The 57,525-nt window shown below is 36.5% G+C and overlaps 1 protein-coding gene across 1 annotated transcript; it reads left to right on the top strand.

Annotated features, from left to right (window-relative positions):
* The first annotated feature begins 14,222 nt into the window (after window positions 1-14,222).
* Window positions 14,223-45,086, top strand: LOC143598209 (flavin-containing monooxygenase FMO GS-OX5-like). The gene is made up of 7 exons (XM_077076489.1): window positions 14,223-14,796; window positions 17,778-17,848; window positions 43,713-43,862; window positions 43,953-44,035; window positions 44,450-44,583; window positions 44,668-44,843; window positions 44,955-45,086. Exons 1-7 carry the CDS (start codon window positions 14,268-14,270, stop codon window positions 45,084-45,086), a joined length of 1,275 nt encoding a protein of 424 aa, XP_076932604.1. The 5' UTR covers window positions 14,223-14,267.
* Window positions 45,087-57,525: the final 12,439 nt, after the last annotated feature.

Here is a 57,525-nt window from a genome sequence, read left to right as displayed (position 1 = left end):
GAATATAACTTTATTTCCGTATATGATTATGTTAGCGTATGAAAGAAAAAGTTAATGCAATGGAATTAAAAATTTATATTTAACGAGTTTTACGAACTTTAACGTATATGAAAAGATTGGTTTTTGAAAGAAAATGGATAAAACTAATTTATTATTAATTTATTTAACTTAAAAATAATATATTTGATTTTTAATGATTTTTTTTAAATAATTTATTTTGGATTATAGAACATAAAGGAAAAGCTAAAAGAAAGTAATAATAATAAAACAAAATATGTGCTGACCCAGATTCGAACCCGGGTCCTAAGATTTACACTCATACGTCCTAACAAACTGAGCTAGTGTGCTTATTTAGTTTTAAGCATAAACTATATAATTTAAATGCAGTTTAACATGCTCATCTTCAACCTCTTAACCCTAGAATTTCAACCTTTAATTCCATTCTACGTTCGATCAATTAACATTAGGGGTTTTGTTCTATGGCTAAATATGATCAGAATGCATATAATACTTACCTTGAATGACAACGGGATGAGGTTGAACGGTGTTGGCCGGAAGCCGGATATAGGACGGCTTAATTCACAATTTATAGAGTGTTTTAGATGGAAAATATTATTGCCGCAGGTTTAGGTTGTGATTTAGAGCCTTTTTATAGTTGTAATTGTAACGTAAACGATGAAAGGTTCGTTATTGTGATTTTAATTATTTCCGGTGGTTCGTTATTATAATTGATGATTAACGGACATTATAACTCAATTACACGTTGATTATGTGGGGTTATTGACGTCCAAAGTTGTTACACCGAATTAACGGGTCAAACTACGAGGTTTGCGGCTGTTTACAAAATCCGGCGCCGTTTCCGGTGGTTCTCTGAAATATTATGCCCTGATTACTAGTTGTTATGCATTAAGAATGATGATTGAAAGTTTGTCGTTACGTTCTAAAGTTGTTACGGAAAGTTAATTGGATTTTGACGCGAAATTTAAGGGTGTTTTAACGGGTTGCCGGCACCGGAATGGCTCACCGGAAAACCGTGGATGGAAGGGATGGCTGGGTGAGGGTTATATTATTAAATATTATAATTTAAATCAAATTTACATTTCTGGCCCCTCAACTTTAATACTTCTTTTAAATTAGGATTTAAAAATATATTTACATTGGAACCCTTAACTTTGAGGAATTATTATTAAGGAAGAAAATTAATATACTTGGAAGTTCATATAATATATTCGGATACTATATTCGTAAAGTTTGCGAATTCGATCTATTTAATAAAACTTTGAACAAATTCGATAATCGTAAACCATTATATTAGCAATGCACGTTAAACACGAGTGAAATGAAATGACGAAACGACTTGTTTTTAACGAATAACATTTAATGAAAGGCAAACTTAATGAATATATATTTGTACATATATATTTATAAACAAAAACCAAAAAATTAAAATGGGCCAGGTTTTCGGGTTTGAAAAGTAATGAATGTTACATACCATACCTTCATTGTCGCTATGCCCGTTGTAGCAACAGAGCCCAACCAAGGCCGAAGTGTCCACTTATTATTTCAAATGCTATAGACTTGTAGTCATATATATCCTTGATATAGACTAAAATATGGCATTGACTACTAGAGCTAGCAATTTATACACGAGACACGAATACACGACACGTACCTACACGACTTTAACAGGTAACAAGTAAGGCCTTAACAGGTTTCGTGTACTAAACAGGTAGACACGAATTTACCTGTTAATTTTCGTGTCTAAACATGTAAAATACCTGTTTACCTGTAAGTACCTGGTTAGATTTTTATAATTATATATATATATATATAATATTATAATTATAAACTATTATTATCCCCAAACCCTAACTCACATTTCCACTTTCACATCTCCAAACCCTAACTCACGTCTCCATCGCCGCCACCCCTTCTCCGGCCAAACCTCTCTTCGCCCGCCGCCCTTCTCCAGTGATTCCTCCGCCCGCCGATGATTCCTCCGCCACCACTTTTCAGCCGGCACCACTTCCTCACCTGACTTTCTCAGTTTCTCCTCTCCGCTGTCAGAGCCGCCGCCGCCCGCCGGTGCTTCATTCTACTTGGTAAGTTATTAATCTCTACCTACCTATTATTCATCTATTTTTTAGATTCATATTAGGATTCATATTATTATTTTGTTTCAATTTAGGAATGAGATTAGTTTTTATATTCTAATCTAACTATTAAGTATTGATGTGAATTATAGGGTTGTTTCAATTGGTTATTTGGTTTTGAACTTTTAATTGCTCACATTTGTTGGTTTTTACTATTTAGGTAATTATGAGTGACCCACAAAAAAAGGCGGAGAAGACGAAGGATAAGAAAGCCAAAACAACGGTATGTTTGTTTATTCAACTATACTTATTTTGGTTTAAGTTTGTTTTTTTTGTGTAACTTTATGTTTTTTTTTCTTTATTGATTCCAGATGGAGAGTGATTCTATAAAAAATTGATTTAGAAGATGAATCCTCAATGGATATGGATGTAGATGACGAGGTTCACTAGGTGTAGAAGAGCTCACTGAAGATATAATGACGCTTGACATTAGTTGTGAATCAAATGCTTCAAACTCGGTGAACAATCCTAAGGTACTAACTCCAAACGCTTCAAGTAGTGTTGCCCGTTAAAAAGAATAAACAATCCTAAGGTACCCCACTCAAAAACTTTCTAGTAATTTTGCTTGATAAAACTATATGAATATGCCCAATTGTCCATGATTAATATGACTAATTGACTATACTTATTTTGTGTGTAGGTTTGATTGTTTGCTTGCTTGGAATTGAAGATTTGAGAAGAAAGACCAATTGGAGCTTGGAAGTTGGAAGTTTGGAACTTGATATTTTTTGATTCGAATTCGGATGCTTTATTTTCAGACTTTTATGAACTTTAAACGACTTTTGTTTGCTTGTTGTTGTTTGCTTCTACGGTTTTATGTCTTAAAATTGTTAAAGATCATGGATTTATATTTTATTTTAAGACTTTTATGAACTTTCGACGACTTTTATTTCCATAAACAGGTTGTCAAATATGTGTTACTAAACAGCTCTTATCGTGTATTATCGTGTATTACAGGTATTAACAGGTTCGTGTTCGTGTTTAGGATACAGGTACACGAAAAGTTTTCGTGTCGTGTACAGGTATACCCATTTCGTGTTCGTGTCTTATGGTGTACGGGTGTACACGATATGCCAGCCCTATTGACTACACACAAGTGCATATTATTACATGACTTCCTTGGACCGTGATGACTCGTGATTCCACTACTTTACTCAGTTCAAAATAATAATTGATGGGAGTGAGTTATACATAGGGTATGTTTAGCAAAACTAGCTGGTGGTTGTAAGCTGGAAGCTGGTAGCTGTAGCTTTTTAGATATGCAGAGTAGCTGGAGCTTTTAATAAAACTAGTTGGGTGCCCGCGCGGTGCAGCGGAGTGCGCGCGCAACCCGACATCAACCGCATAATCAGTGTCGGTACGTGATTCATTTGTTAACAGTGCACACATAACCCGAATGCAGACGTGTAATTCGTGCAAAGGCAGTAAGCATGCAACCGGTGGCGAAAATCAAGAAACAAAGCTGAAATATACAGTAATTTCAAATAGATAATTTTTAAACCAACCTCTTTTGATCTGAACCCCTTTTCGACCTGGCACCGGTTTAATCTGAAACATGTTCTGACCTGTCCCCTTCCAACTCAAAACCGTACCGACACGAATCGAACTAAATTAACTCTTTTTGTATCGACTCGTTCCGACCCTAAGTTGGTCTTACACATGACCCGAGCTCGTCTGACTCGACTTGTTGCCAATCATAACCGGTAATCACGTAGTATACTAATTTTTTAAAGTTAAAGAAGTATGACAATATCATACTCAAATTAAAGAGAATAAAATCCTCTTTTTTATGATGTAATTTGTTTAAAAAAATATTAACGTGTGAATAAGTTATGATCTTTTAAAGAGTCATGAGGGTAGTTAGTTTTGAATAATGATAAAATATATAACTATTATATAAATTAACAAAAGTTGATGAAAGTTCAAGTACCAAGCTTGTAAATTCAAATGTAAAAGTTTCTAGTTTTTTCTCAAACGCTAGTAGTATTAGAGCATTCTCAACCCGTTCCCTAAAATTGTGGGAGGGGATTTGTAAATTATATGGTATGGTTATGAGTGGTTGTGAGTAGAACAGAGAAAAAATGTTATATGAGAAAGTTAAATTTAGGGTTTCGCTGTAGATACTATATAATTTTTTAATATTTTCATAAAGTGGTTGTGAGTGAAATAAGGATAAAATATGATAATAATGGTATAAAAATATTATTTAATTAAACAGAAGAGAGAAAATACAGTTTTTAAGTGTAATTATATGATATATATGGATATATGGTAGGGAACGGGCTGGAATGCTCTTAGCGTTTAAATATGGGAGCTTTTCTGCAAACTTAATAGCTTGAAGCTTTTTTCAACCAAACAAATCTTTTTATTGAGTATGAGTTTTTTTTAAAAGATTGAAGTTAGAAGCTCCTAAAAGCTCTCAACAGCTCTTTGCCAAACATACCCATAGTGTTTTTATAACCGGATCGGACATCGAACCGGTCGGGCCGTCCAACGGCTTTTTCTTAAAAAATAACGAAATTTTTTTTTTTTCAAAAAAGAATTATTTTTTTATAGAAAACCTGTTCAACCGGTCCGATTTTCGGGTCGCACCGGTGAACCGGTTCGTACTGGCCGGTTTTCTAGAAACCGAACGAACTACATAGAAGCGGACCGGTCAATGGACAGAATCTCGATCGGGCCGGTTTGATCGGCGGGTCCGATCCGATCACAACACAACAACATTGGTTACACTTCTATGAAATCTAAGCAAATTCAATACTATTATTAGTTTGATTATTAGGTATCCTTTCAATATAAAATACTAATGTTTATGGTAATTGTGACAACCGGTAATTTCCCAAACCCATAAGCTAAGTAATCAACCTAATAATTAGGTGATTGTAAATATTAAGCGCGTGCATATGTTATGTGCGCCCTGCGCGAGCGCGCCATGTTAGTCAGCGCGTGCAGTTGTTATGTGCAACCTGCGCGAGCGCACCATGTTAAGAACCAGCGTGAGCATATGTTATATGCGCCATGCGTGAATGATTTGGCTTTATGTTTTCATGTAACTTAAACATTATGTTGTCTATGGGTTGACCATCCCGCATGATGCTAAGGCGGGTGCATCCTACATCGTTTATGCGCGTGCGGAAGGGAACTAACCTACCCGCATGGCGGGAACGTTGAGAGCTAGTTTGTCTGAAGCTCCAAGATGGAATTGACTTCAACATGACTGATCACTATGTTGAAATACCAAGACCACCTGGAGAATCTACAAATGAAACTCAAATGTCCCTAACTGCGAGAAGGTTACGCACCTACCCGCAGCAAAGACATGTCCTATACGCAGAAAGCTATGCGCACCAAGTTATACGCGCAGAACACTTGGTCTATTCTCCAGTTAAGGAGATTACTCCCGCCCGAAAGGAAACAGTAGCGTGTTTCAGAGATTTTCCACTTTTTACTGTACACTGACAAAAGTACCTGAAAAAGCACACTGTAACATGAAAAGTCAACTGTCAGCCACCCTATTCTCACCAACCCCAGATCTGCATGTTCTGTCCAAATCAAATCAAAATCTTTTATCCACCACTCCACTCTTAAGTAAATAATAATAACTTCCATACTTTATCATCATTACATTTAGATATGAAAAGATTTCAATCCCCTAAAGCAAGGGATTGTGTTCCCTTGAGTTTGCCTATAAATTTGTAGCCTAAATTATCACCCAAAACACACTTCAAAGAACTACAAACTTGCACTAATCCTTTCCCAAGCATCCGTTGTTTCCAGCTCCGATCCTGTTACTAGGTAAGCCAAGAATATAACCTTGAGACCTACTATCCAACCCTTATATTCTCCTATTTCTTGATCTTAATATATATACTTGTTATTTAATCGTATTCTAGACCTTCGATTCCGAGGCCAACACCAAGAAAACCCGAATCTCGATTAATCCCTTAACAAGAACCACAGGTGAGTCTCACAGCCCCTATTTTCACTGTTTTCACTGTTTTTAAATTGCTTTCGGGGCGAGGGACACGTACTTAAATAATGTTTTATCATGGTATACTTACAAGCTATGCAAGCGATTGTGTTTTAAGTTATGTTTCATGATGAGCAATGCAAACGGTTATCTAAGGTTTTCAATGTATGTGCGCTAGAACTCGAGTAAGTGATCACTTTACCATTGGAACTCTAAGGGTAGGGACTGCTGGTTTGATCCGCCCACTCGTAGGGGTCGCACCTCTTTGCATGGACGAGTGCCTGGCATGGGGCAGTACTATGGGGTTGAGCCCGCTCGTAGGGGTCGCGCCTCTTTGCATGGACGAGCGCCTTGTTTTCCGGCACAACGTCTGCGCGTAACCCGCGGGACGGTATCCTTAGCTCGTAGGGGCAATGCCTCTTTGCATGGACGAGCACAGTTTCTCAGAATTGTTCGCGCGTAACCCGCGGGACAGTATCCTTAGCTCGTAGGGGCAATGCCTCTTTGCATAGACGAGCATAGTTTTCCAGAAACGTCTGCGCGTAACTCGCGGGACGGTTTTACGTTATTTTAGCTCGTAGTGGCTGCGCCACTTACATAGACGAGCACCGTATCCAGAATTTGTTCACGCGTAACCCGCGGAACGATTTTTATCAGAATATTGTCAGAATTATGTGTTAATACGATTTTACCAAGCAGATGTTAATGATGTTGCCAGAAATGTTTCAGAATGATTTTATCAAGTTACTAAAACTTGTGAACTCACTCAGTTTATACTGATTCAAATGTTTTTACGTGTCTTTCAGGAGATAACTAGGTAGCGCATGGAGTCACACTTAGAGCACCACACGCTGAACATCTAAAACAAGCTTTTTGGAAGATTTTGGTTTTATCCCCTCGATGCGCACGGTTACCCGCCGCGCAAGGGGATATGGCGAGGAAATCTTCAGTTTTATACTTGGATGTTTCTTTTTGTAATCTTTGAACAATGTAATGTGTTTGTAATAAACTTCTCATGCGCAATAAAAATCTTTGAATGTTTTGCAATGGCCCGTGCTTAATTATCAATCCCCACTCGTGCGCGCCCGGCTGTTTCCGCCGCTCAGGGCCGGGTGTGACAGATTGGTATCAGAGCCAGGTTATAGCGAACTAGGAAAAGAAGTTTTTAACCTAGACTATAACCTTTGGGGAATCGCATGAAATATTTTTCAAAGAATATTTTCAAAAGAATATTTTCAAAAGAAAAATCACACACGCACTTAGGAACACGGGTCACAGTGTCTAGAGATAAGAACATTATGTGCTCTGAGTACATGCGCTAAGTTTGTTATATTTTCTTTTTATGAAAAGAATGCCTCCAACCAGAGCCAAGGGAATTACCATGACACCCGAGGAGCTCGCAGAAATAATCGCGCAGGCGATTGCAACGCATGAGGCCAGCAAGGCCGAATCTAGTCAGGGTCGCCAAGAGAACGAGACCCCAGAACCCGAATCCGGAGCCTTGAACAAAGGATGCTCCTATAAAACATTCATGGCCTGTAGGCCTTGGCCGTTCAAAGGCACCGAAGGAGCCATTGGGCTCTACAATTGGATTGACAAGATGGAGACCGTTCTCTCCATCAGCGGATGTAGTGAAAACCAGAAGGTCCTTTACGCGACCTGCATGTTCCAAGAAGCAGCTTCGTCTTGGTGGAAGCTCCAAGTAAAGACTTTGGGGCGAGAAGTTGCTCTTCACAAGACCTGGGAAGAATTGAAAGAAATGATGATGAGAAAGTTCTGCTCTCGCGCAGAAATTCAGAGCTTGCAACAAGAATTCTGGAACCACACCATGGTAGGAACGGATATCGATGCCTACACCAATCGTTTCAACGAGCTTTGCCAGCTGGTGCCAGACATGGCAAACACAGAAGAAAAGAAAATCGAGAGGTACATCTTTGGGTTACCTCCTGTCGTTAGAGTCCCGCTCAACGCCGCCGCACCTCCGACCTTTGACGAGGCGGTTGCGCGAGCCATCACCCTTACAAGGGATACGGTTCGTGCGGGTATGTTGACCACCCGCTTGAACGAGCAGCGAACCTCTGACTCCAAGAGGAAATGGAACTCCCACCGAGGGTCAGACTTCAAGCAGCCACCGCCCAAGAAGCAGGAAAGCACAAGGGTTTACGCGATTCAAGCCGCGGAACCATCAAGGAAAGGATACAGCGGGCCTCGCCCATGGTGCAGCAAATGCAAGTATCACCACGAGGGTGAATGCGCAAAAATCGAATGCGCCAAATGTGGCAGACCAGGACACAAGGCGATGAATTGTCGCATCAGAGAAGCTGGATCGAGCGACAGCTGCTACGCATGCGGGAAGCCTGGACACTTCAGTCGGGATTGCCCACAGAAAGGAAACCAAGCTCGCGGGAGAGCTTTTGTGATCGGCGCGGGTGAAGCAAAGGAAGAGCCGAATGTGGTAACCGGTACGTTTTTGCTTAACGGTCATTATGCATCTGTCTTATTTGATACTGGCGCTGACCTAAGTTTTATATCCCATGAGTTTAAAAACTCCCTGGGCTTAGCGACCAGTAGGCTAGACAAACCTTATACTATAGAACTAGCCAATGGTAGGCAGTTATGCGCGAATGAAAGGACTGAGCAATGTGTATTAGTCATGGGAGGTCATGAGTTCAATATAAACTTGTTGCCAATAGATTTGGGAAGTTTCGATATTGTGGTAGGTATGGATTGGTTGGTTGAGAATCTCGCGGAGATTGTTTGTCATGAGAAGCAGGTTCGGATTCCACTGTTGAACGGAGAAACTTTGATGATTCAAGGGGAAAGAAAGGGAGTTGCGACGAAACTGATTTCGTGCCTAAAGGCGCGCAAGTGCCTAAGGAAAGGGTACTACGCCTTCCTGGCGCATGTAATAGAGAAGGGAGATGAGCGAAGAATTGAAGACTTACCTGTAGTGCGCGAATTTCCAGAAGTTTTTCCTAAAGATCTGCCCGGATTGCCGCCACCGCGACAAATCGAGTTTCGAATTGATTTGGTCCCAGGAGCTGCGCCAGTAGCCCGAGCGCCTTATCGATTAGCTCCATCTGAGATGCAAGAGCTATCCAATCAGTTACAGGAACTTTTGGATAAGGGTTTCATACGCCCAAGCTTTTCACCTTGGGGAGCTCCAGTACTGTTTGTTAAGAAGAAGGATGGTTCGTTCCGGATGTGTATTGACTACAGGGAGCTGAATAAGCTGACAGTCAAAAATCGGTACCCCTTACCGAGGATTGACGACTTATTTGACCAGTTGCAGGGATCCAGTTATTATTCGAAGATAGATCTACGGTCAGGATACCACCAACTTAGGGTCCATGAGGAAGACGCGCCAAAGACAGCCTTCCGAACCAGATATGGCCATTATGAGTTCTTAGTGATGCCTTTCGGGCTAACTAATGCGCCGGCTATATTCATGGATCTGATGAACCGTGTGTGCAAACCATACTTGGACAAGTTTGTGATTGTGTTTATAGATGATATTCTAATTTACTCTCGAACCAAGGCCGAGCATGAGCAACACTTGAGGTTGATTTTGGAATTGTTAAGGAAAGAAAGGTTGTATGCAAAGTTTTCTAAATGTGAGTTTTGGCTTAGAGAGGTTCACTTTCTCGGTCACGTTGTAAACGAGAAAGGAATACACGTCGATCCTTCTAAGGTTAAAGCCATCGAAAACTGGGAAGCGCCAAAAACCCCAACTGAGGTGAGGCAATTCCTTGGACTAGCTGGCTACTATCGACGCTTCATTGAGAACTTCTCCAAGATAGCTCTACCTCTGACCGCGCTAACTCAGAAAGACAAGGTGTTTATTTGGGGCGAGAATCAGGAAGCGGCATTTCAAATGTTGAAACAGAAGTTATGTAGTGCGCCAATTTTATCTTTACCAGAGGGGACGGATGACATCGTCGTTTACTGCGACGCTTCACACCAGGGACTCGGATGTGTCCTTATGCAGCGAGACAAAGTTATAGCGTATGCCTCGCGCCAACTCAAGACCAATGAAAAGAATTACACAACGCATGATTTAGAACTTGGAGCGGTTGTCTTCGCGCTAAAGATTTGGCGCCATTACCTCTACGGTACGAAATGTGTAATCTTTACGGATCATAAGAGCCTCCAACATATATTCAATCAGAAGGATTTAAACATGAGGCAACGAAGATGGGTTGAATTGTTGAATGATTATGATTGCGAGATCAAGTATCATCCGGGGAAAGCGAATGTGGTAGCAGACGCGCTAAGCAGAAAGGAGCGAATAAAAACACTACGGGTCAAGGCCCTAAAGCTAACAATTCACGCAGAGCTCTCTACGCGCATCCGAGACGCTCAGCAAGAAGCCTTGAAACCAGAGTTTGTTAAAACTGAATCCCTTGGGGGTATGATTAAGAATTTGGAACTTAAAGGGAACACTCGATATTTTGCCAACCGCATATGGGTCCCTCTCAAGGGAGGACTGCGCGAGCAGGTATTAAACGAAGCTCACAAGACGCGGTATTCCGTACATCCTGGCGCAGACAAGATGTACCAAGATGTTAAAATGTTGTATTGGTGGCCCAATCTTAAAGGCGCCATCGCGACACATGTCAGTAAGTGCCTGACGTGTTCAAAGGTAAAGGCTGAATACCAGAAGCCGTCGGGATTACTTCAACAGCCAGAAATTCCCATGTGGAAGTGGGAACAAATCTCCATGGATTTCATCACCAAACTACCAAGGACACCTGGGGGTTACGACACGATATGGGTTATTGTAGATCGGCTAACTAAGTCAGCGCACTTCCTGCCGATTAAAGAAACTGATAAAATGGAAAAGTTAGCCCGACTATATATTCGAGAAGTAGTTTCAAAACATGGAGTCCCAGTGTCCATCATTTCTGATAGAGATAGTCGGTTCACCTCAAGGTTTTGGAGATCATTACAAGAGGGGTTAGGTACTCGACTGGACATGAGTACGGCTTATCACCCCCAAACGGATGGACAAAGCGAACGAACGATCCAGACATTGGAAGATATGCTGCGCGCGTGCGCGATCGATTTTGGAGGTAGTTGGGATACCCACCTTCCGTTGGTTGAATTTTCTTACAATAACAGTTATCACACAAGCCTCAAGGCAGCGCCGTTTGAAGCGTTATATGGGCGCAAGTGTAGATCCCCACTGTGTTGGGCTGAAGTGGGCGACAAGCAAATGACTGGTCCAGAAGTGATCCAAGAAACAACAGACAAGATTTTTCAGATAAGGGATCGCCTTAAGGCAGCACGCGACAGACAGAAAAGTTATGCTAATATGAGAAGGAAACCGTTGGAGTTTCAAGTAGGGGATAAAGTACTTTTGAAAGTCTCTCCATGGAAGGGAGTCCCCCGTTTCGGTAAGCGAGGAAAACTAAATCCGCGCTACATTGGACCATTTGAGATCCTGGAGAGGATCGGTCCAGTTGCTTATAAACTCCGTCTACCCGCCGAACTCAGTGGAGTTCATGATACGTTTCATGTATCCAACCTCAAGAAGTGTTTATCTGACGAAACGTTGATTTTACCGTTGGAAGAAATACATATTGACAAACAGCTGCACTTCGTAGAAGAACCCCTAGCAGTAACCGATTGGAAAGAACAAAAGTTACGCAGAAGCAAAATCAAGTTAGTAAAGGTTCAATGGAACTCGAGGCGTGGGCCTGAATTCACTTGGGAAAGAGAAGACCAGATGCGCACAAAATACCCACACCTCTTTCAGAACATGGCTTCTGCCAGCAACGTCTCCTAAATTTCGGGAAGAAATTCGTTTAACGAGGGGAGAATGTGACAACCGGTAATTTCCCAAACCCATAAGCTAAGTAATCAACCTAATAATTAGGTGATTGTAAATATTAAGCGCGTGCATATGTTATGTGCGCCCTGCGCGAGCGCGCCATGTTAGTCAGCGCGTGCAGTTGTTATGTGCAACCTGCGCGAGCGCACCATGTTAAGAACCAGCGTGAGCATATGTTATATGCGCCATGCGTGAATGATTTGGCTTTATGTTTTCATGTAACTTAAACATTATGTTGTCTATGGGTTGACCATCCCGCATGATGCTAAGGCGGGTGCATCCTACATCGTTTATGCGCGTGCGGAAGGGAACTAACCTACCCGCATGGCGGGAACGTTGAGAGCTAGTTTGTCTGAAGCTCCAAGATGGAATTGACTTCAACATGACTGATCACTATGTTGAAATACCAAGACCACCTGGAGAATCTACAAATGAAACTCAAATGTCCCTAACTGCGAGAAGGTTACGCACCTACCCGCAGCAAAGACATGTCCTATACGCAGAAAGCTATGCGCACCAAGTTATACGCGCAGAACACTTGGTCTATTCTCCAGTTAAGGAGATTACTCCCGCCCGAAAGGAAACAGTAGCGTGTTTCAGAGATTTTCCACTTTTTACTGTACACTGACAAAAGTACCTGAAAAAGCACACTGTAACATGAAAAGTCAACTGTCAGCCACCCTATTCTCACCAACCCCAGATCTGCATGTTCTGTCCAAATCAAATCAAAATCTTTTATCCACCACTCCACTCTTAAGTAAATAATAATAACTTCCATACTTTATCATCATTACATTTAGATATGAAAAGATTTCAATCCCCTAAAGCAAGGGATTGTGTTCCCTTGAGTTTGCCTATAAATTTGTAGCCTAAATTATCACCCAAAACACACTTCAAAGAACTACAAACTTGCACTAATCCTTTCCCAAGCATCCGTTGTTTCCAGCTCCGATCCTGTTACTAGGTAAGCCAAGAATATAACCTTGAGACCTACTATCCAACCCTTATATTCTCCTATTTCTTGATCTTAATATATATACTTGTTATTTAATCGTATTCTAGACCTTCGATTCCGAGGCCAACACCAAGAAAACCCGAATCTCGATTAATCCCTTAACAAGAACCACAGGTGAGTCTCACAGCCCCTATTTTCACTGTTTTCACTGTTTTTAAATTGCTTTCGGGGCGAGGGACACGTACTTAAATAATGTTTATCATGGTATACTTACAAGCTATGCAAGCGATTGTGTTTTAAGTTATGTTTCATGATGAGCAATGCAAACGGTTATCTAAGGTTTTCAATGTATGTGCGCTAGAACTCGAGTAAGTGATCACTTTACCATTGGAACTCTAAGGGTAGGGACTGCTGGTTTGATCCGCCCACTCGTAGGGGTCGCACCTCTTTGCATGGACGAGTGCCTGGCATGGGGCAGTACTATGGGGTTGAGCCCGCTCGTAGGGGTCGCGCCTCTTTGCATGGACGAGCGCCTTGTTTTCCGGCACAACGTCTGCGCGTAACCCGCGGGACGGTATCCTTAGCTCGTAGGGGCAATGCCTCTTTGCATGGACGAGCACAGTTTCTCAGAATTGTTCGCGCGTAACCCGCGGGACAGTATCCTTAGCTCGTAGGGGCAATGCCTCTTTGCATAGACGAGCATAGTTTTCCAGAAACGTCTGCGCGTAACTCGCGGGACGGTTTTACGTTATTTTAGCTCGTAGTGGCTGCGCCACTTACATAGACGAGCACCGTATCCAGAATTTGTTCACGCGTAACCCGCGGAACGATTTTTATCAGAATATTGTCAGAATTATGTGTTAATACGATTTTACCAAGCAGATGTTAATGATGTTGCCAGAAATGTTTCAGAATGATTTTATCAAGTTACTAAAACTTGTGAACTCACTCAGTTTATACTGATTCAAATGTTTTTACGTGTCTTTCAGGAGATAACTAGGTAGCGCATGGAGTCACACTTAGAGCACCACACGCTGAACATCTAAAACAAGCTTTTTGGAAGATTTTGGTTTTATCCCCTCGATGCGCACGGTTACCCGCCGCGCAAGGGGATATGGCGAGGAAATCTTCAGTTTTATACTTGGATGTTTCTTTTTGTAATCTTTGAACAATGTAATGTGTTTGTAATAAACTTCTCATGCGCAATAAAAATCTTTGAATGTTTTGCAATGGCCCGTGCTTAATTATCAATCCCCACTCGTGCGCGCCCGGCTGTTTCCGCCGCTCAGGGCCGGGTGTGACAGTAATGAATCTGGACAACTATCGACCAACAAAACATTTGGCACCCACCAACCCATGGCAAATTCTCTAAAGGTGGCTGTAATCGGAGCCGGGGTCTCCGGCCTAGTCGCCGCCCGAGAGCTTCTCCGAGAGAACCATCAAGTCACCGTCTTTGAAAAATTAGACCAAGTTGGTGGAACCTGGGTCTACGATGACCGAGTCGAAGATGGCCACTGTCTTGACCTTGACCCCAACAGATCCATTGTTCACAGCAGCATATACGCATCTCTCCGAACAAATCTTCCTCGGCCACTGATGGGCTACTCGGATTTTAAGTTTGAAGACAAGTCATACGGTGATCCCAGGTTATTTCCTGGTCATGTAGAGGTTTTAAAGTTTTTGCAGGATTTTGCTAATGAGTTTGGAGTTACTAAGGTGATTCAATTTAAGTCGGAGGTGGTGCGAGTTGAGGAGTCCGGGGATCATGATCAGTTTGTTGTGGAGTGGCGGACTATGGAGGATCGTTCAGAGGAGGGGGTTTTTGATGCTGTGGTGGTTTGTAATGGTCACAATACTGAACCTCGAGTTGCCGATGACGTTCCTGGTATGTTCATACAAATAATAAGGGTTAATGACGTAACTTATTGCTCATTTACCTACTATTTTGATATAAAATAATATAAATATATATAAGATAGGTATCATTACATAACCATATATATATATAGGGAAGAGATTTTTTGAGAACCATGTTGAGTTATAAGAACTTCATTTAGGCTACACATTTAATTAAATGGATTGGAATATGTGGTTGAGATTAAATCTGGCAAAAAGGTCAAAGTATGAGAGAGAATAAAGATGTAAGTGGTTACACAAACTTTTACATCCGTTACACATGTGTAAAAAGTCGACTCGGTGCGTAAAAAATTCAATAATTTTTTTACGTGTATGTAACCTATATATATTATGCACATGTAAAAAAATATTCAAAAAAAAAATCGTTACACTGAGTTCTTAAAACTCAAAGGGGTTCTTATTTAAAATCTCCCTTATATATATATATATATATATAGGGGTGGGTTCTAGTGAAAACTGCTCTTAAAGAGAAAACTTAAAAACTTCTAAAAAACTATTTTTAACTTTTTAAAAAAAAAATTTTTTAAGTTTTTTTTTCTATTATTCTTATATGTTGTTATTGGTTCAAAAAAAAAGAACTTGTCGGTAACCTCGTCTGTATAGCGCGCATGTGTAATAGTGTGCATTGCATATATGCAAAAGTGTTTGTATTGCATAGAATACAACACTATTGCACATATTTGATACACACTATTGTATATATGCAATATAAGACTAATACACACATCGAATACACATTAGTACGTATGTGTAATACAACATTAATGCACATATGCACCACGTCGACTTTTATTTTATTATTATTATTTTTCATATAATACAACACTACTACACATATACAATACACAAATATTGAATATATGCAATAAAACACTATTAAACTCAAACATACACATGTGTAATACAACGGTATCGCACAGTAATACGTATGTGCATTACAGCGGGTTTTTTTATATATATTTTTCGAGTGAAATATAAGAATAATGGCTAAAACATAATTTTGAAAATATTTTTTTATTTTTAATTAAAAATAATTCTTTAGGAGTTTTTTGGTTTTCTCTCTAAAGGTGAGTTTTCTCTTGATCCTCTCCCTATATATATATATACACACTAGTTTTAGAGCCTGTGTAACACACGGAATAATCTAAGTAATAAAGTTACAAGTAAAACAAATAATTACATAATATATATGAAAAAATGTATTACATCTATGATTGTATCTATAATATGTGTACATAAATTGATTTTATTCATATCACAAAGTGATTTTTTTAAATGAACTCAATAAAAAAAGGTATATGGAAAAACATACTCGAGAACGCTCCTATTGAAAATTTCATTCTCAGTATCATATATATATATATATATATATATATATATATATATATATATATATATATATATATTCTTGAAAGAATTTCGGTTATAAACTAATTTCGAGAAGATTACTTCTCATACAAAAGTAGTTATGATCACTCAGCCTAAATATAGATGGAGCGTTACATTTATTGATAAGTTAATCAATTTACCACCCATAGAAGGAAATGAGAACGCTAAATCGTAACAACGTATGTTCTTCAAGAACCATGCTTATATGTGCTACACTTAAAAAGAATTTTGATAAGTTTGAGGGAGCTTCTCGATTTTCTCATAATGACAACATAAAAAATAACATGTTAACCCATTCAATTTTGTGAATATTTTGCTCATTTGAACATAATTTTGTATAGTCGAGGGGAAAATAGTCCATTTGTCAAATCCTGAATCTTTTGATTATTTTCAAAAATGCCATTGAAAATAAATTTGAAATCCAAGTCATGTTTAAAATTCTAACTTTCTTAGTTTGACAATTTCGAGTCAATATTTTGAACCCGTAACAAATTGACCACAAATTTATTTGCATTCTCAAACTTTTAAAAATACCCAAATTGCCCATTTTTGACCCGTAACAAATTTTGAGCCAGATTAGTTAACTTGTACCAAACAATCTATTTACCAACTTTTGATCTATTACAATCAAATTTAATTTTCCAAAAAAAAAATCCTTGATAATAAAACAACCGAAAACTGGATCGGATTTTAAGCATATATTTATAATTTAGTGATTAAAAAATTCGCTTTGTAAAATATATATAGTTTACTAAATTAACCAAAAAATAAATGGATAGATTTAAAACATATATTTATAATTTATAAATTTATAGAACAATTTACAAAATAGTCATAAGAATAGTAATTGTTAAATGGATTTATTTTAAAAAAATGGATTGAATTTTAAGCGTATATTTATAATTTAATGATTAAAAAAATCGCTTTGTAAATGAAAACATATCCGAGTTATGTTTTTTTTTACAATATTCAACAATATACATAGAATAATATGTTAACGATAACATTTGAAATTATATTGTTACAATCTTTAACAAACATGGGTTTTTTGTTGATTTTTGGATTTCAATAAGTATATTTTGAAAATTATAGGAACATAATATGTTAATATTTATTTTTACTAATTAAAATGTACGGATATAATATAAATAGAATGTAAAAGTAAAGTGAATAATAATCATTTATTTATGGCGGATATTAGATTAATTAAGATCTTAGTTTATGAGGGAAAATAATTGTGAGGCTTAACCACAAAGCGACATGTGCCACAATTATTTTCTTTTAAGGCCAAAAGTATTTTTCGCCTTCGGCCCAATTTTTTTTTTTTTTAATAACTAGAGCCGGCCTTAATTCACACACTTTAAATTCGTCATAAGCATATGTAAATTTCATTTTGGTGTGGTGCCAATGGGAACACCACCCCATGTTTTTTTGGTTCCGAATCCAAATTGGAATAGGTGGTAAAACTTACATTTAGAAACATGATAATAACTTTTTATTAATTTCAAACCCTATAAATGAAAACATGTAACTTACTTCTATGGCGTAAAATCATGACAGGTATCAAGGAATGGTCACGAAAACAACTACATAGTCACAACTATCGTATTCCAGAACCATACCAAGATCAAGTTTGTTTCTTTACCACGTTTTAGTTTAATTTTACAATTACAATTTACACACACCGGGTGTGTACATATATAGAATGAAAACCCATTTTAGTTGAGAAACCCATGAAAACCCTATGTAACATCGTTTTTTTTACATATATAATATATGTTTTTATATTTATTACAAAACATCAAAAAATAAAAAAAAAATATTTTGCTACTTTTTTTACATTTTTTACTAACTTTTACATATATTTTCAGAAGAGGGAAAAATTGTTTTTACCTTTACATTTTTTTATTATATTTAACTGTACCACAAGATTTAAACTTTTAACAAAAACATGTGGTTATAAATAGATTTTTAGAATTTTCTCAACTAAAGTAAGTTTTTATTATATTCTGACTATATATATATATATGGGTGGGGGTGAGGGTGTTGTGAGGTTTTAAAAAAAAGGAAAAACTTAACAACTTATCATGTTTGTTCAGTGGTCACAATAAAGAGAGGACACAACTGTGATTAAAATAAGAAAACTTAAAAAATTAATGATAAGTTAACAAATAATAACCACTTATCATGTTTGTTAAATGGTTCACATTAAAAAAAACAAAAACAAAAAAAACACACCAAAACAATTGTGATTAAAGCCAAGACTATAGAAGTATCACACATGAAACCTCATATAAAAAAACATCTCAATTCTCAAATCAATAGTTCCAAAGTTTGATCAAAACATAGTTTTGACTTGTCCTCTCATAAACCTTTTTTCACATTGTTAGGTCATGGGCTACTTTACCCCCTCTGAGAGCACTCTTAAATCCCAACTCATTTCTTACCCTATATATATATATCATATAATTACATTAAAAATAACTGTTTTTTTATTTCCTGTTTAATTAAATAATACTTTTTATACCTTTATCATTATCTTTTCTCTTTCCTCAACTCACAACCACTTTTAGAAAATATTAAAAAATTATACGGTATGAAAAGTGAATTCCCAAATTTAACTTTCCCCTATAACATTTTTTCTCTCCTATACTCACAACCATTCATAACCATACCATATAATTTACAAATCTCCCTCACATATTTTAAAGGAATGGGCTGAGAATGCTCTTAACTCTTTTTAATACCATATCACTTATTTTTCTCTCTTTTACTTTATCACACACAGAAAATAATTTAATCCTTCTCACCCCTATTAATTGTTAATTTAGTACATTGTTCTTTGCCTTTTAACCCGTGAAAAACATAATCTATGACCCCATTTTTAACAAATATATAACACAAGTAAGGAGTTGTTTAATTCATCTTTAAAGTGTTATGTCATTTTAATTTATGTTGAATTTAGAGTATACCCCATAACCTTATATCTTACCTATATATATAAACAAAAGCTTCCTAAATTTTCTTAAGCCACCAGATTGTTTTATTTGTAAATGGATACTTCTCATGCATTTAACCCGAATTCACGGGTATGGATCTCATCAAACCTAGATAGCCCTTAAACGGGTTATAACATCTCATTAAATTAAAAATTAATCTCACCAAATATTTGATATGAAAATCCTATAAAATAGGGATATACTAAAAATAATTAATATACGATTTTTTTTTAAAAAGACATTATTATTAAGAAACAATTTTTTCGTAAAAAAAAAAAGCGGGTCATAGGCCTTGCCAAACCCAGATAGTTTTTAAACCGGATTATAACATTTTATTTATTTTTGAAACCCTTTAATCATCAAATCCTAAGTATACTATTAACTTATCTATAATATATATGAATGAACATTTCAAAGCTCTCTGGTTGCTTCCTAAATTCTCTCAAGCCACCAGATTGCTTTATTTGTAAATGGATGCTTCCCATGCATTTGACCTGAATTCATGGGTATGGGTCTCACCAAACCCAAATAGTTCTTATCTCATTAAATTAAAAAATTAAACTTACCAAATATTTGATATGAAAATCCTATAAAATAGAGATATACTAAAAGTTAATATACGTTTTAAAAAAATATTATTTATAATTAAAAAACAATTTTATTAGTAAAAAAAACGGGCCGTGGATCACCAAATCTAGATAGCTTTTAAACGGGGTTATAACATATCATTTATTTGTGAAACCCATTTATCATTAAACCCTAAGGGCGTGTTCATTTCACGGACTCTTTTTAAAGGATTTAGAATTGGAATTGGAATTGGAATTGAATGTTTGAGAATCCCTATCATGTGTTTGGTTAGTTAATATGTATTGGAATTGGAATCTTCTTCATTCGGGTTTTTTTTTGGAGAACGAGGGAAACGGCGGAAACGTTTTAGTTTTTTTACATTTTTCGTTTTTGAGTTATGATTTTTTTATCAATTTTTTTGAATTATTTCTGGAGGGGTTTTTACTTTCCATAACAATCCTTATAAAAAAGGTAGGATTTTAAAATCCCATGAAATATGGGATTTGATAGGATTTAGTTTTCATTCTCATTCTTTCATTTAATGAAACGAACATATCAATTCATGGGATTTAAAATTCCATTCTTAAAATTCCCTCCAAATCCTTAAAACGAACATGATCTAAGTATATTATTAACTTTTTAATAATAAAGAAAATTAAAATACAAAAAAAAAAAATATTAGAAAACTTAAAACAACCCCATAATACGGGAATACAACAACCACTTTAATGATTGAAATGACCCTATTGATTCACATTTATCCATTAAATAAAGCTAAAAAATCTTATCATTGATCATGCACTAAACTTAAACTATTCATATTAAAAAAAAAGAATAAATTATAAACTCTTTATTTAGGGCTATATGTTATGGGATTTGGTTGGAGAGCTTTAATGAGAAAAAAGTACCGCCATGTAGACGACATGTAAGCACACTTTTTTCTTACCCAGTATTACACAAAAAAGGATGTGATGAAAGGGCTTGATTAGGGCTTCATTGGTGATTATATAATCAGTATTTAATTATTGTTTTCTACTATTTATATATTAACAAATATAATTAAAGTCATTAAATACTTTTAAAATTAAAAAGGTTAAAGTTTCATTAATTTTTAAATCAAAGATAGAACGAAAGTAGAAAACAATAACAGGAAACAAAACATAACTTAAAAAAAATCACATATACGAGTAAGATAAACAGAGAGCCCGCGGTCAAGCAGCAACTCTGTTTGTTACCGTATGGGGTTTACTACCTATACATTTTCTAAAATACAAAGACTTAAAATACATGTATCCAATACAACCTGTATTATTCATCGGCCCAAGCCCAAACTAACTGTTAAGATTTTTTGACACTTCACAGTCAAATTCGTATCACCATTCACAAGGCCAGTCCTTGTCCTAGCAGGGAGTTTCATGTAATGCGTCAAGTAATAGTCAGTCATATCCTTGCTCTCAAACTCCAATTTTGAAGGCTTCCACAAATATACAAAAATTGAAGGAAAGAAACAGTCAATATCACTATTTTCAACCCATTTTTATAAAATGGGTACTGCAGCTTGTGTTATATCTTTAATGGGTCAAGTACATAAAAGCTTCAGATAGGGGTATGTATTCGGTTTTGCATGTGATTAAAACTAAAACAACCAAATGTATTAACTATTAAATATGCATAAATGAATAATGTAGCAATTTTCCATGATTTAACAAAAATGAGATGGCTTCCTAAGCCACTTTAGTCTGGTCGTTGGCCTTATTCTCCTGTGTGATAATTTCTGAATGTGCTTAATAAAATTGTTCAATGGGTTGGGTTTGACAGTAAGGTATTCAAACACAATAATTTTTAAAAAATTGGCAAGAATTCATAAAAAGTTTGTTTTATGTAATCATTTCATTTTTGGGCTTTGATACATGTAGAACCAACATAGCGGGATAGACTTGCGTGTTGTGATAGGGTTTAAAACTTTGATGAACTTCATAAAAGTTCGTTTTTTCAGTTATACTAAAGCAAAGTTAAACAAAAAGCATGCAGAGAAAAAGTCAGCAATAATAGGTGACTCAAAAGTCATGATGTACCTTATCTTTAGTTGCAATTTCAACTGCATTACCATAATCTTTGACAACCTGACGCCAGACCCGGGCAAAGACGTACGTCTTCATTGATTACCACAAGATGCTTGCAGTTCAACTGTTCCCGATATAATATTGTTGTGCAGAAAGATGGTCAGCCAAGTAAATGGAAGTGGCCGCAAAATAGAACAAAAAATTATTTCAAAGAAATAATCATAATATGAATGAGTAAGGTAGCTTTCAAATATTATTACCAAAAACAGCTTGCTTAGATCAAGCAAAACATGGAAAAATAAGGATCCCAGCGTTATCGGTAATTCTTTTAATCAACAGCTGCAGTTGAACATTACAAACAAAAATTATGCATAATCCATAACAATTTCAATTAACCTTCCGAGCAAGAATCAATGAGCATTTGAAAATTTCTGTCACTTATTAAATCAAGTCAAGCAAAAGAGTTCCAAAATGTACATCAAATTTTCTGGTGTTACCCTTCATATACTTTGAAAAAAAAATTGACAATTAAAAAATACACGCTTGACCACGTTTGACCAGCTTGAGTCGGTAGCCTATCCCATAAATGATTGTAGAAGATTAAAACACAACCCAAATGGGTGTAAATTCACTATCATAGAAATGATTCCAAATGGTTGAAATAAAATTCATTAGAGTTTTACATTTAAAAAAACATCTGTTAAGCTACCATTTAAGTTACAATCAGGATAATGAATATAGGAAAAGACAATTTGTTCATTTTAACACAAAATGCAAAATAACTCACAATTTCTTTAACAAAAATATTATCAAAACCTTTCACTTAAGAAGGTCTTTGTTTACCTTTCACTTAAGAAGGTTTTGTTTATCCATGGCAGTGAGTTATTTTGTTGTTCATTTTAACACAAAATGCAAAATAACTCACTGCCATAGATGAACAATGTAATCACAATTTCTTTAACAAAACCTTTCACTTAAGAAGGTCATATACATATTTTATCAACAAAAAGTGCAACCAAGTAATACCTTTTCATTCCCTTCAGTGCTCCAGCTTCCTTCCTCCAATTTCCTAAATAATGATGAAAAATTACACAAATAATCTCTTCAAGAAGCATATGAACTGTGTATAGAATTATATTTTTATAAAACAACACATAAATAACTAAATACAATATATTGATAAATTGTGATGAAGATGAAACGATTCAGTTGAAGTAATTAGATATTGATTGCAATTGAAGTCACTGAAAGGAGAGAGACGGTTACGGTTGTAGTGGAAGTTCAATGATAAATTACCGGAGACAGGAGTTGCATTCAATTTTACCAGTGTCTCCACATAAAGACAAAATAGTGATAAATTACAATATATATATATATAACTAATAATTCGCATCCTCCTCTGAATCCAAGCCCATTTCATTAGGAAACACGACTTTCATCTCTTGATAATACCCGCCCATAGTACAGTCGTAAACATCAAAGCCACTTTCTCCGTCCTTCGCTTCAGCTAATTTTTATTATAAAGATTGCAAACAAATCGAATTTTCGGCGGATTTTATCCCAATTAACCAAAATCATGGTAGAGGTACGATCTTCATTCCCCACACTCTTCCAAAACAACACCCAAATCCGACTCCAAAATATTGTTTTAGTTTGGTTGTTTCCTACACAATAATAATAATAATAATAAATTAACAAAAAAATGAATTATTTTATTTTTTTAAAACTTTTTTTAAAATGACTAGTTTAAATAAATACGAAAAACTTATTGACACGTTGATCTTCTGATACGTCAACCCAAGCTCGCACTAACGCACATTTTTCATGGATCGTCCAACGCTTAGCGCTTCGTTGTAGGGGTTCTGATGACTCACCAGCTTGTTTATTCTTGTGTGAGAGCTATTTTGGTTGTGGTTCGGGTTCACAGTGGGTTCGGGTTCGGGTCACGGTTAAATAGGAAGTAACAGTTGTAGTGGGGTTTGTCTTTCGGATACCCATTTGTGAATTGGGTAAATCCCAACCTTCAACCCCGTATTGTTCGTATGTGTCAAACTTAAACATGGGTCGGTAATAACCAAGTTGATCCATAATTTTATAATGTATGAAGATAAGGAATAGAAAAGAAAAATAATATTTTGAAGTGGTGGGGTTTGATTTATAAAACATGGGGGGTTAAATAGTGTTTAAAATTATTATTCTTATTTTTATTTTTCTATTTTTTTCATATTGAAACGATAATTTTTTTTTTCAACTATTATTATCATATCTATAATATATAAAAGAAAACCCTAAAATCCTACGTGTCGCGATTTGGTCGCTCTCTCCTTTTATGGAAGCCACCAGATTGCTTGATTTTTAAATGGAGGTCTCTCATTGATTTAACCCAAATTCATGGGTATGGGTCTTACCAAAACTAGATAGCTCTTAAACGGGTTATAACATCTCATTAAATTAAAAATTAATCTTACCAATATAAAATAGGTATATACTAAAATTTAATATCGAATTTAAAAAGAAAAATATATTATTTATAATTAATAAACAATTTTACAGTAAAAAACATAAGCAGGTCATGGGTCACAAAATCTAGATAGCTTTTAAACGGGTTATAACATATCAATTATTTATGAAACATTTTCATCATCAAACCCTAAGTATATTATTAACTTTCTTACAATAAAAAAAATTAAAATCCAAAAAAAAAATTAAAAAACAAAAAATGTAAAACAACCATTCACTCAAGCCATCAGATTGCTTTAAAATCCAAAAAATAAATATTAAAAATCGAAAAATTTAAAACAACCATTTTCTCAAGTCATCAGATAGCTTTATTTGTAAATGAAGGCTTCTCACGCATTTGACCCGAATTCACGGGTGAATGTCTCACCAAACTCAGATAGCTCTTAAACGGGTTATAACATCTCATTATATTAAAAATTAATCTCATCAAATATTTGATATGAAAATCCTATAAAATAGGGATATACTAAAAATTAATATCCTATTTTATTTAAAAAAGATATTATTTATAATTAAGAAACAATTTTATAATAAAGAAAATAAACGGATAATGGATATCACCAAACCCATATAGATTTTAAACCGGATTATAACATATCATTTATTTCTGAACCCATTTTATCATCAAACCTCAAGTATATTAATTATTAACTTTCTTACAATAAATACAATTAAAATCCAAATATATATATAAATATTAAAAAACGAATAATATAAGACAACCAACGTAATACGGGAGATAAAATCTAGTTATTTAATATTTACTTTTTTTTGCTTTAATACCTAAAACGATACATGCATTTACTTTGTTTTCCTTTTTCAATATCAACGATTGTAATATAAAGAGGAATATCTAATAGATGAGATTACTTGGTTAAGTCAAACATTCCCCAACTATCTTTTTCTTCTTCACTATTAATTCTTTCTTTTTCCATCGTCTTTCCCATCCGCCCCATAGCCAAACATTCGGGCACCGCCCCATGCCATCGATCGAGCCTGCATGTTATGGTTGTTCATGACGCCCATTGCTGGTCCGGCGACCAACTCATGCCAGAGGCGCGATGATAACACATATCCTTAGGTGGGGACAAAAGAATGTTAAATAAGACAAACCAAATTGTGCAAAATTTAGAACATAAATCAGGTACTAACATATATTTAACAGATTGCATATATTTAATACTAGTTTTAGAACCCGTATACTACACACATATATTTAACAGATTGCATATATCTAGTACTAGTTTTATAAACCGTATACAACACAAGGTGAAAAATGAAAATTAATACGTTTATAAATATTTGTTTTAATTGAAATTGAATATTCAAATGTGATGATGGTTGTTTTAGTCATTCAAAAACCCAATTAACCTATCTAGATATAGTAAGCAAGGTATCGTATGCACGAGGAGCATATAGTCAGCATTACACTTTTTCGTTTGATTATTTAAACTAAATTAAAATTAACCTAAGAATTGAAAACTAATTTTTTCTATTGTGAAATATAAATTTTATAAGCAAAACAATTAGAGGAAACAGATCAACTCTGGGTTTCAGGTTCTAAGTTTTATACAAAACTTAGTTAATTAATTGGGAACCATATAAACATAGTTCTGGAAATTAGTTAAAGTAGCTATTGAGACAGGCTTTTGTCATCAAGCCTATACAATTGAATTACCTAGTCTACTGGTGTCAAGTCAATCCCCTTTAGTCAACCAACCTGCTTCTATGTTTTGTCATCAACCAAACATAGTTGTAAAGAAAGAACTCCAACACACCAACAAATTGTTTAACTAACTAATACTTCAATCTGTTACATGTTTTTCATCACATAAACTAATCCAATACATAAACAAACAAAATTAAGTACTTAACCTATATGAACCATTCACCCTAAGTAGATAACGAGCGGACTAGCCTTGCACCTTCATCATTATTTCTTCTTGCTTCACATGCACAACAGCCAAGGCTGATGCATTTTTTTTGGGATGTGATATTCGTACACCCTTTGGTTATCTACACACCCTATATACGATCGTATAGAGGCTATACGATCGTATGAAACCCCATGTTAAAAGGTGTGTGGATTAGTCTGTGTGGATAACCATAGTTTTTTTTTTTCTCTTGCACTGCTGGTTATCGCTGTTCACGAACTCCCATAAAAACCTAGGATCATCACGTCTTAAATCCCATCACCAGTGGGCCTCAACTCCCTTTTCTTTTTTCCTTTTTATTAACTTTAAATCTCAACATATAACATATTGTTGACTCAATACACCCCATTATAACTAACTAATATAATGCTTATTTAAATAAACTTTATTGGATTTTAATAATCTCTATTAACCGGTATTGGCTAATAATAATCTCTATTCATTTTATCACTACTGGCGGTGCCAAGTTTAAAAAAGTTGACCCCCAATGGTCCCTTGTTAAAAATAACTTAACGGCGTTATACCTTTTTCCGAATTTCAAACTAATGTTTAAGAGCTTTTGGTCGGAAGGAGGATACGAGTCGATTGATATAAAACTTAGCTCAAAATGGTGATCCAGACGACTTGATTTTTGTTAATTATAAGTTCAAACACTCGAATTGAGGTATTATTTCGTCGTTTTTGAGCACCGTTTCAAAAAAAGTTTTACATCAATCGACTCGTATCCTTCTTCCGATCAAAAGCCCTAAAGCATTAGTTTGAAATTCGGGAAAAAGTATAACGTCGTTAAGTCATTTTTAACCGGGGACCATTGGGGCCAACTTTTTTAAATTTAGAACCGTCAGTGGTAATAAAATGAAAAGAAATTATTACCAGCAAATACCAGATAATAGAGATTATTAAAATCCAATAAACCTTTAAATAAAGCCCACTTGATTTAGAACTAAACTCTAGAACTTCCACATGAAGATTTGCAATATGTCTTCGTTATTTTTTTATGAGGCTAACTTCCATTTAGTACATCGTAACTTCACCATCTGACTTTGAAAAATCACTTAAGAATTTGTAGCAAACTCGTTACATCTACCTATATATTAAAGCAACATAATTTTTTCACTTGTTATTCAATTGGACCCTCTACATAGGCTTCAAGTATACAAGTTTTCATTTTTACGATTTTTCCTTTATGAAAGATAAAATGAAAAATATGTTGTTGGTGGGAATTGAACTCAATACCTTACTTTTAAAATGTTTATGTCTTACCAACTCAACTAGGATTAATTGATGTTAGTCTTCTCTTTTACTTAATTGGTATAAATTCACAACCTTTCATTTTATTACTTTTAAAATGCAAATGCAAATTATTCTTGCTAATAATCTATGTATTTTAGTAAATTATTTATGTCTTATGAATCCATAAGATATGTTACTATGTATATTATTAAATTAAAATTTTTTATTTTACTTTTAATAACCCGTATATAACGCGGGCTCTATCCTAGTATAAAATATAAAAACAACTCAAATGTAATTGTATTTTAACAACTATTTAAACTAACGATGCAATATTATTATCAATTAGTCATATCCAACACCCCCTCATCACATCCCTACACTTAACATTTTTCGTCCCGAAAAAACAATTTGCAAAGGAATCATAACCGGAAATTGGCTTCCAAAACATTTTGGTTACTTAATTAATTATATATAACACAAAAACCGCACTTACCGGTATTGCTATCCACTTAAACCTAACCATCGACAATTCTGACCTCTACTCATGTTTAGCGTTTAAGTTTAAATTAACATTCAGTCTAAGGGTTTCACATCTAGAATCAGATCCACCTATTTTGTTTCATATATGTCAAAGCAAAGATAGAACCATAAATATTTTTCTATCACTGTAACCCAAAAATTTGTAAATGTTAAAATCTAACCTCATGGACAAATGGGTGAATGTATGAATTGAGCATTTGCATTTGAATATAGATTAAACCTCACCCATGGATGTTTTCACCATGGTTGCTAGCCCAGTGAGAAGCATATAAGCCGTTGGTTCTTATTCATGAACGTTCATTGATCCTCACCTAAAGGCCTATCCGTTAAGTTGCTAGCTCGAGAGAAAACACATAGGTTGTTGAATATTAATTATGCACTTATTTATCGATCCTTATCCATTTATGTTATCTCCAAATACTATCATAGAGGGAGACACATTAAATTATTAGATCTTTCTCAATTATTTCATTTTTAATGCTCATTTTTAGGGATTAATGGGGGTGCTACACTTGTGTGCCAACTAAGTGAGATCAAATCCTAAAATTTACAAGGTTTTAATCTACCATGGTGCTCGTTCATTACATTAGACATTTCAGTTTCTTTGCTTTCTTAAGATGAGAACCCACAAGATTTAATAATGGTAATATAGGTACATTATTACATCTTCAGAAGCCTTCATTATCGGCTGGGCCTACCAACATATCACAAATTAAGTATGTTTACGCCTTTTTAATATCTTATATATAATACTACTCTTGAAGAAGCCAACTCCCAATTTTTCTATCATTTCCCATTATTTTGCAAGTATTCTTAATTCAAGTGATATTTTTAAATTATTATTATTATTATGAAATTTTCTATTTCCTCCATCCCCACACTTTATGTAAACATTGTCCCTCCCATGTTGAAAATTTAAACTTTTTTTTTAATGTATAGAAGGACGGGGTTAAAATTGAATATTTAGCAATTTTAAAACCGAGATGCGATGCTCAAAACAGTTTAAAAAAATATAATTACACTTTTATCACATAAACTAGAATGACAACGCAAAGCATGCAACAAAATCACCGGATTTTAAGTAGTTCGAATTCATCCTTAGCTTAGTGTAATCCATCTTTTCCAAAGACTTGAATTAATCTGTAAATATTTAAAACGTGTGGAACCAAGCTTCTCACGAATAATATTACGCCTTATGTCTTTTAAGAACTTTACTATTTTTGCTTTGTTCAAATAATTAGTAGCATTTATCAAGCTAAATTAGTCAATTTCATAGTCGGTTTTGTTAAATGAGTAAAATGTGACAAAAGAACCTAACTCACTTTCGTATGAATCATAGTTGCATTTAGCGTATGCAACAAGCCCTTTAACCTCCCAGTAGCCGGGGTGGACAAGTAAGGTCTTGTGGAGGTTTCTAGTAAACTACACCCACAAAGTTTTAATTACAACATAATATACACGTCCCTGGATTAACCATAGCAAAAAGAACATGAAAGCACTCTTGGCAACTCAAATGGGTCAGTGAACCAATCCCCCTGGGACACTTAGGAGTTTGATCAGCCAACGCTACTGTGGTTTTAACTTTTTATACTAGCCCAAAATCATACTGATCATACAAACTCCTCGGTAAAATACTTACACAAGATCCAAGATCCAACAAAGCCTTATCTAATGTAACATCACCTATTTGTATTGAAATAATAGGTACTCCTGGATCTTGAAGTCTCGGGGGAAGGGTGCCCATCAAAACTTTTCCACCTTTCACCCTTAGGTGGTTTCCGTTTACTTAAATTTTTGGGTGTAAGTAAATCTAAGGAAAATGGAACTTTAAATTTAAATTACTAATTTTAGTAAACATGTTTCTTGGAGCTCTAGTCTTTGAGACTCAAACTTTTATTTTGGGTATCCTAATCTGCTTTCATCTGTTTTAAGAAGTCCATCACATCTCTAATCGATTCCTCCTTGTTACCCGAGGAATTCACTTGGCTCTACTGATAATTCTTTTAATACCCTTTGTTATATCCCTCAGACTCTCTGTAATTATACCCGTTCTGACCATTACCTGAACTGTTCCCATACTGTCGGCTAGTAACCTGTTTTCTGAGAACTGCCCTGAATGTTCGGGTTCAGTTGTCTTCGGATTCCCATAACTGAAATTTGTGTGGTTTCTGAGGCCCAGGTGATAGGTATTTGAGTTAATGTTATTGTTGTTATACCTTCTCTCCTCTTGAACAAAATTGACCTCTTCTTCCTCCTCATCTTCCTCATCCTACATAACCCTACGACTCGCCACATCATGCCCCAATTCACCACACTTTTCGCAAACCGGATATGTTTTCCAGATTGACCTTTCTCTCTCGTACCCGCAACCATGAGATGATCCAACTTCTTTTCTAATCTTGCCATTTTATCTTCTGAACCTCCACTGTCTACTGCTTTGACAACTGCCCTCTTTACTATTCTGTTCGACTGAGCCTGTCTTTTAGAGTTCATCGCATGTCGCTCTAAGTGTCGCCAATCTTCATTCTCATCATTTGTTAAGAACAACCCATTAATAGTGGTTTTAAGATCACGCACATCATCATTCGACAAGTCGTCATGGAATGCTTTTATTAATTACCATAGAGCGATTCCATTGTCACATGTTTTAATATCCATGCTTCAACGTTTGATACCACGCCTTTAAAATATTATTTTTTTGGCTTACTAATTCATATTTACCGATTTGTGCTGGTACCGCCGACATTAACCGAATTTACATCGGTTTGCAACTGTAACGTGTTGGTTTTTTTGTTCTACATATGATATTTTTTTGTCTTTTGCCATTAACGGGTTTATTTCTTTTGCTTAGTTTTGATGTCGTAACCCGATACAAGCTGATTTCGCAACAACTCACAACGCGTGCGTGGTTTAACGTTTTTACGTATGTTTTTCTGAGTTTAATGCCCCTGTCGTAAAGCGCGTGGTCCTAAATCTTAATTGGGTAAAAAAAAAGTGAAATGACCGATGGAATCAAAAGTATTCAAATGCTTATAATATACACACTTTTTATTTTTCATAAAATCTTACATAATTCTTTTCTTGATACTACCTTTTCAGTAATCATATATATAATATCTCAAAATCTCAATAAATATATAGAAAGCGGATTAGAGAGAAAATAATTCTAAAGAACTATTTTTAATTAAAAATAAAAAAATATTTTCAAAATTCTGTTTTTATCATTATGCTTATAGTTTCTTACCCTTTACTCAAAAAAATAAAAAAAATAAGAAAAAAAACTGTTGTAATGCACATACGTATTACTGTGCAATACCGTTATATTACACATGTGTATTACTATTTATTTTTTAAGTTTAATAGTGTTTTATTGCATATATTCAATATTTGTGTGATGTATATGTGTAGTAGTGTTGTATTATATGGAAAAAAATAATAAAATAAGTCGATGTAGTGCACATGTGCGTTAATGTTGTATTACACATACGTACTAATGTGTATTTGATGTGCGTATTAGTCTTATATTGCATATATACAATAGTGTGTATCAAATATGTGCAATAGTGTTGTATTTTATGTAATACAACACTTTTGCATATATGCAATGCACACTATTACATATGTGCGCTACACCGACGAGGTTACCGACAAGTTTTTTTTTTTTTGGAACCAATAACAACATATAAGAATAATAAAAAAAAAGAAACTTTGAAAAAAATTAAAAAAAAGATAAAATTTTTTTTTAAGAGTTTTAAGTTTTTTTTTTAAAAAGTGTTTTCACTTTATCACACCCCTAAATATATATATATATATATAACAATTTCTATGTCAAAATAACATCAGTAAAGTACCACTTTGGATACCAATCTATTTATATGCGAACGGTTGAAACTGCTGCCTCCAATTTTGACACATAATGTTAAACAAACTAACGTTAATCTGAAATTGACTTATATTTAATATTCTAAAACAAATTCACAAAGTATGTGATGATTTTCATTCATAGAATTACAGCATATACTTGTAAACTACATATTCAACAGTAATAGTTCCACCAGTTACGGCAGCACCAGCAAAAGAGCAAGCTGCACTTGAAGCATCATCACCTTCTACATACGTATTTCCGTGCTAGCTACACAAATTTCTTCCTATAAAATTCATAATTTCAGTCTCCATAAAAACACAATATTTATTTTTATGTTAAATAATTATAATAAAAGAAACCTTAACATTGCAATAAAGTTACAAATTATCTACATGCCCATTATCAAAATTATAATGTATCGATGATACCAGTTACTACTTTTAAGGCATCTAACAAATAATGAGAGAATGCAAAGACCAAATGGATAGCTTTGAGGATGATTCTAACCTTTTTGTTGAGGTGGTCGACTAACAACAACGTGCATAGTTGAAACGCCACATGGAGATCACACAAATGATTCCAGCATTCTTCTACAGGTTTGTTAAAGAAACGCAGGTTCAACCCTAGGGATTAAGCTAGGATTTATGGCTAAGTCTCAACCGGGGTGTGGTCAATCCAATCGTCACAATTTCCACTCAAGTCCTAGATCGATAATCAATACGAACTAACGAATAACTTTTCGTTTATATTAATCAGAAAATATAACTCAAAAAACTGATTACAACTCTCAAACCCTAACTTGGTTTGACTCTTGATGAACCCTAACTCGGTTGCATCTAGATGAACCCTAACTCGTGTGTATCTCTATAGATGAACCCTAACTCGTGTGTATCTCTATAGATGAACCCTAACTCGGTTGCATCTCAAACCACAATTTATAATGCCTAACACATCTTGGTTTATATAGACTAACCAAACTTGCCAGGCAATTGACATTACTTATTTTAATTACAATACAATTAGGAAATATATTATAATTAGGAAATATAACCAACTAGGACCGACTTGTCAATATTGGTTCCTCAAGTTCACCGATTTGTGACTTGGAGTCCGAAATTACTTCCAAAAATCACCCTTTAATTTCTGACTCAAATAGGTGGTCCTTGTTTTAAACTTGCCTCCTTTGACATACTTGATTCGACACACGATCTTGACCTTCTCGGCTTTCACAACCATCTTGGTCTTGATCTCTCCGGAACCTCTCTTGATCCATAGATGTGTTCTTCGGCTCTCCCAAACTCAACTACCTCTGTGACCCTGTCCCCGACCATTCACTCGGTCGCATGAACTCGCATATCCACTCCTTTGGCTACGATTTTGGTCATCTAATCGAGCGAACATCAATCTTCCTTGATCTTCTTTTGTTCCCGAACCAAGACACGAGCACATCGTTTGAATCAATACCTTGGTTAAAACATAACTCGTTTAACCCATAAAAAACGAACTCTGAACTGAACCAACTTGTTCAACCCAAATAAAACCAGTCAATGATCAACCCAAACTTGGTGCACCAACCGATAAAAAAAATCCCAAATCAACTTGATTTACTGTAAGACCCCGAATCCCGGGAATCCTACAGTTGGTAATCATATCCAAAAATTCTCAAAAATTTAAAGTCAAACAATTTCATCTTATTAAAATCGTTTCAGAGTAATAAACAACGGAAAATCACAAGTATTAAAACCAAGTTCCCAAAACCATAATTTAAATGTTTAAAGTAATAGATGAAAAGAAAACAGTTTGCGTATTAATCTCCGACTAGTTATGCCTTCAACCGTCCAAGTAGTCTCGAGCACGTCCAAGCGGTAAGCATCCTCCTCTAAACCTGAAAACTCACACTAACATACACACAAAGTCAGCTTGAGCTGAGTGAGTTCAAGTTTTAAGTAAACAATATCAATAATAACAAATATGGTAAACATACCAAAAGTTTTTTTAAAGTAAAAACAGTGCACCCATTAAGTCATCGTTACCGAGGACTAAACATTCTCATACATACATATACAAAAGATATATATATCAACATCCTTCCAAGTACATTCCTATATATATATATATAACAATATATGTATAACATCCACGTATAACATTCAGGGTCGAGCACACGTACAACTCAAACACGTAACATCTGATGATGATCATGCCACACGAGCCTCCCCCCTCACGGGCTTTTCAGGGCCCACCACAGGATTTAAGAACCTGAGTCGTATAGTTTGGCCCGGCCAAGATCACCATCTATAACATCCACGTATAACATTCAGGGCCGAGCACACGTACAACCCAAACACGTAACATCCGATGATGATCATGCCACACGAGCCTCCCCCCCTCACGGGCTTTTCATGGCCTGCCACAGGATTTAAGAACCTGAGTCGTATAGTTTGGCCCGGCCAAGATCACCATCTATAACATCCACGTATAACATTCAGGGTCGAGCACACGTACAACTCAAACACGTAACATCTGATGATGATCATGCCACACGAGCCTCCCCCCTCACGGGCTTTTCAGGGCCCGCCACAGGATTTAAGAACCTGAGTCGTATAGTTTGGCCCGGCCAAGATCACCATCCATCCGTATGCAAACCCGAAGTAGGCATACGCAACATCCGTAGTCGAAACGACTACAACTCCGCCAAATATAGGCCAAACAATAATGTATATGTGTGTGTGTATATATATATTTACACATATTTTTAACATCCCATGGCCTACCATGTACTAGCAAGCCTATATAAAATAGTTTAAACGTTTCATCAGGAAAAATCGTTTTGTACTAGGAATTAATACTATGCCTAATAGCAACCTCGAGCCTAGACCACAAGTAATATGTATAACCTTAAGGATTATAAGACCATAAACGAGTCTACAATATCCTAATGCATAAAATATTGTTCACAGTTAGTTTCATAAGTGCACAAATATGAATAAGGCTATGTAATACCATCCAGATAGTTGTAACGAGTAAAATCGTGTAAAATTGTATTACGGTGTGCATGCTAGCCCAAAACTTGAAAAGAGTAAAAAGGGCATCATCAACTCACCTGAAATGGGCCACACAAACACCAAAGAGTTTGAGAATTTCAAAGCCAATCCACAGTTTACAAGCCTGTCAGATTGCACACAAAGATTACTAACTAAATGTACCGACTCGTTTATCCTACGAGACGTTCTAACATGGTTTGATTGACCTAAAGCCTTGACATTACCATATTCAATTACATCAGCCCCCGAGGCCATGTATTTACCCAAAACCACCCTTAGTTAATCCCGGGGACAAAGGGTTCCCAATTTACCCCCGAAAGTTGGTGACTTTATCGAATACGCGCGTTAACGGGTTGTTTTATGGACTTAGATACTGACTCAGCCCCGTGTGGACCAAATTTAGTAAAATCACAGGCAACAAGTCCACACGACGCTACACGATTTGGATCGGTGAGTAATTCGCAAGCACGATGCACAAACTACCAATAAACGCGAATTTGTGCCGTACCGACCCGTTTGAGTAACCGACAACCAATTCAGCCCCAATAACTAAACATATAGTTTTTCACAGCCAACAAATCATACCGAGGCTACAACATCTGAATTGGTTGTTAATTCCCTCAAACAACGCGCTAGACGCAACAATTGACAAACTAGACAACCGAAACCTAGTTTTCACTTCATCAACAGTTGACCAATCTAACGAATGCCAAAACTCATGAAACTAAAGTATATTACACTAGACATACCTAAAAAGAGTACGGAGCACAAACTTCAATTATAACAGCCCCGAAAGATGCGAGAAAGGGCAGCCACCGGTTAAGCCCTAAACCGAAAGAATTGATCAATGTCGAGAATAAGGAGCAGATTTTAGCATGCAAAAGTGTATTTTCTTACATAGGAAAATCATAGGAATAAATTATGAAATTTTTACCAGGGTTGTATAAATGTCTTGGGTATCTACAAATATTTTTATTATATTTTTTCAATACACAAAAGGTATGTGCAGCTATTTCAGTGCGCAACAAAATGATTTTATTTTTATAAAAATCATTACCCAGCCAAATTAAACGATTCCAATTGGGTTTGGTTCCTAACTCAAAATATTAACTTTCAGAAGTAGAACCAATCAATTTTGACTTGTCTAAAAAGAGTTATGATGTCGGGAAGACAGACCAGAATCCTTCGTCCCGTATCAGCTTTGACACTCGATCTTATAAAATTATAAAAAGTATTCAAATCTCGTACAAAAAATTATGTACTATACCTTTCTGGAAACTAGACTCAAATTAGAACATCATGGAAAGAAGAATCGGTCAAAAAAATGGATTATCATCAAGTTACAGGCCCTACAATAAACGAGTACGAATCTGTTAGAAATTGTTATAATCAAAACTCAACCCTAACGACCAATAAGCGCGTTAATATGATCGATTAAGGTGAAAAAGAGTTGTAGACACTTAATACCGACCTGGAATTGAAGTTTGGATGGCCGGAAATGAGCAGGTCTTGCACGAAAATCGAGAAGGGGGAGGGGATAGGGGCGCCGATCGGAATATGGCTAGGGTGAGGTTTTTTTTTTGTATAATAATATAATAATAATACATCCTAGCCCCTCCACTTTACTAAAGATTGAATTTGTAAGAAAAGTTAAGTGAGAAACGTTTACGAGGGTTGTAAGGAGCTCTCGGGAGAATGTCGGGTCAAGCCCGAAAGGTGTACATAACACTACAAGATTAAACCTTTTGTCGGAAATTAACGGGCGTTACATTTACCTTATATTCCTTGTAAAAAATAAACCATCTTTTTTTTTTGTGTTCGTGACATGTGCATGTATCCTCCAACACAAATAATATTTTTGAATTTTGTGGAGACTTTTTCAATACTAATATATAGATGACAGAACCACGTAACAACGAAAAGAAATAAATTCCAACGAAAAACAACAGTACCAATCACGATGCTCCTACTGCACAACCGGATTTACGGAACACCTTTCTTCCTATCGCAACCGCCAAACAGAAAAGAACACCACCACTATGTTCCGGTCACAAAATCTCAGCACGTTGCCGACCTTTGTCTCAATCGCCAACCCTCCTTTTTGATTACGACTCGACTGAGCCTCCTTGTTGATCATGACTTTGATCGATATCTTAAGTCTTCGGTTTCCTCCTTATCAATCACCACCAAGAGCGTAACCGCTCTGATACCAATTCAAGTCCTGGATTGATAATCAATTGAACTAACGAATAACTCTCGTTTATATTAATTAGAAAATATAACTCAAAAAACTGATTACAACCCTCAAACCCTAACTCGGTTTGACTCTTAATGAACCCTAACTCGGTTGCATCTAGATGAACCCTAACTCGGTTACATCTCGTGTGTATCTCTATAGATGAACCCTAACTCGGTTGCATCTCACACCATAATTTATAATGTCTAACATATCTTGGTTTATATAGACTAACCAAATTTGCCAGGCAATTGACATTACCTAGTTTAATTACAATACAAATAGGAAACATTTTATAATTATGAAATATAACCAACTAGGACTGACTTGTCAATATTGGTCCCTCAAGTTCACCGACTTGTGATTTGGAGTCCGAAATTACTTCCAACATCCACTTGATTCAACATGCGAAACAAAACACCGTTAGTTCATTACGAGAAGGGGAGTTTGGGGGGGGGGGCTTTTCGTAACCACCCTCTGGCGTGAGAATCAATATTGTTATTTGAGAGAATAACAAGTGAGAGAGAGAGAGAGAGAGAGAGAGAGAGAGAGTAGGATCCTTAAACCATAGGTTTCAGTCTGGTATTTATAGCCCGGGGAGGTGGAGAAAGATTGATCGGGCTGTCATTATCAGTGGAATCTTCTATTCTTGTGAGGGAGTACGCAGGAGGTTTCTGATTGGATGTGACAGTTGGTGGGAAGTATAGTGCTAGCGTTTTCTGATTGGTTCATCGTGCAATCGTGGTTGTCCTTTGTTCTTAAAGAAACTTGGACTATGATTGGCTGATGAACATACCAATGTTGTTTGTCTCCTCCGTAGGAGACATGTCTTCTGCCCGTGGATGACGTCCGCTAGCTTCTTATTGTAGCGGTGGGTCCAGATCCACAGATACGATCCAAGACCACTTTATGGTTGACTTAGGCTCGCGGGTGGATCTGGGACCAATCTACGTCCTTTACCATTCTTGGAGCATTATTCTTCTCTAAAAAGTTATTAGAAAACATGATACTTTCGTTTGCACTTTTGATGTAAACTGATGCCTATAATCAAATTACAACATAACAGAAATTCTTGGTACAACTACAAATCCAGAAAATGAATTACGCAATAACGAGGGTATAATCTTATATAACAAAAAGTGCAAACAATTACAGAACATGCCCTAAGGAGAGTTGCCCGGTCTATGATGTATGGGCTGTTTTATTATGCTTTCCACAAACGCCAAACAGAGTTATATGTAAAGCAAGAAACGTGAGTGATTATTTTTCCTCCTACATAATGAAACTTTGACTCTTGAGTGACTATGGCAACACTATATAATAGAAAATAGAAAGTCAATCATCTAAATTATTGTATTTATTTGTATCTTTAATGTGCCTAGTCAGACTCCTATGATTAAGGAGTGATTGTAGCTTTATTGTATTATAAATATTTTCATTATCATTAATGAAATGTGTGGTTGATTCTTACTAAAATTTACATGGTATCAGCCCCCTTCGTTATCTAAACCCTAAATCGCCCCTGCTTCTTGTTTCTTCTTCCTCATGACAGATGCACCTATGACAATTCCCTCTCCATGAACACCATCTTACACTTACTTACAATCAAACTCTCCACTACCAACTACTTATTATGGAGAGATCACATGATTCCCATTTTTACCTTTCAAAAGCTTATAGGTCACATTGATGGTTCATCCCCTCGGCCACCGGCGACAATCACTGTCGATGATAAAATTGTCACCAACACTAAGGCTGCCACCTGGATTGAAAATGATCAGCGTGTAGTAATTATTTTGTACGCCTCTCTCACTGAAGAAACAACTGCTGAAGTCCTCGGTATCACCGGAGCCCGTCAGATCTGGCTGGCTCTCGAAAACGCATATAGCAATTCTTTCGTTGAGCGCGTGTATTCTTTGCATGACACCTTTCGTCAACTCACCAAAGGTACATCTTCCATAACCGATTACAGTCTCCGGTTAAAATCCATATGTGACCAGCTAGCTACGATTGGTGAACCCGTTGCGGAAAGTGACAAGCTTCATTGGTTCCTTTGCAGAATAGGTTCGTCTTTTGAAACCTTTTCCATTTCTATCCGGGCATTAAACCCGCGCTAGCTTTCCATGATCTTGTAACCTAGGCAGAAAGCAATGAATTGTTTCTTCAATCTTTACATGGAAGTTCCACCCCACAGGCTGCTTTTCATGCTCAGCACACACGCCACTCGCATGGTGGTCGGTCTTCTGGTACTTATAGGGGCAGAAACTCCCATGGGGGTTTCAATGGTGGTCGGGGTCGGACCTATGAAAAACGTCCTCATTGTCAATTGTGCAAAACATATGGTCATTCTACCTCATCTTGCCCAGATTTACACAAATATGCAAGACAGAATTCTTCCTCAGGCAAGTCCTTAGTAAAAACCTTTCATGCTCAATGCCATGTCACTACAAATACTCAGGATTGGAATGTTGATTCCGGGGCAACTGCGCATATGACTCCTGATTTTGAATTTTTAAGTCAGTCCGCTTCTTATCAAGGTAATACTCGTGTTATATTTGGAAATGGTAAAACGCTCCCAGTTACTCATACGGGTACATCTATTATTAATGATCATATTTCCTTACGTGATGTAATTGTCATTCCAAATCTTACTAAGAAGCTATTATCTATCAGCAAGTTAACATCTGATTATCCGGTTGATGTTCTTTTATCTCAACCTTCTTTCATATTAAGGATCGGAAAACAAAAAAAATGCTTGCTAAAGGAAGTTGCGAAAATGGTCTTTACGTGCTCAAGGAAGTTCCACAAGCCTTTGTTGCTACTGTTTCAAACTGGGCTTCTTATGAGTTATGGCATGCTCGTTTAGGCCATGTTAATTTTAATGTTATTTCTATTTTGAATAAATTAGGGGCGTTATCTATTATTTTGGTTTTGCCCAAACCTAATATTTGCACTCCTTGTCAACTTGCGAAAGGACAAAGACTTTCTTTTGATATTAATTTAAAGCGATCTTCGCAACCATTAGATCTTATACATTGTGATTTATGGGGTCCGACACCTATTGGCTCCAAAGATGGTTATTGTTATTATATTGTTTTCATTGATGACTATTCTCGGTTCAGATGGTTTTATCCTCTTAAAACCAAAACAGGGTTATATACGGTTTTACCGACTTTTATTAATCTTGTCCAAACACAATGTGCAAGAAAAATTAAAGTTTTTCAAAGTGATGGTGGCATGGAGTTTTTGAATCATACTGTTTGTAAGATCTTTGAAGAAAATGGCACTTTTCATCGATATTCGTGTCCTTACACACCACAGCAAATGGTTGTGCGGAACAAAAACATCGGTATATTGTTGAAACTGGGCTAGCAATGTTATTTAATGCTCACATTCCCGCTTCTTATTAGGTTGAGGCTTATACTTCAGCAGCATTTATTATTAGTCGAGGACTCCGTTATTAGAAAACAAGTCGCCATTTCAATTAATGTTTGCTCAAGACCCGCAATATGCAAATTTTCGAGCATTTGGTTGTCAAGTTTTTCCATATTTGCGAGATTATTCCAAACACAAACTAGCACCGCGGAGTATCCCGTGCGTTTTTATTGGATATAGCCCACAATATAAAGGATACCAGTGTCCTGATGCATCTACTTCTCGTATTTATATCACTCGACCCGCTCGTTTTAATGAAACCGTCCTCCCTTTTCAAGGCTCAACTAATGTGGCGAGTTTATCCAAGCTTGATATCACCACATTTTTAGAAGAATTCAACGGACCAACACCTATTGACACCAACCCATCCACACAACATCCAAACCCGCCATCTTCCTTATCACAAGGCCCAAATCCATGCCCGAGTAAGCCCGCCCACCATCATTCTCACCCAGTCCAAACCAATCTTTTCCATCCAGTAATCCATCCTCCACTACCCCAGATCCTTGCTCCTTATGTTAGCCCTCTCATAAAACCTCATCTCAAGAAAAATCATTCATCACCCCAAACTCACCCTCGACCCAAAATACTTTCCCGTCTTCGGTTCCCCACCCATTACTTACTTCATTAGCTACAAATTCTGATCATGTACCAGATGCTCAATTCACTCAAAAAACCTCACCCATGCATACTTCCCACACTCATGAAACAACTACACCAATTCCTTCAACCTCTGTTCTTCCTATGAACACAAGGTCCAAAGCAGGTATTTTTAAACCGAAACATGTAGCCGATTTATCCTCTCTCACTACTCATCCGCTCCAAATTTCCTTATCCGCTCTCACTGAACCACGCGGTTTCAAGTCAACGACCAAGGATCCCAAATTGTTGGCAGCTATGCATGAAGAACTCAATGCTTTACACTTTAATCGCACATGGGCACTTGTTCCTCGTCCACCATTTACAAATATTGTTGGGTCCAAATGGGTTTTCCACATTAAGTATCATTCTGATGGATCTATTAAACGATACAAAGCTCGTCTTGTGGCACAAGGCTATACACAGATACCGGGTCTCGATTATTTGCACACGTTTAGCCCCGTGGTAAAAGCTTCCACAGTTTGAATAGTACTTTCTCTTGATGTTTTAAACAGTTGGAAGTTACACCAACTCAATGTTAAAAATGCATTTTTGAACGGTAACTTGAACGAAACCGTTTTCACGGAACAACCGCTGGGCTTCGATAATCCGGAATTTCCCAATCACATTTGCAAGTTCCAAAGCTTTGTAGGGTCTCAAGCAAGCCCCAAGAGCATGGTTTCAATGTTTAAGCTTGTTTCTCTTATCTTATGGTTTCATTTGCAGCCGTGCCGATACTTCACTTTTTGTGTTTCGACGAGCCGCATGCATTATGTATTTACTTGTCTATGTTGATGATCTTGTTCTCACTAGAAATAATGAGTCAACCATCAGTGCATTTATTTCTCGACTTAATACCGAGTTTGCCATCAAAGATCTTGGAGATCTAAACTATTTCCTAGGTGAAGTGGCCTACACTGACACGGGCCTCTTTATCACATAGTCGAAATATGCCACTGATATTCTTAAGCGCGCGGGCCTCTATGATTCCAAACCGATCAGTACACTATTGGCACCGCATGAGACTTTTACCACCAACGGGGAACTTCATTCCCATCCTACTCTATATCGGTCTCTAGTCGGTGCTCTTCAGTATTTGATGATCACTCAACCAGATTTATCATATGCTTTAAATCAGGTTTGTCAACTTTTGCACGCTCCAACCGTTGATCATTTTCAGTTGGTTAAACAAATAATTCGGCACTCTCTCATTCGGACTCATTTTAGTCATTAGTCGGATACTCTGATGCTGACTGGGCAAGATGCATTGAAACACGACGATCCACATATGGTTATTCTATTTTTTTTAGGGCAATCTCGTGTCATGGAGTGCAAAGAAACAACCTACAGTCTCATGATCCAGCTGTGAATCGGAGTATAGGGCTATAGCAAACACGACGGCAAAAATTGTTTGGATTACTCATTTACTACAAGAGCTTAATGCCTTACTACCTGATCGACCCACCCTTTTTTGTGACAACAAAAGTGCTCTATTTATGACTCAAAATCCAGTTTCTCATAAGCGTGATAAACAAATTGATCTAGATTATCACTTTGTAAGAGAGCTTGTTACATCGGGCAAATTATATACACGGTTTGTACCAACCAATCTTCAAGTGACCGACATCTTCACCAAAAGTCTTCTGCGCGCCTCGTTTGAAACCTTTCGTACCATGTTACGATTTGGACCGCCACCTTTTAAATTGAAGGGGTGGGGGATAGAAAATAGAAAGTCAATCATCTAAATTATTGTATTTATTTGTATCTTTAACGTGCGTAATCAGACTCCTATGATTAAGGAGTGATTGTAGCTTTATTGTATTATAAATATTTTCACTATCATTAATGAAATGTGTGAATGATCTTACAAAATTTACACTATAACAAAACGTTTGCAATTTGCAAGTGGATGAAATCAGACATTACCATAACTAGATACCATAATGCCACCACCATATAAAATGCATAATCAACCCGCAAATGAGAAATCATAATAATCATAATAATAGATAGAGCACATTTCTAGTAAATATTTAAAAATTCTACGTAATTGGACCTTCGGAGTTTTTATGTTTTACATTTAGGCGGAGTTTTAATTTGATTCTGTTTTTTTTTTTTTTTTTTTCAGAAAAATGGAAATTAGCATGCCAAGTAGATGAAACTAGCTATAAAATAGTATAAAATTTATTTTGAATATTTACATGTTTTCTTTGGAGTAATCTTTGTTATTTTGATTTACATATATAGTTTTTGGAATTATGAAATAAATTGTTTTATATACCAAAATGTTAGAAATAAATGGGTGTATAGGTTAAAGGAAACACAACACCACACAACATGTTTACAAGTTTTGACTGTTTTTGACTTGTAACCCATCTTAAAACCTACTAACTATATTATTTCAAACAAATGGACAGGTAGTGGTCATTATTGGGAACGGGGCTAGCGCATCTGACATATCTCGAGAAATAGCAACAACTGCGAAAGAGGTACACCTTTCTACAAGATCTTCAGATGTCAAGGTCACAAAGTTAGATGGATACAGAAATATTTGGCAACATATGAAGGTGTGATTTGAGTTTAGTTGAATTGTTGAAACAGAGTTTTCAAATAAATTTTCATGATGTAAATGTATAAATGGTTAACAACTTTAACAGATCAATCACGTTTTTGATAATGGGGCAGTCGAGTTTGAAGATGGAGATTCTATAATAGCGGATGCAATCATACACTGCACGGGGTAATTTTGAAAACGCTTGATGACAAAAGGGGTCATTTTGTTTTCAGTTTTGGTATAGTAGCTATCTAATATAGTGAATTATGTCTCACATTTGCCAATACTAAAGATATCAAACAAGGATAGAACATTTTGTCTTGTAGCACTTGAAGCCATTATCTCATATATTGACTCCAACTACTATATGACAGTTATCTAGATCACTGATAAGATATCTTCATATTTGTAAACTTAGACACAAAATTTATTGTCTTAGATAGTTATTAATCCATAAATAAAACTACGTATAAAAGGTATTGTTTGTCATCAAGGTTTTAAAAGGTCATTTTGAAAGAAAATGGGATTATAACTAATACCTTTTTACCTAAAATTCTTATAAAACATATTAGTAAACTTTTTTTTTTTTTTTTTTTGAAGGTATAAGGTTCATTTTCCTTTTCTAAGATCAAACAACATGGTAAATGTTGATGACAACTGTGTTGGACCTCTATACAAACATGTTTTCCTTCCACAACATGCACCTAGACTTGCGTTCATTGGATTAAACTCTCGTATGTCATTCACTAGTATTTTCCCCATTTATTTGGTATTATTTTATGTTGTTTTGTTGTTCTTACAACTATAATTGTGATCAGATCATGGCATTTTCTATCGATTAGCTGAGTTGCAAGCGAAATGGGTTGCCCTTTCCTTGTCCGCAAAGATATCGTTGCCCTCAAAAGATGAGATGCTGGCTGATGTTTACAAACTCTATCAAGAAATGGATCAAAATGGAATCCCGAAGCGTTATACTCATTCATTACGCTTTCAGGTTTTTGTCTTAGATTATTCTTGTTACCTCATTATTGGTAGCTGCCATTTGACTTTAGTGGTCAAACAAGCTATGTTTGCCCTACTTCAACGTTGATGGCTTTCTTGACAGTATGAATATGTAGATTGGTTAGCGGAACAAGTAGACTTACATGTTGAAGATGAACTTAAGAAGACTGTTAACACCCTTATTGGGAATATATCGGCCCCTCCTAATGGTTACAGGGACACCTGGGTATTATAATCTCTTTAATATTGTGGCTTTAAGAAACAATTATATTGATTAATGGAGATACATCAAAAGGCAACAAAGGTAGACGAAGCATTCTACCAATAAGTAGTCTGTTGGGTAATGTATTTAGCAAATGCTTGATTCAAATGAACATACTTAGTAAATTTGCAATACTGTAATGATCCGATATTTAAAAATAAACTAGTTGGTGACATAACAACATGAAACATAATTTATTTACCACCGAATTCCATCATGTCTTACACGATAATGTCATTTTACATAAGACCTAATCTAGTTTCTCGAGATCTTGGTGTGCTTTATAACGTGCGAAGAGCTGTCAATTTCTACTTTTAGCTCCATTTGGGCATGACGAAAAGTAAGTACTTCTCAGTGAGCTCAGGGATTTTCTCATTGTTGCGTTCATTGCATGCCATTATCCCGTCCATCATTTTCTGTAAATGTTCAAAAAGTTGCATTTTATATGCATCTACACTTGCTACCGAGTACAAAAGTAAGCCCTTTAGCAAATTGTAACATACACGTGACTAACGAAATGAAAAATGTTTCTTAATACAACCTACAGGTTGAAACAAGCAGCGACATTATAATCTACAGGTTAAATACCCTTCTTATATTTGAAAGTGGTTTAACTTATCATTAGAAGACCAAATATTTTAATTGAAAGTCTTAAAACAATATGTAACTAATCATAGTTTCAAATGCCATCTTTATTTTTATGAACAGGGAACTCAAACCCGAATTGGTTTTAGAATGCATAACAAACTAACATCTCAATGAAGTGTAACTGTTACATACCAGAACCCTAACCCACCAACCTGCCAAGTACTGACCTGCAGCCCAACTTGTAACCCGTAACCGGATCGACCGTCAACATCAAGCAGCAAGTCCTAAAACATGGTTAATAGATAAATGAGAAACTAACAAAACCATAAATATAATAGAAACACAAAAGGCGGCCACATCAAATTGAATATAAACAAAAATGTAAATCAGAGACGAAACGAACCGCATCTTCGAGTGAAGAAAATGGCTCCTCAAACCCGTTAACCTTAGGTTAATCTGCAAGACAACACTTTCCATGATTAAGCACAGGCAAATTAATCAATTTTTAGACATTTAAACAATATGAATATTACGTTCAAACCGATGATAACAAATATTAGGAAATACTAAAAATTTAATGTAAACTCTTTGTTACGGTTTATTCGAGACAACCGTCAATCTCCCAAGAACACAAGAGAAGAAGAGAAAAGAGAGAAAAAATAATAATTCTTTCTTATTCTTTTTCTTAAACAAGATTACAATATATAGGAAAACAAAGAAATAAAAATAAAAAAAGATAAACAATAAGGAAACATAATTTGACTACAATAAGGAAACTAAATCAAAGATAAACTTAAATAATAATAATAATAATAATAATAATAATAATAATAATATAGGATCGTATCAATTCCTGACCCCTTGAAAACGTCCTTGTCCTCAAGGACGGAATGTCGTTGCCATGGCGGTCACCACTCGAGTCGTACAACGACAAGTAGGACGGTCTCTGCGTAGCACCAGGGTGGCCACCATACGAGTCTTCCGGTGTTACTCGAGCCAATATCAATGGACCACCACAAGGGGCGCAACACGGGTCGCGTTGTTGTACCTTTTAACGGTGTCAGCGCCAACGAGCTAATTGTATTGTTGTAAATTTGATTGGCATCTTTATTAACCATCAAATTACCACTTTGTTGCTTATATTTACCACTTGAATGCCCACCTAAGGTCACAACCCCCAATCCTTGAGTAAGTTCGTCATTAACAATGGTTTCATGATCATACTTGGCAATTGCATTGACGATATATACCATCATGGAACCGAGTAAGCAATGTTGTAGTGAAATCATCCCAAGTGAGGAAGTCTGAACTTCGAAGCCAACCATTGAACCACTAGAATGGTTCATCTTTGAAGGATTCAACGACATAGGGAAACTGCTCGTCGCCATAGATTGCGTAAAAGAGGAAATATCGTTCAGCTTGAGAGATCCATAGGGCAGGATTGGATCCAGTGAAACGAGGTAATTGTGGATGCTCCCACAAGAGTTCTTCCAAAGCCATCTAGGCTAAGGACCTCTCAATGAAAGCACCAATTGTTACGGTTTATTCGAGATAACCGTCAATCTCCCAAGAACACAAGAGAAGAAGAGAAAAGAGACCCAAAATAATAATTCTTTCTTATTCTTTTTCTTAAACGAGATCACAATATGTAGGAAAACAAAGAAATAAAAATAGAAAAAATAAGCAATAAGGAAACATAATTTGACTACAATAAGGAAACTAAATCAAAGATAAACTTAAATAATAATAATAATAATAATAATAATAATAATAATAATAATAATAATAATAATAATAATAATAATATAGGATCGTATCACTCTTACCCACAATTTAGTATTAACTAAGAGCATTCTCATCCAACCCCTTATTTTATGTGAACCCTTTTTTTTATGTGAGGGGTGTTTTTATAATTTAGAGAGTGATTCATAGTGTTGTGAGTGAATAGTTTTTATATTTTAGAAAGAGTAGTGATTTTTCTATATATTTGAAAAGCTACTGTTCACCCTCTATAATTTTTTAATATATTTTGAAAGTGGTTGTGAGTGACGGAAAGAGAAAAGTTAATGATAAAAGGTATAAAAGTATTATTAAATTGAAATGGAGAGAGAAAACGTAGTGAGTTTTGGTATAATTTTTGGTTTAAAGATAGGGTGTGGGATGAGAATGCTCTAAGGAATCCTTGTCTTGAAATGTAAAATTTGAATGTAATTTGGTTGTGGTAAAGGAATTGCAGAGGATGACTAAGCTTTATACAAGCTCAATTTCGTTAAAAACAAGGTCAAAACGAGTTAATTAATGGCTAGTCAAGTGGCTAGTCATAAGGTGTGAAATTATGGATTTTGACTAATTAGTTAGTTCTTATGACAAATTGATGACAAGGAATCATGTCGATAGGCTACATCATTGATTTGCTCGAGGATCTTAAACGGACCAACAAAAGTGGTGCTAATTTACCTTTCATGCCAAAACGGACTACTCCTTTCCAAGGTGAAACCTTGAGGAGCATGAGATCGCCTACTTCAAATTCCAAGGGTCTTTGTTTTTTATCGGCATAACCCTTTTGACAACTTCTAGCAGCAAGCAGATTGTTACGATTTTCTGCGATTTTTCCGGGGTATCTCATATCCTTTTGGGTCAAGTGAGCTGAACTTCACCAATCTTGTTCCAACAAATAGGAGAGCGACACTTGCGACCGTAGAGTGCCTCGAATGGAGCCATTTTGATGATCGAATGATAATTTTTATTATACGAAAACTCAACCAACGGAAGATGAGTATCCAAATCACCATGAAAATCAAGCACACAAGTTCTTAGCATATCCTCAAGGGTTTGAATGGTTCGTTCAAACTAACCATCCATTTGGGGATGATATGCGGTGCTAAGATCTAAGAGGGTTCCTAAAGCAGATTGAAGTGATTTCCAAAAAAGGAGAAACAAAGCAACCATCACGGTCAGAGATAATACTCAGAAGTATACCATAAAGTCAGACGATTTCGTTGACATAGATTTGAGTGAGTTGTTCGGTCGGAAGCTTTTCCCGAATGGGAATGAAATGGGCTGACTTGGTCAACCCAAATACTGTTGTGTTGCCTCTTGGAGGTTGGAAGTTTTGTGATGAAGTCCATCGTAATGTTCTACCACTTCCAAAATGGAATGAAAAGTTGCACGAGCAAACCATAGGGTTTTTATGCTCGTCATTTACCTTAGCACAGGTTAGACATTTTCCTACGTAAATGACAATGTGTTTCTTCATGCCAGGAAACCAGAAAGTAGTTCGAATATCGAAATACATTTTATCTACACCAAGGTGGATAGAATATCGTGATTTATGAGCTTCGTCCATTATAAATATGCAAATATTATCATGATCTGGGACCCATAAACGATCAAGGAAATAGAGTAAGCCAAAACGCTTGGTTTCGAGCTGGAGTTCCGAACCACACAACATATCTTCATACATATTGCCTTTAGTGATAGAGATGTGTTGTGCTTCAAAGATACGGAGCTAGAGATCGCTTTAAATCACGATGCTACGGAGAAGGATGCTTTTAACATGACCTTTTCGACTAAGGGCATCGGCTACTATATTTGCTTTACCAAGGTGGTAAGGAATTTCGTAATTGTAGTCGCTAAGAAGTTTGGCCCATCGTCGTTGTTTCATGTTTAGATATTTTTGGTCGAAAATATGTTGGAGACTTTTGTGGTCGGTGAATACCTGTCACACCCCGTTAAGCGATTTGCGGAAGCGTAAAACGGAAATACAACAGATACAACTGGTATCAAATACATTGTTCATAAAGAAACATTACTAACTAATTTATAATATATTACATCGTTCTAACATCTTTTACAAACTATGTGATACAATCAAACCATTTCTTCAATTACTTTACTTCTAACTCAAATGCCCACGACATCAATCACCCATCAGACACGTAACGCACAAGAAATTACTTCTCATATCTGATTACCTGAAAAGCATGTTAAAACAGGTCAACTACGAATAGTTGGTGAGTTTCATAAGTTTTAACGAAATTAGTTCTGCGCACAATACAGTCATAGTTTGTATGTACACGCGTATATAAGAAAATGTATTTACATTTATATATGTATATCTACGTCTTTGTATACTGATATGTATGTATATAAGTTTATAATAGAATTTGAAACTACGATAAAATCGTGAATGCTCATTCGTACTTCGTGCCTTCATTTTCCAAATAAAATCAACCACTGTGCCCCCTTTTCCGTCAACAACGGTTCCACATAAAATCACCACTATGGTCCCTCTTCTGACCACAATGGTTTCACATAAACTCAAACATTACACATTGTATACACAAACATTTATTATTTTCTATACATAGAATTTCTTACGCCTATCCACATAGTATGTATATATATACACACACACACACAGACATATATAGTATTTATCACGTATTGCTAATCACTGTGGCCCCCTTTCCGCCCACAACATATATAATCATAATATTTTCTTAACACTCATGTCATAATCAAGTTATTTCGTTTAAAAAGTTGCAACAGAACTTGGCTCGTAGGCCATACTCAACTTTGGTTTATAAGTTGCAGCAGAACTTGGCTCATAGGCCATACTCAACTTTAGTTTAGTAAGTTGCAGCAGAACTTGGCTCATAGGCCATACTCAACATTAATTTATAAGTTGCAGCAGAATTTAGCTCATAGGCCATACTCAACTTTAATTTATAAGTTGCAGCAGAACTTGGCTCATAGGCCATACTCAACTTTAGTTTAGTACTATTGTGGCCCCCCTTTCACCCACAATAGCCCCATGGCCATTACAGACCACATTATTCCCAAATTAGTTATGTTTAACATTACATGACATGTGTGTATAAACATGATGTCACGTGTAATTTCATTATGTTTTGTCATTCGTACTATCTCCACTTAATATACCGATCAGTGATAATATTCACCTTTCATCAGCACGTAGTTAATCATTATGGTTGTAGGGATTTTTCATATACACATGTTCAGATAATCTATATCTTGAACCGGATAGATAATGTATATAAACACGCTTTTCACCCCAAAGGTTTGTAAACAGTTTGAAAAGATGGGTTATGAAACTCACGGTTTTGTAGGCACTCAGTGCGAGGTCAGCTCGGGGTTCGTTCCCTTGCTATCATTTAGTCCCTATAGTCCATATTATAATAATATTAATATTTTAATATTATTATAATCTCAGTACTAAACTGGGCTGTATAACTAATCTGGGTATAGCTGGAACGCCCTGAAAGTGGCAATAGGCTTAGGTTGTGATGTTGTTCAATGTCTAATACTTAAAACCGAACTTGGCTCAGTTTCCCGTTTTCCCAGCTGGGTCAAGTTGTTCGTTTACGCGTTCAGAAAACAGTTATGGGGAAATAAGCTTGGGTAAATGTATTGGTTAATAAAATGATTAAGTTATAAAGAAAGATCACATATTGGGGTCCCGAATTTGCTACGGGGCCCGTTTCTGTTTATTTAGTTTGATTTGAGAAGAAACGCGCACAATCTATCCAGATTGTCCAGGTTTCTCATAGAAAGGTTTGTTTTTACTTAATTAATCCAAAAATATGATTTTTGATCACTCTTGGTGTTTTGATATTCCCGCAGGTTCGTTAATCGCGAACATGCCAGTTTTTGTTAAAATTGAATTTGTTTAATCTTCAAATTAGCATAATTAATTAACCATGAATCATTAAATTATGAAAATTTAGCCACTTGTCAAATAAAATATGTAGATTTTTATAAAAATATTTCTAGAATTATTTATTGATTTAATAATTTATAAAAATTCCGAGTCCAAATTTATTTCGGGTTCGGTTTTTGGCGACAAAAATATATCGGGTGCGACAAACAGAGCGAAAACGAGCGTTTTTTCGGCTATTTTTGTGTAAATTTATAAAAACATATTATTTTTTTGTAAAAATAAAAAATATTTCCACGGATCGCTTAAAACATCCCTGAAAAGTGTTTGGTAGATCTTTTTCGGCTTAACGGATGATACAATGCTTGTTTCAGAACTATCTTTCGCGTTTAAATCCATAGCGGGTAGTTAAGCAAGCATATTTTCGTTTAACTAGTTTGCTATCATACTAAGGCCTTAATATCAGTATGTTGGCTTATAATAGACATATATCTCGTATAGATGGCCCCTTGGGATATCTGGGTCATAACCAGACCCATTCGGTTAATCGTTCGTTCCTTACGCAATAAGCGGTTAATCGCTTCTTCGATATATGAATACTAAGGTATACTCGGTTTTGCCACGGATGTCATATTCTAGCCCCTCCAAATGGAAATACGTAGCAACTTGGTGAGAAAGTTAATTAGTTTAACTTACAGGAATGATGCGAAGGCCCCCCGAGAAATGCTGGACAACTCCCGAGAAATATACATATTTTACAAGCTTTAAATCTTTAAACCGGAAATTAACGGGTGTTACAAGTCCACCCCCTTACAATGGGATTCGTCCCCGAATCTCGACGCGACACGAACAACTGCGGAAATTATCGGAACCCCTACGATGCCTCCACTGCACCTTCACCTGCTTAACCACTTAATTCCTCAAACGCCTTTCCTGACGGTCGATTATAGTGACCGGTTCTTCAACGTAGTTCAACTTGCTATCGTGCTCAATATCATCAAGAGGCACATGGGCCTCCTCGTCAGCTAAACATTTCCTCAAATGGGACACGTGAAAAGTATGATGAATCCCCACGAGCTCCTCGGGCAATTCCAACCTATACGCTACCTCACCAACACGGGACAATATACGGATCGGACCAATAAACCTCGGACTAAGCTTCCCCCTCTTACAAAAATGAATAATACCCTTCCAAGGAGAAACTTTCAACATAAGATCCCCAGCCTCAAACACAATAGGTCTTTGCCTTTTATCCGCATAGGACTTTTGGCGATCCTGAGCGGCCTTCATAAAAGCCTTAATCTTATCGAGCTTCTCAGTCATAGCCTCGACCACCTCCAAACTACCCAACTGCTTCTGACCAATGGAGCCCCAACAGACTAGAGTCCTACACCTCCTACCTTACAACATCTCAAACGGGGGCATCCCGATCGTGGCGTGATAACTGTTATTATACGAGAACTCTACCAATGGTAAGTGACGATTCCTACTACCACCAAAATCGATAACAGAAGCCCGCAACATATCCTCAAGAGTCTGAATGGTCCTCTCTGATTGACCATCCGTCTATGGGTGATAAGCAGTACTGATGAGGAGTTTGGTACCCATCTCCTCATGAAACTTCTTCCAAATCTGGAGGTAAAACGCGTATCCCTATCCGAAACAATAGATACCGGCACCCCGTGCCTAGAAACGATCTCACGAATAAACACATCGGCCAGCTGCTAAGAATTAAAAGTCTCTCGAATCGGCAAGAAATAAGCGCTCTTGGTCAGTCTATCAACGATTACCCAAATGGTGTCATAATTACCCCTAGGAGTATGAGGCAGTTTAGTCATAAAATCCATCGTAAGATGCTCCCATTTCCACTCAGGTATTTCCAATGGTTGAAGTTTCCCGAACGGCTTCTGGTGCTCGGCCTTAACTTGTAGACACGTCAAACACTTACTCACATACTGAGCCACCTCAAACTTCATCGCAGGCCACCAATAATTCTTTTTCAGGTCTTGGTACATCTTGGTCAATGATGAAGCAATTTTTGAAAAGTCAGGAATGAAGCGGCGGTAATACCCCGCCAAGCCCAGAAAGCTACGGATTTTGGATGGAGACTTCGGAGATTCCCATTCGTTTACGGCTTCCACCTTTGCAGGGTCAACCAAAATACCACTAGGGTTAATAACATGACCCAAGAATTGAACCTCGCATAACCAAAAAGAACACTTAGAAAATTTCGCATACAACTTGTTCTTTCGCAGAGCTTCCAAAACTTCCGTGAGATGACCGGCGTGATCGGATTCACTTTTGGAATACACAAGAATGTCGTCGATGAACACAATAACCGAACGATCGAGCATCGGCCTACACACCCGGTTCATAAGATCTATGAACGCAGTCGGTGCGTTGGTCAAACCGAAAGACATCACGAGGAATTCATAATGCCTATTAACGAGTGCGGAAGGTAGTCTTAGGGATATCTTCCTCACGAATTTTCAACTGATGATACCCGGACCTAAGGTCAATCTTCGAGAACCAACTAGCTCCTTGGAGCTGATCAAATAAGTCGTCGATCCTTGGGAGAGGGTACCGATTTTTTTAACAGTGATTGTATTCAATTCACGGTAGTCAATGCACATCCGCATGCTACCGTCTTTCTTCTTAACGAACAGGACCGTGAAAAGTAGAATGAAGCCCTTGCCGAGCAAATGTTCCAAGTGATCCATAAGTTCTTTTATTTCATTCGATGCTAGACGGTAAGGGGCTCGAGCAACGGGTTTTGCGCCCGGTACAAGGTCTATCTGGAATTCGACCTTGCGATCCGGCGGCACATCTGACAAATCATTTGGAAATACATCCGGGAAATCCTGAACAAAAGGAACATCACCGACGGTAGCCACCACGGTTTTTACGTTTATAACATACGCCAGATACATCCCGCACCCCCGATTCATCAGTTTCCCCCACCTTAAGCATAGATATGATATGTGGCGTCGCATCATTCCGATCACCGAACACCGTAATTTGGGTCCCATCCGGGGCCCTTAGATGTACAAGTTTTTAACCACAAACGATCTGAGCATCAACACTTGCGAACCAATCCATCCAAAGCACCACATCAAAACAGCCAAGCGACATCAAGTACAATCGCACCGGAAATCTATACCCAGACAACTCGATGGAACAACCCTGAATGGCCCTAGACACGGAAACGAACTTTCCTACGGCGACCTTAACCTCAAACACATCGACTACGCGCTCGGGTGATTTATTCAACGAGAAGCAGAAAGCGGTAGACACAAAACTTCTACTGGCACCCGAATCAAATAAGACCGAAGCTTGTAATACATCAAGTAAAAAGGTATCTGGGATAACATTACGCTCCTACTTAGCTAAACAGTTGCACATTCATTCTTGAAGGAGCGAGGAATTTAAGCGGTCAAGTACCAAGGAACCTAGAGTGACAGCATGCTACGCCTCAGCTAAACAATTACGCATAAGCGTTCGAGAGGATGGGAAACGAACAGGAGAATCTAGGGAATAAGATGAACTTTAACGCTAACGACTCGAGAGTTAGCCAAATCCTATCCCTACAAAGACGGAACCCTAACATAGTCAGACACAAGTGGTATTTAGAACATGGAAGGTAAGGGTAAACTGCTAATAACGTTGATCAAGTGTTATTAGTCGTTTACTTCACCGGCCTGTCCTAAGCACCCCTGCCCCTAACCACATTAGCATTCTATCTAACACTTAAACAATTAATCACATACTGGAACTTTAAAATTCAAAGGAATGACTAAACAATTTAAAGTTACCTCTTGGCATGCAGCTACTCGCGGTGGGCATACTAGTCTTTTCATTTACAGTTCGAGTCAAAGCATTCGGGGACGCTCGGAAGCCTCGAACCATGGCTCTGATTCAAACTTGTAAGGCCCTGAACCACGGGAACCCCACAGTTGGTATTCATTCAAAACAATCGTAAAAATAATTAAACTTAAAAAACAGTTCACTTCATTAAAATAACCATCTCAGAGTATAATTCAGCGGAAAACATAAATAATAAAGTAAGTTCCCAAAATTCCGGGAGTATTGCCCAAAACCAATTCAATTGTATTTATAAACTTTTTAAATTAAAATGTTCAAAAATAAAACATTCCATCCATGCATGCCCTTCACCGTCCAAGTAGCTTCGTGCACGTCCAAGCGATAAGGCATCCTCTTCCTAACCTGAAACTCACACTAACATGCACACAAAGTTAGTTTGAGCTGAGTGAGTTCAAGTTTTGAATAAATAACATCAGTAAATTATAATCATGATAGTCATTCCAAAAGTTTTAAACTGTAAACGGGATACATCAGTTAAACCATCATCATTGATAAATAATCATTCTCATACATATATATATATAGACATACATATATATAAACATCTTTATAAGTACATCCCTATATATATAAATATATATATATAACATCCAAGTAATAACATCAGGGTCGAGCAACGTACAACCCAAACACGTAACATCAGGGTCGAGCAAACGTACAACCCAAATACGTAACATCAGGGTCGTGCAAACGTACAACCCAAACACATAACATCTCATCTACGTATGCAAATACAAAGTAGGCATACGTAACATCAGCACTCGAAACGACTACAACATCGCCAAATATAGGCCATATAATAATTTATATATATATATATACACATACATACTATAACATCTCAAGGCCAAGTATATACTAGCAAGCCTATATAAAATAGTTTAAACGTTTCATCAGGAAAAATCATTTAGGTGTGCATGCTAGCCCAAAACTTAAAAGAGTAAAAAGGGGCATCATGAACTCACCAGACACAAGACGCGGATTCACCAAGAGCTAGAGAATCCCTAAGAAATCCCAAAACTCAAACACCTGTCGGTTTACATTCAATCAATACTAATGACATCAAGATGACTTGTTTATCCTACGAGACGTTCTAACATGGTTCGAGTTACCTAAACCCTCAACCTCATCAAACCTAATCACAACAGCCCCCGAGGTCTCACATTCACTAAAATGACCCTTAGGTACTCCCGGGAATAAAGAATTCCTAATTTGCCCCCCGGGAGCACTAGGTGACACTAACACGCGCGTTTAGGAGTCGTTTAGGCCGTTAAAATCCAACTCAGCCCCGTGTGGACCCATTATGATAAAATCACAGTCAACAAGTACACACGACGGCACACGAGTCAAATGGGTCGGTAACCCGCAAGTACAACGCACCAACTATTCAATAAACACAATTGCGCGTTGTACCGACCCGTTGGAGTAACCGACAACCAATTCAGCCCCATAACTTATAAAAATGAATTTTGAACAGCCCGTACATCAAACCGAGTGTCCCTGAGCTGAATTGGTTGTTAATCACTTCAACTCTCGCGTTAAATGCACCAAACTCAATTTTAGCCAACCGAACACTAACAATCAAGCTACAACTAGTTGACCAATCTAACGAACACCAATGAACACGATACTTAAGTATGTTATACTAGACATACCTAGAAAGATTTCGGTGCAAAAACCCACTCCAAACAGCCTCGACAAGAACACAATTGAACATCCACCGATTAGCCTAAAACGAACCTATCAATCAATATCAAGTAAAACGTGCAGATTTTAGCATGCGAAGATGCATTTAATTACATAGGATAACCCTTGAAATAAATTATTAAATTTTTACCAGACTTTAATAAATGCCTTAGGTTTATAAAAATATTTTTATTACATTTTTCTAGTGGACATAAAAATTATAAAAATTCCTCCAACATAGCAAGGTACGTGCAGCTATTTCAGTGCGCAACAAAATGGTTTTATTTTTTTAAAATTCGTTACATTCGAGCATGCTAAAGATTTACATCCGAGCATGGTTTTATAAAAAAGTTAATTAGTTTGATAAGTGGCTAAATTTTCAGTTAAATAATTATTTAATTAGTTTGATAAATGGCTAAATTATCAAATAGTATTTTGAGTTAGGAACCAAACCCAATTGGAACGAAACCCGAGCAAGATTTACATCCGAGCATGCTAATGATTGCTGAATAAGAAAAGCTGAAGACATCAAGAAGAATGAGCTTGCTCGATGGACTTATTCGAGCAAAGTTTGAA

This window comes from Bidens hawaiensis, unplaced genomic scaffold (genome assembly GCF_021521415.1).
Source record: "Bidens hawaiensis isolate Kalapana, Puna unplaced genomic scaffold, B.hawaiensis_p1.1 tig00049800_1, whole genome shotgun sequence".
NCBI lineage: Eukaryota > Viridiplantae > Streptophyta > Magnoliopsida > Asterales > Asteraceae > Bidens > Bidens hawaiensis.
This window is presented reverse-complemented; position numbering and strand designations above follow the sequence as displayed.

Excerpts from the sequence above, each read along its gene's own strand:
- LOC143598209 (XM_077076489.1), top strand. The coding sequence starts at position 14,268 with ATGGCAAATTCTCTAAAGGTGGCTGTAATCGGAGCCGGGGTCTCCGGC. Across the intron at positions 43,863-43,952 it reads ATATTTGGCAACATATGAAG|ATCAATCACGTTTTTGATAA; the intron begins GTGTGATTTGAG and ends CAACTTTAACAG. Across the intron at positions 44,584-44,667 it reads GTTCATTGGATTAAACTCTC|ATCATGGCATTTTCTATCGA; the intron begins GTATGTCATTCA and ends AATTGTGATCAG.